At 41.4% G+C, this 72,089-nt stretch overlaps 1 protein-coding gene across 2 annotated transcripts; it reads left to right on the top strand.

The window, feature by feature from the left end:
* Positions 1-41,956: 41,956 nt before the first annotated feature.
* Positions 41,957-54,800, top strand: SMUG1 (single-strand-selective monofunctional uracil-DNA glycosylase 1). Of its 2 annotated transcripts, XM_073663064.1 has the most exons (3): positions 41,957-42,047; positions 50,013-50,319; positions 53,686-54,800. In XM_073663064.1, the coding sequence occupies exons 2-3, from the start codon at positions 50,035-50,037 to the stop codon at positions 54,223-54,225; spliced, it is 825 nt and encodes a 274-aa protein (XP_073519165.1). In that variant the 5' UTR covers positions 41,957-42,047; positions 50,013-50,034; the 3' UTR covers positions 54,226-54,800. The 2 variants fall into 2 exon arrangements, with proteins under 2 accessions (XP_073519165.1, XP_073519174.1); XM_073663073.1 differs by lacking the exons at positions 41,957-42,047; positions 50,013-50,319 and adding an exon at positions 50,586-50,722.
* Positions 54,801-72,089: the final 17,289 nt, after the last annotated feature.

The raw sequence follows: 72,089 nt of genomic DNA, 5'->3' as shown, positions 1-72,089 counted from the left end.
TTGATCGCCTGATATTGCATTTTATTGCAATGTTGCAGCGCCATTACGCTGTTTACCGATCGGATTAATTCTTTCTATATTTTGTTAGATCGGGCGATTCTGAACGCATCGATACCAAATATGTGTAATTTTTTTTAATAGGGCAAAAAGGGGGTGATTTGAACTTTTAAATTGTTTTAATATTCTTAAAAACTGTTTTTTTTTTCAACTTTTTATTTGCATCAATAGTTCCCATAAGACTTGAAGCTGTGATGATCTGATCACTTGTGCTACACATAGCAAGGCTTCAGCCCTGCTATGTGTAGCAAAAATCATCATCTTCATAGCAGATCAGCAAAGACAAGGAAGGGGGTCTTCTGAAGACCCCAGGTGGTCATGCCAACCCATCAGCACCCCACGATCATGTGACAGAGGAGTTGATGGATGGGGTTTGTGACATGCTTCCAGCGCTATCATGTTGAATGCTGCTGTCAGAGATTGACTGCGGCATTTAACATATTAACAGTGGCGAGTGGATCATGATTCCACCCGTGGCAGTTAGGGGCACATGACAGCTGATCAAATCAGCTGTCATGTGATGGAAAAGATGCGTGCTCAGCGCCGGAGCCTGAATCAAATGGGAATACATGACCTATGACGTACCTATACATCATATATTGTGAAGGGGTTGAAGATGTTCATTGACTTTTCTGGGAGAATTTTATAGGCATGTTCCATGATCTGTGCAAAGGCCTTGAATCAGAGAGTGAGATGTGAATTTTTGTGAATGACAGATCCTGTGGAATCTATATATATAAATAATACCTTCCATTGTAATTCTGTAATGATTAAGAGATGACTGTTACAAAGTTATCCATACAAAATAGAAAGTCGCAGCCTATGATAAGGATCCATGACCGCAATGAAAACTGTAAGATTTCAGGATTTCTTAAAATATAGATAATGATATGGAAAATTGAAAAAAAATTAATATGGCACCTCAGAGCGGTATCCATGGAACATGTCACAATATGCATTTAAATACTGTATAATAGAGATCAATCGCTCTCTAAACTGCAAAATCTTCAGTAAGTATAGCTCACTCCACATTGCATTCGAGCAGCCGCCATCCACACAACGACCTCTGCAAATAATACATTTGAGCATTAATCACAGATATGTTAAAGGCAAATTGACTTTTTACAAAAATATCTAAAAAAAAGGCATCTTGATAGCCTCTGGTATTTTAAACCGGCGAAAAGGTCAGAATATTGTTCGATTCATACCATTTCACTGTTTCTATTATATATGATTCAATAATGTTTTTTTACTGCTTTTTACAATTTTAGCTATCTTTTCCTAGTGCATACTTTAAAAGAATGGCTTAAAAATGACTTATTACTCCAGACTTACGGCTCTGATTTCACGCATAAAAACACAGCTAAGCATAAAGTAAAATAACGTAGAAGCCAAGTACTATACAACAAGTCTCCGCCATTCACTTAAAAATCAATTAATAAAAAAAATAATATAAGCTAAATGTGGGTGTGGATGCCCCGTTACTACAACTCAAGAAATCCAGAGATCTGAGCAAAAACTTTGTGAGTATTGATTATTTATTTTGAATGTTTCTATAGCGCCACCATATTCAGCAGCGGTCCTAGTGGTTGGACCCCCACCAATTCTGAAAACAATGGTCCATTACTCAACAATCCCTTCTTAGATGCAAAATAAAAATAAAGTATCCTCACTTCCCAGGCCAACTTCTTTCCAGAGATGTCGGTGTTTTGTCTGCTGGTGCTTACGTGACATAAAGCCTCCTTTCATTTAAAATAAGCTCTGGAAGGAGATTCTGAGGGAGATCAGTGTCTGGCCCATAGCTGTCACACAAGGTGTGAGAAAGACTAAGTGCAACACGAAGGGAAGAGGGAGAGGAAGCCCAAGCACTAGGGAAAGGGGGAGTGAAGACCCCTAGGCAGATCTAATAACACCCTGCCTACCCTACCGTCCCTATATAGGTTCCACACCTATCGCCGAGCAGGACCCTAAACCCTGTATGTTCCTAGAGCTTGGCCCTAGATAGGGAGGGGGAGGGGTGAGCACTGGTCAGGCCCCACCAAAAACTAAAGACAAGGAGGTAGACAAACAAAGGGAATAAACCTAGCTTGAGCAGACACCAGAGGAGTAACATCAACTGTCCTCCAAGGGCACCAAAGAAGAAGCCAGCCAACAGCTAGTGCTCCAAGCATGCACAAAGGTACATAGAAGTATCACCGGCGATTTCCTGGAGCAAACTGAGAGTTTTTAACTCCCATGCAAGGGTGTGTCAATCAGCAGCAGGAGGGAGGTCGCTGCTGGTTCTTAAAGGAAGAAGGATTAAGAAGGTGTCTGCAATGCCAAGTGCAGAGCCAGATCCAGAGCGACTGCCTATTACACCTGACACACCCGTGACAATAGCCCTGAACAACTCATTTCCATATTAAAAAAACATGGATTTCTCTGGAATAAGACATCGGATCGTAGATATCAAGGTACCATTTTATTCAGCTTCATATGAACTACATGTCCATGTAGATGGCTTAAAAGGGTTGATCCTACTGACTGAAGCCCTTTAAAGTTTCTTGTGAATGAGTGGCAGTGCGCTTTGCTGACCACTGCTCCATTCACATCTATGGGTCTGTGACAACACCTGTAGAGGTGTAACCACCACAGTAGGAATGGTGGTCACATCACATATGAAGGGACTGTTGTATTCACGTCTATGAATTTATAAATACAGCAGTACACGTGTAACCACCGCAGTGGGTTTGGTGGTCCCATGAAGGCATCAGTCTGACACCAAAACTAGAAGTAGTACAATGAATAAAAATGCATTTTTATACATCCGTATTGATGTCCTAGTTTCTTTTTCAACCTGCCAGTGCCCAGAGGTGACCTATGTTTTCATGCCTTCTCCTCAAGTGATACACTGATGATAGAGTAGCTTCAGCCCACCATCTGGGGCTGTTCCTGTGGCAGGTCTGTCTGGAAAACTCCACACAATGGTGTGTCTGTGATTGTACAACCATCAATAGTGAGTGTCCCTCTCACCAATCTACCAACTTTTCACTCACAAGTGGATCTCCCTGTGTTTGCTTCTTTTACTTTAAGACTTTCCGTATACACATTTTCATCACTAAAGTCACATATTGTTTCCCATGCTGCTGTCTGGACACTTAGAGCTGGCCATGCACATGAAAAAGCTGCTGTCTAACTGTAAGAGTGGTGGACTGTACTACTGTGTTCCTACCTGTAACGGGTCTGGGAGGCGGAACCTCTGAGCAACTTATACAAGGGGGCAGTCCTTGTAAGGAAGCGGGTGGCGACCAGGGAAGACAGGCAGGCAGTCACAGCAGGTGACCGGGACAGTCTCTGGGCAAACGGGCAGGAGGTCACGGCAAGTGACCGGGACAGTCTCTGGGTAAACGGGCAGGAGGTCACGGCAAGTGACCGGGGCAGTCTCTGGGTAAACGGGCAGGAGGTCACAGCAAGTGACCGGGACAGTCTCTGGGTAAACGGGCAGGAGGTCACGGCAAGTGACCGGGGCAGTCTCTGGGTAAACGGGCAGGAGGTCACGGCAAGTGACCGGGGCAGTCTCTGGGTAAACGGGCAGGTACGACCTGTGACGGCTGAGCCTCCAGGTAGGCTAGCAGGCAGATGGCAGATGAGTGCTCCCAGGTGAGCAGGCGAGAGTCTCAGGATAAGCAGGTGGTCACAGCATGTGATGGCGGAGCCTCCAGGTAGGCTAACAAGCAGGTAGCAGATGAGCGCTCCCAGGTGAGCGGGCAAGAGTCTCTGGACTGGCAGGTGGTCACGGCACGTGACGACGGAGCCTCCAGGTAGGCTAGCAGGCAGATGGCAGATGAGTGCTCCCAGGTGAGCAGGCGAGAGTCTCAGGATAAGCAGGTGGTCACAGCATGTGACGGCGGAGCCTCCAGGTAGGCTAACAGGCAGGTAGCAGATGAGCGCTCCCAGGTGAGCGGGTAAGAGTCTCTGGACTGGCAGGTGGTCACGGCATGTGACGACGGAGCCTCCAGGTAGGCTAACAGGCAGGTAGCAGATGAGCGCTCCCAGGTGAGCAGGCAAGAGTCTCTGGACTGGCAGGTGGTCACGGCATGTGACGACGGAGCCTCCAGGTAGGCTAACAGGCAGGTAGCAGATGAGCGCTCCCAGGTGAGCAGGCAAGAGTCTCTGGACTGGCAGGTGGTCACAGCACGTGACGGCGGAGCCTCCAGGTAGGCTAGCAGACAGATAGCAGGTGAGCGCTCCCAGGTGAGCGGGTAAGCTGGTCCATAGACAGACTGACAGGTGTCGGAAGGCAGACCGTCGGACCTCAGGCTAGCAAGCAGGAAAGCGGATGACAGGCAGGAATCAGGCCGCAAACTGGCAGGCAACTGGCAAGCAACTGGCAGGCAACTGGCAGGTAACAGGCAGGTAACTGGCAGGTAACAGGCAGGTAACTGGCAGGCAACTGGCAGGTAACAGGCAGGTAACAGGCCACGGGACCTGAGGGCTGAAGCAGAGTAGTGAACAGTGCAACAACATTGCTCGGGCACCTCCATTTTGGAGGAGGTGCCTTATATATGGAGGGATCCTCTGGCCATTGGCCGGGGACTCCTTAGGGCGACGCGCGCGGCCCCTTTAAGAGAGGGGGAGCGCGCGCGCGCCCTAAGCACAGTGACCGGGGGAGAGCGGGCGCTGCAAGCAGAGCGGGAGGAAGCCGCCGGGCACGGAGCAGAGAGGTGAGGGGAACAGCGTCCCTGCCTAGCAGGAGGCAGGGACGCCGACGCTACACTACCCCTGAAGACACCAATCGCGATGTGCGATATATCATAATGTAAATAGTGTCATGCATTTCAGATATATTCTGTAATGTATAGAGTGTGGTAAGCATTGTTAGTATAATAGGCATAGTGTGCAGCACGGCTATAGGGAATGTAAAGTATAATATAAGTGATATAATACATAGGTTAGGTTTTAGGACATAAGGTAGCGACCATAGGATAAGACAGACTTTGGTAAGCAATCTAAATATAATATGTGTAATGTATGTAAATGTAATACATAATGTTTATGATGGAGGTCTGCCCAGCTACATACAATAGGGACAGACATTGTTAAAGTTTGGGACTGGCCCATAGAGGGAGGGGGTAAGCCCTATTAAAAATGAGGACTACTTCAAGATACAGTATTCAGTTGGATTTGGAAGTACAGTAACCAAGTGCAAGTTTAAGTTGCAGTGGGGAAGCAGCTATCATTCAATGCAGTGGGAGGCCTTGGTAAAGGTACTACAGAGAGTGCCTTATCCTCTGGCGTACAAAGAAAGTTGGATGTGAAGCCACGTTAAGGGAAGGTAATAGATCCCTGGTGTACTGCGGGACTGGACGGTAAACATGGGGATAGTCCAGGAGGAAAGCATAGTAATCCTGAAAATATACTTTACTAAGGAAACAAGGAATAAGAAGTGTTGTGCTCAATACTATGTGTTACAATCTGATGAACTTGAACTGTTCAGTAAATGTTTGCTTGTTACAATGAACTGTGTGTCCTCTGAGTTATGTGCGGTGGCTCCTGAGGATGGAGGCCTGGAGATAGCGGAGACCAGCGGCCCACAAGTGAGTGTGATGTACCCCACACTGAGCAGCACATTGGGACTGGGACACAATTTTCTTGTAAAGTGCTAGGGCGTTATGGAGCAGCAGCTCGTCCACTGCTACCGCCATCAGTCACTTACCCCATACACACGAATGCTGGACTTAGAAGAGTGCTTATGTGGGTTATCAATAACCAGACACTTGTGGAAGCGACTTCACGACTTTATATCTCAACTGCGGATCCTTCTCTCCCGGTCATCATCTGTCGGGGAAGTTAAAAGGCCATATATAAAGCAGATGGGTGGCCAGTCCCACCGAAATCCACAGGTTCAGATGACTTTTATCCAATGTGTATGGAGGCCATTAGAGAAGGAATGGGAGCTAAATTTGATGACTTACAAAGGTGGTGACAAACAGATTCTTCCTTAGTTGGAACCTCAAGTCTGAAGTGATGACAGCTGAACTTATCAGGGTAGGACTAGCTCCAGGTGCTGACCACAAGGGGCAGGCTGGACACTCAGTTCACACCTCTCATCCCAGAGTAAATCTAGCTGAAATGGGTGCATTATTTTTCCTTTTGAAGTTGCCTACCTTTTACAGCCCTTTAATTAGCCCGGGTGATGGCAGCTGCCATTCCAACTACTGTTACAGCACATGCATGAATTTGATCAGGAACCTGATCACTGTGTACTGTAAGTGGCAATTACATTTAGATACTTATAAAGAGAATCTCTTATTCCAAATTGTGGTTGACTTAATCATATGAATTTTATCGTTGCTGTAAGAGTAATTAGCACTGAATTCCTGCAGAGCTTGTGCTTATGCATGGAAGCCATTATGAAGAAAATGAGCTGCAGTGTAAAGCATGAATGAATGAAGGATAGAGTAGCAACCTGAACTGCAGCTTAGAAAGGAGGTGAAGTAAAGATTACCCCATATGCACAGTGGACATTGTAGCTAAACTGTAGTAAACTGATTATTGCTGTTCCAGGATACAAGCTGAAGACTCTAAAGAAACTAAATATCAGGTAAGAGTAAAATAATGGTCTATCTGAAGCATTACCTAACATTATTAAATCAATATTCCCAATTTTAAAATATCTGGATATTTCATTTTTGAAAATCTATCTTGTTTTTATTTCAAAGAGTAAAAATATCAGTCTAGACAATCCAAATTCATAGCATAAAATTCCAACAGATTATAGTTCCAATGGAATCTTTCATGTGATAATAATCAAGTTTTATTTGTAATCATCTTACTAGTTTAAAATCAGCTTTTACTGAATCTTCTCCAATTCTTTACATTGCAACATTCCTGTATTTCAGAAAAGACCAATATCTCTGCTCAGCCAAAGTTTCCAGGTTCACTATGCTAGAAGTACCGTGACACTTGCACAGGCAGTAGAAGACACATTATATGAGCAAATGTATTGGGACACACTGTTTAATCACTGAATTCAGATTTTTCATTCAGTCTCATTCGCACAAGTGCATAAAATCCAGCCCCTCACCGTGCCGTCTGCCTTTGCTAACATTTGTGAAAGCACGGCTCATTCTAAAGAGACACCAGCTCGGTCCTGTAATAGGACGTCACCATTGTAACAAGTCAGTTCATGGAATTTCTTTTCTCCTAAATATTCCACCATCAACTGTCAAAGGTATTATAAAAAAGCAGAAGCTGTTAGGAACCACAGCCAATGAGCCAAGAAGTGGAGACCAGGGAAACTTACAGAACGAGGTCAATAAGTGCTGAGGGGCATTGTGCATAAAAGTCGGCAACGCTCTAATGACTCCATACCTGTCCAGCTTCAAACCTAGTCTGTCATTACCATCAGCACAAAAACTGTGAGCTGATGGGTTCATGGCATGGAGCAGCAGCTTTCAAGCTTTACCTCACCAAGCACAATGCCGAGAATTGGATGGAGTGGTGTAAGGCTACATTCATATATCTGTGTAACGTCCTATTACTGTTCTTTTTTTTCTTAGACAGCACAATAATCTATAGACTTTCATTGACCCAAACAAACATCAGTTTTAACAACAGGTCCGTGTCTCCGGTCCATGAGACTCAGAACATGTCCTATTCTGACCAGATTTTGCAGATCAGACTTGTCCAATAAAGTCTATGTGGATCAGTTAGACATGGATGAAACTAGGAAGACAGACTTTGTACTTCAGAGCTCCATCTGCATTTCAGACATTTTTAACTGATCCATAGCTAAGAGTCAATGGATAGAAAAAGAAAAAAAAAGTTCAATTGTAGCTTCCAACTTTATGGGAACAATATGGAGAAGGCCCTTTTCTGTTCCCCATGACTGTACAACAGTGCACAAAGCAAGGTCCATAAAGACATGGTTGGGGAGTTTAGTGTCAAAGAACATGGCTGGCTCAGGTACAGCCTTGACCTCAGTCCCGTAGCCCACTTGTGTAATCTTCAGGTCAGGCTGTTCCTCACTCATGCTTTACATTGCAATTTACTATTTTTCTATTGGCTTCACACAGGTAATTCAAAGCTAATTATTATTAAAGCAATGTTAAAATTCATAGAACAGAGATTGTGGACCTCAATCTCTTGTCTAATATCTGGGTCTAACCTTACAAATGTTCATTTGGATGAATGGGAAGAAAATCCCCACTGGTATCCTCCAAAATGTTATATAAAATGTCTTCCCTAATGACTGGAAGCTGTTATAGCTGCAAAGGGGTTAGGAGGAGAAACTCCATATGGATTTTGAATGAGATGCCATAAATGCTCCTGTAGGTGCAGTGTGTAGGTATCATGATGTTTTTTTTCCATACAGTATATATTGGGGGTAAATATATTGTAGTATAATAATATATACTTATGGGCCATTCAGATTATATGGGAAGCCAAAATGAGGGGAAAGGATGTTTTAAAAAATCTAAAATAATTGTCAAAAATCTGATGAGTACAGCCCGACCATTGTTCTATGCAGGACCACTAGGCACGTTAGCCATTCTGTCTCTTCTTCATTCTGTCTATGCAGCGCACATTCCCTGGGTATCCTCTACACTTGCCGACGGCTCTCTGATGGAGCAGCACTTGTATCCACTTCAGCACTCAATATGCTGCTAATGAGGACATTTAATACATCTTTTGTCTGACCGGCAGAGCAGAAACAGAATGAGGAATGAGCCTCTTATCGGAGCATCTCTCTTCTTCTCACTCTCTGCTTGTGTTCACTGTTCCTGTTCAATCTCGTGTTCACAAACTGTATCGCCTCCACCTAGACAGGTATGACCTGATTGTACTGCTCACTGCTCCCTTTCTATTACTGGATCTTACGCTGATAATAAAGTTCTGGATAATATTTGTTTCTTCTTCTACTACCGTTATGTATTAATTTGCCTACAAGTCCATGTAACGTGCAAAAGAGATTCCTCAAATTCAATAGAAATTGGAATCAATTCCAAGAAATAGAACATCAGAGGTTTCATCTCCCATATTATGGATTAACAAAAGAAGCAGAGATGATCCAAAAGTAAACATGTCATCTTCATATACATTTATAATAATTACAGTGTTCCAATAAATATTTCACCATAAGACTGCTTTCACAAGTCAGTTTTTTGGTACATGTGTTATCCATTATATTTAAAGATATATTGTCGACCCATTACAATCAATGTACCTTTTTTTTTTTGGAGGAGGACAAATTGCAAATAAAACGAAAAAAAAGGGAGACGTCCTACTGTGATCCATATTGTGGATTAAACTTACCAATGCAAGTCGATGGCCCAGATACAACAAGAAGTGGAAAAGCAGATACGTGGACCAAAAATGGACCCAGCAAACTGAAATAAATAACTTTGTATTTTAACTTAGAAAAAAAAAAATATGTGAAACCAGCCTAAGCTGTCACTCAGATGTCCGTGGGTAGAGAATGTGTTCTGCCAGTGGTTTTCACAGATAGAACACGTACCCATTAAAGTTTACGGTGCTATTCACATGTCCTTGTTTTTTTCAGTGTGTCCACAAAAAAATCACAAAGCCATATCCATTTTTTGATTAGAGTCACAGATCAAAATTACACATACAAGTCCATGGGTTCATGAAATACCTGGACAGCACACAGGTGGTATCAGTGTGCAGTCCGTGTGCTGTCCGTGATTACCATTGCAATGAACAGGAGAAGCTTTGCAATCTATTTATCTATTTATCACATTGCTTATAGCTAGTGCTATGGCTTGATTTAGACTTTAAGGTAACATAGGGTTGCAGCATTTTTAGAGCTAAAAATGCTGGTTAAAACCTCCATTAATAAAAAATCCCTAAAAATGAAGAGCTTTCTTAAAAACACAAATGTTCCCAATTCATCAAGACTAGCATTTTGTATGTTAGTCTCAATGAATGGAGTGATGGAGTAATAATATATCTCAAATACATTATGAGACATGTGTGTCTCTTTAATGGGGTTGCTGCTTTTTTCAAATGCTGTGCGCCATCACCAAAAATGTCCTATAGTCTTGGGCTGGTGTACACGTTTGGCATAATTAAAGCCACTTTTTTTTTTGCAGAAATGAGAATGAATTTCCCGGCGCCCTGTCTGTCCCACCCGTGCTTTGACTATTTTTCAAAAATTTGCTGGAGCTGGCCAGGAGTAGCATAAAATGGCCAATTGTCAGCATATTTTTATTATTTAACTTTAAGTTGCATAAAATTGTACATTTCAAGAAGTTTTACAACAGAATTCTGCCAAAAAACTACTTGATTAATCAACCTATAAATGTGAATCCAGCCAAAGAACTTCCCTGTTCTCTACATAACACCCTATCTGTGCTCTACATATCGCAAACAATCAATGATCAATCAATACATTGACAGCTGGGTGTTACCAGTAGGTTTTGTGTCCCCACTGATAGTGTCCCTGACATGAATGCTTAAATTGCCATTAGGGAGATTGGAATAAGTTGCCGTAATTGTCTAGCAAGTACTATTTATCTTCATTGTTGCAGATTATAAGTACCATTATAATCTAACAATGTGCAGGGACACTTACTTTTTATTATTATTATTTATTATTATAGCGCCATTTATTCCATGGCGCTTTACATGTGAAAAAGGGGTATAATACAAGAACAATTACAATAATCTTGAACACAATGTGACAGCGACTAGTACAGGAGGAGCGAGGACCCTGCCCGCGACGGCTCACAATCTACAAGGGATGGGTGAGGATACAGTAGGTGAGGGTAGAGCTGGTCGTGCAGCGGTATGGTGGAGCGATGGTTACTGCAGGTTGTAGGCTTGTCGGAAGAGGTAGGTCTTCAGGTTCCTTTTGAAGGTTTCCACGGTCGACGAGAGTCTGATACGTTGGGGTAGAGAGTTCCAGAGTAGGGGGGAAGCACGGGAGAAATCTTGTATGCAATTGTGGGAGGAGGAGATAAGAGGGGAGTAGAGAAGGAGATTTTGTGAGGATCGGAGGTTGCGTGCCGGTATGTAAAGGGAGACTAGGTCAGAGATATATGGAGGAGACAGGAGCCAGTGAAGAGATTGACAGAGAGGAGAGGCCGGGGAATAGCGGGGGGACAGGTTGATTAGTCGAGCAGCAGAGTTTAGGATAGATTGGAGGGGTGCGAGAGTGTTAGAGGGGAGGCCACAGAGCAGGAGGTTGCAGTAGTCAAGGCGGGAGATGATGAGGGCGTGCACTAGTGTTTTTGCAGATTCAAGGTTGAGGAATGTGCGGATCCGGGAGATATTTTTGAATTGGAGTCGGCAGGAAGTGGAAAGGGCTTGGATATGTGGTTTGAAGGAGAGTTCAGAGTCCAGGGTTACCCCAAGGCAGCGAGCTTGAGGGACTGGGGAGAGTGGGCAGCCATTGACGTTGATAGATAGGTCAGTTGGGGGGGTTGAATGAGATGGCGGAAAGATTATGAATTCTGTTTTGTCCATGTTAAGTTTTAGAAATCTGGCAGACAAGAAGGATGAAATAGCAGACAGACATTGTGGGGGCATATTTATAGCTGCCAGAGGGAGAAGGAGAGAATCTGGATGTGATGTGATGCAAATTGTGGTTGAAAAACGTACAGAACGCAATGAAGAAGTCTTTGGAATTGTCATGTGGCAGTGTCCAGGGCTTGCTTACCATACCATAATTAGTAGTGGTGCTAAAAAAGCACAAAGGGGCTATTTATAAATAGGAGTTAAATATGGAGGGATGGAATGATATTCTGGAATTGATGGGAAAGGTCTTGATCAACACGGCCCAGAGAAGATCTCAATTGTTTCTTATTCGCAGTATCTATAGAATTCCAGAAGTATTACGCCGGATGGGTCTTAGATTGCTGTCCACATAGGGTGGAGTGGGGAAGGGCTGGTAAATTACTCATGGAGGTCTATAACATTCAAGTCCCTCTTAATCCTAAATCCTGTGTTTTAGGTCTTGTGGGGGATGTCGGAGGCTCTTCCCCAGTGCAGTTGGCCATAGCCAAAGATATTCTATCAAACTAGGAAATCTATTGCCAAACATTGGCTAGCAAATGTTCCTCTATCAACAGATGAAGTAATATGATGTCTGAATAATACAATCTTTATGGAAAAAAGATATATATTAAAGGGGTTGCAATTCCTAAATTTGGGAAACAATGGAGGGATTGGATTAGATGCCCAGCGGAAGTCTCTGAGGAGATGACAAATGATGCGATTTTTAATTTACTGATACTCTAATGAATATGTACAAGTTGTTCTGCCAGTATATTCACTGTTTGTAGCATACCAGAAGGGAGAACAGGGTTCTGTTTGGAGGACTGGGGGCAGGGGTGAGAAAATTAAAATTGTTCAAACGTTCATGTGTAATTTGGTTATATATGCTTTAAATTCATGTACAGTGGGGAAAATAAGTATTTGATACGCTGACGATTTTGCAAGCTTTCCCACCTACAAAGAATGGAGAGGTCTGTAATTTTTATCGTAAGTACACTTCACCCGTGAGAGACAGAATGTTAAAAAAATCCAGAAAATCTCATTGTATGATTTTTACATAATTAATTTGCATCTTATTGCATGAAATAAGTATTTCATACAATAGAAAAACATAACTTAATATTTGGTACAGAAACCTTTGTTTGCAATTACAGAGGTCTGACGTTTCCTGTAGTTCTTGACCAAGTTTGCACACACTGCAGCAGGGATTTTGGCCCACTCCTCCATACAGATCTTCTCCAGATCTTTCAGGTTTCGGGGCTGTCACTGGACAACATTGTGTTTCAGCTCCCCCAAAGATCTTCTATTGGGTTCTGGTCTGGAGACTGGCAAGGCCACTCCAGGACCTTAAAATGTTTCTAACAGAGCACTTCTTGCCCTGGCTGTGTGTTTCATGACAATGTCTTGCTGATAGACCCAACCACGACCCATCTTTAATGCTTTTACTAAGAGAAGGAGGTTGTTGGCCAACATGACCCTATTCATCCTCCCTTCAATATGGTGCAGTCGTCCTGTCCCCTTTGCAGAAAAGCACCCCAAAAGTATGATGTTTCCCCCACCATGCTTCACGGTTGGGATGGTGTTCATGGGATTGTACTCATCCTTCTCCTTCCTCCAAACACAGCGAGTGGAGTTGATACCAGAAAGTTCTATTTCGGAATATTCTGACCACATGACCTTCTCTCATGCCTCTTCTGGATCATCAAATGGCCTGAACATGTGCTGGCATGAGCCCTGCAGGATTTTAATCCATGATGGCGTAGTGTGTTAATAATGGTAATGTTTGAGATTGTGGTCCCAGCTCTCTTCAGTTCATTGACCAGATCCTCCCATGTAGTTCTGGGCTGATTCTTGACCTTTCTCAGAATCATCCTTACCCCACGAGGCGAGATCTTGCATGGAGCCCCAGACAGAGGAAGATTGACAGTCATCTTGTGTTTCTTCCATTTTCTAATAATTGTGCCAACAGTTGTTGCCTTCTCAGTAAGCTGCTTGCCTATTGTCCTGTAGCCCGTTCCAGCCTTGTGCAGGTCTACAGTTTTGTCCCTGGTCTCCTTAGACAGCTCTTTGGTCTTTGCCATGGTGGAGAGGTTGGAGCGTGATTGATTGAGTGTGTGGACTGGTGTCTGTTATACAGGTAACGAGTTAAAACAGGTGCAATTAATACAGGTAATGAGTGCAGAGTAGGAGGACTTCTTAAAGAAAAATTAACAGGTCTGTGAGAGCCAGAATTCTTGCTGGTTGTTAGGTGATCAAATACTTATTTCATGTAATAAAATACAATTTAATTATTTAAAAATCTTACAATGTGATTTTCTGAACTTGTTTTCTTCATTCTGTCTGTCTCTCACAGTTGAAGTGTACCTACGATAAAAATTATAGACCTCTCCATTCTTTGTAGGTGGAAAAACTTACAAAATTAGCAGTGTATCAGATACTTATTTTCCCCACTGTTTGTACAGTACAATAGTCTTATGATGACCAATTGTTCTGATATTAATGTTGTCAGTTGTTTCAAAAAAATTTATTGATTTAAAAAAATAGGATTTAAAAGTTAGTTGTAATTCTTTCTATAAATTGGCTTAAGGAGTATCCCTCGATCTTGACCTGGACACTGGCCCAGAGGCCCACAAATCGATTCGCTCATCTCTAGTCCTAGGTAGTCTACACCTTTTGTACAGAACTTTCTCAGTTTGCAATTACCAAATTGCCACTACTGCAACAAGTATTAGGAAAAAATAGTCTTCAGCTGTCCATATCCTGAACAGTTTCATAAGTCTATTACTTGCTCATGAATGATCCGTATCTCTACACCAGTTATTATGGGATGTCACTGATCACATTGGTCCAGCAATGGAGGTGCATGCAGGAGCTGGTAACCACAATAATGGGGGAGTTATATCAAAATGGTGCATAGGATAAGTAGAGAAGTTGCCCACAGCAACCAGCTTTTCCCTCTCATTTTTTCAGAGCCCATAAAAAAAAAATCAGCAGCCTGATTTGTTGGCATGGACAACTACACTGCTTGTAGAAGTTGTCACACATCTTCCCTTTAGAGTTTTTACTAATCTATTAATGTGTAATAAAATATATCAAATAAATCGAGAAAATTCTGCCTAATTAGAATATGTCATGGGGCACTAACCCTGTGAAGGAGGAATGAAAGGGACACCTATTACACTGCATGTCCATACTCCTAATAGTGAAACGAGACACCACTATGTAATGCCATTTAGCTACCAGGAATAATAAAAGGATACACCGAATGCATAGGGGATGATTTATCAAACTAAATTCACCCAAAAAAACATCTTTCATTTGACAAAAAACTGTTTTGCACTATATTTATTATGACTTTTTGCAGCTTTTTTGACAAAGAGTAGCCTCACTGAAAAGAGGCGTGACTTGGTTGAAAGTGGGTGTGATTTAGTGTTTGCCACTATGCGCCAGAAAATGCAACAGAATTGTGGTGTTAATTTCTGGCACAAAGTAAGTCGACTAATAAGTAGTGTACACTTAGACTTAGTCTTAAAATAGTCTTAAAATACACAAGACTTATAAAGCTGTGTGAACCACTTTAATAAATCTGGCGTAATTTAAGACAGTCTTGTCAAAGTTTACACTAAAAATCAGACAGCATTGATAAATATGCCATTATTCCTCTCTGCGGTGTAACGTGAGAGTTGTATTCGATATTGCAATTATTTGATTTACCATATAATGTATAATCACTTGTACCTTAATATCCCAGAATACTTAGTAAACCCTATTTTTGAGCAAAAAAGCATGAAAGCCATCCCACCACAACAAGGTGCACCCAATAAGGATGATCCTATCCTGTCTCTAGTATTAAAAGCTTCAAATGGGCAGGTGTCTGAATGACCCTGGTTGTGCTCTGCCTCCATTTACATTCAGGTCTCCAGACACTAGGTGAGGTTTTAATACTACAGCATAGGACAGTCCCGATTTGGGTACACCTTGTCGCGGTGGGATGGCTTTTATGCTATTTTGATCAAAAACAGTGTTTACTAAGTACCCTATGTTATTTATATGCACTATTACTATTTACTTACTCACCTACAGCAAGGTATATGCTCATTTTGTTTCTATCTTAGTTTTTTTTTGTCTGTGTACGGAGAAATGTCCGGGTTTTTTTAGCGGCATCACAGATGAAAATTACTCATACAAGTTTATGTGTCCATATAAATCACGGACAGCACATGGATGGCATCAGTATACAATCTGTGTGCGGTCCGTGATTAACAATACAAAGGATAGAGGTTTTGTGGTTTATTTTTTCATCCATAAGTGAAAATGAATAGAAAAATGGTGAAACACTGAGGCTGTGTGCCCACAATGCGGATTTAATGCGTTTCCGCGGTGCCATTTCCGCTGCGAAAATGCATTAAAAACGCTTGTTAAGCTGTCTGCCATGTTTCCCAATGATAATCCACATGTGCTGTGCACATGCTGCGGAAATTTCCGCTGCGGATTATCATTGTGGAAAAATCCGCTGCACTACCAATTATTGTGCGTAAACGCGGCAAAATTGCCGCCATTGACTTGCATTGAACCGAATAACATCCGCATGTATATATGTATGCATGCGGATGTTATGTGGTTCAATGCGTGGATGGTACCCGGGTTTAGAGAAGAGGAGACTCTCATCCGACCCGGGTACCATTAGTAAAAAATGAATTAAAACGTAAAAAATAAAAAAAAACATTATACTTACCTCTCCGGCGGCCCCCGGTCTCCTCTCCGGTGGCTTCCTCTGTTCTCGACGTCCCGCGGTGTTCTGAAAGGACCTGCGGTGACATCATTTAGTCATGTGATGGTCACGCGACCCTGTCAGCTGACTAAATGACGCCAGCGCAGGTCCTTTCAGAACACTGTGGGACGCCGAGGACAGAGGAAGCCACCGGAGAGGAGATCGGGGGCCGCCGGAGAGGTAAGTATAATGTTTATTTTTTATGTTTTAATTCTTTTTTTTACTATTGATGCTGCATTTAAAGCAGCATAAGTTGGTCACACACTATAAATCCATGCCACTTGCATGGATTTATATTGTGTGACCAACTTGTCAAGCACTTTTCCAAATGATGCTCAAAATCGCTTGGAAAAGCGCTTGAAAAAAAGCATGCATAAACGCTTAAAAAACGCTTCTCCCTGGCAGAAAAACGCATGTGTTTTTTTGTGTAAGGACATCTGAATGAGGCATTAGCTACAGTTTTTCTTAATATCATCATTTTTATTAATATCATGTTAGAGTGGTGTGGTGAGTAGTGACCAAAAATCAGTATTATATGGGTTTATTTTTTATGCCATTTATCATGTCAGATAAATAATATATTTTATTAGTTCAGACTGTTATAGACTTAGTAATGCTAAATGATTATTTTTTATTGTATACTTTTTTATGTAAGAAATAGGAATTTTTTTTACTTTAATTTTTGAAAATTCCATTGAACATTTTCTGATGATATATTTTTTTGTGTGACCCAAGGGAACTTAGATGGCAAGACAAGAAGCCATCATTATTCCTATGGTTGACTTCACTTATAACGCTGCAATCATGGTGCAATGGGGATGATTTGACAGCTGAAGCCCATCACTGTCTGTCTAAAGGCTTAGATACCACGGTCATAATTGACCACAGGATTAAAAAAGGTTAAATTGCTGGAATCAGAATCATCTCCAGTCCCAGTAGTTGTGGCCAGTAGCCAGCTGTAGAGCACAGCCGGCATCCATTGTGTATGGAGTGGTTTCAGCTCATACATTCTCACTACACATGTGAAATACATGTAGGCCACATATCGCTATGGGATTAAGGCTATGGGGATGGTTTATCAAAGATTTTAAGCAGAACAGCTTTGAAAAGTCACAGAATTTTTGTACAATGCTGAGTTGCGAAAAAAAAATTGTGACTTTTGACATTTACATACCACTTTGGATCAGATCTGTCTAAATTAGTGGAGGTGGGGAGGAGCCAGGGAGGACTGGTCATGGTCACCGATTCATGAAAAGTGGCGCCATTTTTATGCCAGAAATGCTACTCTAGTCTTTGATTGGAGTAGCATTTTTAGCGCAATGCATGGAGGCTGTAACGCTATTGCCGGCGCCCCTGCATGGTTCATCTTCCCCCTGCATGCAGGGACGCCAGCATACTCACCGCCCGAGGCATGGTCCCCGGCATGTTGTCTACTTCCTGGTTGATGGTGGCACGCCTAGTGCACATGTGCTGCCCTTTTCTTAAAGGGCCAGTGTGCGCACCTGCAAGATTACTCTCAGCCAATAGCTGAGAGGCATTTTGTTTAAAAGGCACCCTCCCCAATAGGGAGGTGCCGAGGCAACGAGTATCATTAGTGTGTTAGTGATGCAACTAGTCAGTTGTTAGGTCCCCTGGTCATTGTGCGGCCAGTCCTGAACCTGTAGTCCCTGGTCCTAGTGCGGCCAGTGCCAGAAGCTCGTCCCTGGTCTGTGTGTGGCCAGTGGCTGAAACCTGAATCCCTGGTCCCTGTACCGCCAGTGGCTGAAACCTGAACCCCTGTGCGGCCAGTGGCTGAAACCTGAACCCCTGGTCCCTGTGCGGCCAGTAGCTGAATATCGTCCCCTGGTCCATGTGCTGAATCAGTATCCAAGCCCCATGTGTCTGAACGTTTGCCTATCCGAGTATTCCGTGTATTCGGACTGTCCTATCATTCTCTGAATCAGCCTAGTCTGAGACTCTGTGTCAGTAACCGTTCTGCAGTGTATCCTGAACTTAGTAGTCTGAACATAGCCCTAGTCCTATCCGTGTCTGTGTACCTGAGGTACCCTGGGGTCACCAGATGCAGTACCGGGGACTGCCTAGGAGTTGTACCTGGCAGCTACCTGCAGCTCAAGCCTGACTCCACCATCAGGAGCTCCAGTGAACACCAGGTAGTTGCTAAGCTACACCCCTCCTAGTTAAGTCCGGTCCCATGGTACAGTGGTTCCACGAACAACATGCGCCACTTGTGTATGTAACAGAGGAAAACGCCACTTATTAGAGGCGCTAAATTCATTAAAGGGACTCTGTCAGCACAGGATGACAGTTCAAATTAAGTCCCGCCGCTCGGTGCTTCATGGCAGAGCCAATCATTTATATATACTTTCCCATCTCCTTGTTTTCAATCTATCTCCGCCCCCTTCTTCTTTGATTCACAGCTCTGGCTTCATAGAGCTAGAGAAGGGAGGAGATAGATGGAAACCAAGCAGGTGGGAAGGTGTATATAAAAGATTGGCCCCGCCATGGAGCACCGAGCGCCTGTACTTGGTTGGAGCAGTCATCCTGTGCTGGCAGAGTCCCTGTAAGTGGTGTGTGCCTCTTAATCAATTGGGCGACTTATACTCTGTCAAAGCTGGTGTAACCTGTCTTTGCTCTACGCCATTCTTGATGAATCGGCCTCAATGACTCTACCCAATGCAAAACCAAAAATTCTAAACCAAAAAACTGCAAATAACACATAGGAAACATAGCAATTAATATTTTTCAGGATAATCATGCACAGCAGTGTGCTATCTTTCAGAGTCACTTCATTAGAGCAATATGGAGGTTGATTCCCCGGCAGGTGCTCTCTTTAATTGTAGTTTGTATTTCTATCTTGTAAATGTTGTAAAATAATAAGAGAGAAACATTACATCTCTCCATCAAAACTACCATTCCTGAAGATGTATGGAGCACATAACAAACATGTGTGATAGGCAATGAGATATGTTCTCTTATTGGAGGAGCTTAGTTAAGCAATCATTTCCATTTCATGTTATTTTTAAACTGCAACGCTGAGAATCGTCACAGTTTCAGCTGCCAGCAGTAATTACATTTAGCACAATATAAAGAACGCATTACGCATGCTGGGGCATAATACAGCAATACAGTACATTACAGAGACGTAAAGTGTATGACACATCATTGGGTGCTGGGAAAACGCAATTCAAGACATGGCCAGAAGAGGGAGGCAGTTCTGCTGAAAAATTAACCAACTATTTGGGAACGTTTGCTCTGCTATATTGTTATATGACGACCATGTAATAGCATGAAAGAAACGCAGACACTTAACGTACTGCACATATTGTAAAAAAAATAATATATATATATAAATAAATATATATATACTCATTTATATATATACCTACATATGTATGTTTTATATATATATCTATATATATATAAATATATATATATCGCTCTCTCTCTCTATATATACAGATGTTTCAGATGTATAAGAAAGTTTTTAGTTCAGCACAATTGATCATGAGATAATGTATCTGCATTTTACATAGGACTGCGGATAAAGTCGACTAAATAATTCCAATAACGCATTAGCACAATACACACATCCTAAGATACAATCACAAATGACAAATTCAGCTGTGCAAAAATCTATCTATTCCTTATTGTCCAAGATATGTATTTATTTGCATGAAAAATATAAATATGATAGATATAAGCAATTGAACAGTAAACTTAATCCTAAAGCCAATTTTACGATTGCATCATTAGCAGCATCATCTGTACAGCATCTAATATCCCAGTATTGTATCCCACAAATGTCCGTGGTTTTAAAACATTAATGTTCAAACCAGAGGATATAAACCTGCTGGTAACGATATAACATAGGTCCTATTTGCTCATCATTAAAAATCCTTTCTCGTTACAGATAATATTAACTACATCGTAATCGCCCAATCTGAACATTAACTTGACTGTCCATTTAAAAAAGAAAAGTCCCTCTCCGCTATTTGAAAGAGTCCATTTTTATGCACCTCGGCTTGTTTGTTCCTCGATATCTCATATCTATATATATATATATGTATATATACATATATATGTATATATGTATACAGTATATATATATATATATATATATATATATATATATTTCTCTCCCTCCTCGATTTGCCTAGTTGTTTTGCACTTAGGCTATTGTGAACTCTCCCATCCCTTGTCTATTAGGTCTCGATCATTCTCTGTGACCTCGATGTGAACCCAGGTCCAGGTTCAGGGGTCAGCACTGCAGGGAGGAACCCCCCAGCAGACGTGACACGTGCACAGCCAGTTACCATGACTTTACAGCTCAGAGTGTCTGGCTGGGAAGGGGTTAATGACTTATTATCAAAAGATAATAATTGATTCATTTTAATAAATTGATTACATGAAAATCAAAAAAAAAAAAAATGTAAAAAAAAAGAAAAGGATTCAATCATAAAAAGATAATGAGACAGTCGCCTCGGAATGTTCATTAATTATTCTGCGTAATTTCACCTCCTAGTGGCTCCGCGCATGAAGTCTACATTAGGTGGTGACAGGATGACAATGGTTTTAGGATCTATATTTTGCAGCAGTCGCCTAATTCTGTAAGAGAAGAAGATGATGCTACAAGGAAAATTTTGACAAATGTAGAATAAAGCAGTAGTTTTTAGATTTAAAACCGATGAAAGGTATAAGGCAACAACCTCAGGTGCACCTCTCCCAAAAATGTCTAGACGGAACTAATGCTGACACAAAAACCTGACAATAACCCAAGAAGAAAGCTTGAAGTTTCTGTCTCAGTGCAGGTAGAGAAGGTCCATCTGCAGATGGTAACGCTATCAGAATTTGAGAAATTCAGTTGCAATATCTGTGTAGTTGAACTCCCTTTCCTGACATGTTTCATACACTAACTTCAATAGGGTTCAAATTCTCCAGGTCAGGAAGTGCAAGATCTCACTGAGCGCTTGACAGCTTGTGAGTGGCAAATCTCCTCACAACCCTAATTGGACTGGTGTCTGGATCAAAGCGACAGACCATTTTCATTTTTTTAGGTAGCAGCAGTTTTTTACGATTGTAAAAATTGTAAAAATTAAATTAAAAAATTGTAAATTTTGGAAAATAAATTTTTCGAAATATATTACAATCGGACAGAAGATTTTACTATAAATTGCAGCAGCGTGAGCAAAGTCACAAAACTCGTAGAGTTTAACTCTTGATACAGACTGACAAACTAGTTTTAATAAGAGGCCGTGCACATTTTGTGTATTATTAGAACTTTGTAATTCATCTCTCTCAACTCTCTGCAATTTCTCCAGACAGCAAGTCCACTTCTGAATACAGTCAGACACTTAGAAGACTAATTGAAAGCCCCATGCATCTCAATGTGTCTCCAAATGACCACTGACTGATGGAAGACCTGCTTCATAGGATTTCGGAAACTGATTCCTAGTGATAACACATTTTCTTCCACTTAGATTCGTTTGATTGGTAAAAAAGATTGAAAAAATTCTTAACCAGAAATATTGCACATCATACATTATATATACATATTATACATTTATGTGAAATACTTTTTAGTAAGAATGTTTTTACAGGGTGATAAGGCTTAATCCAAACCATTACCCCGGACTGAATTGTGAAAATGTCGTTGTGATTGTTTTTTGTATTTTGTAATATTTTGGTGTATTGAATAAAGATGAATAAATTAGTAATAATATAATAACGGTAATATATTCTAGATATTATATAGTAAAGTTCATGAAAAATTGTTAAAATAAGAAGCATAATAGAAGTTGTACAATGATTCGCAGTCTTTGGTATCAAGAGGTTGCAGGTCAGAGAAGTTCTACCTATGATAGATTACCTTTTAAATATTCTAATAGTTAATAAAAAATAAAAAGTGTTTAAAAAAATCCTCAGTTTTAATGGATAAGTTGCAAAAAAGTCAAATGGTTCTGGAAGGGGAAGTGATGAAAATTCTCGTTCACCTACATCACAGCATCAATGATCATTTTATATATACTGTATTATATACTTGGCTTTAAACTAGTCATACCCTAACCTACAGTAGACCTTCAAAAGGCTGTAAAAGCAAAACAGTGAGGACCGTAAATATGGAGATTATACCATGGGTTGATTGTACCAAAAGCTGACAGCATTGCTCCCCATGTTTCATGAACTAAATGAAGATCGGGCTTTTTCAACTCCACTGTTCAATTTACTCGAAAAGATCATTTTATAAGGATCTACTTAATCATACCCTTGAGAATTAATCTGTTTGACTGGGTCAGAAATTAACCTATCCGTTCTCACAGATGGGAAACTTCAAAACATGACCAGTTAGAGGTACCTGGGGTCCGGAGGATGAAAACTTCTGCGTAAGAAACTTAAACAGAGCATTTGTCAGTATGGGAAACTAATATTTACAAGAAGAGGGAAAAGAAACTGATCACAAAGTGACAAAAGAAGCCAAAATATTTATACTCCATGAGAAGCACAATAATGGCGATATACCACACACCTGTTCGAAGCCTCCATTTACAGAAAAGGAGATGGCTAAAAATTGGCAACCGATATAATAATGGCAACTCTCGCACAACACAATGCTAAGGTCCACATTTAAGGATATAAACACAACGCTAAGGTCCACATTTAAGGATATAAACACAAGGCTAAGGTCCACATTTAAGGACGTAAACACAAGGCTAAGGTCCACATTTAAGGATATAAACACAAGACTAAGGTCCACATTTAAGGACGTAAACACAACGCTAAGGTCCACATTTAAGGATGTAAATTTTTGCTAAATTTTTGGAATGATCTGAAAAGTTTCTTCTTTGCTTCCTAATAGATCAACTTAACTGAGCCATTATACCTGAGGACAGGACGAACGGCAGCGTGAACAATGAGTCTCGCCCTCTGAAACATGTAATAAAGATCCGCTAATGACCTCTTAAGTGTAACTGTCGCCGTATATCATATTTGTTCTCTAATTTCATGTTGTACTGTCCACTAAATTCAGGTGTGATGAATAATATGTAGAATGTAAGAAGGATTGTCCTGTAAGGGAGATCGGCTGCATAAGGATAAATCCAGGCTCGTTACAACCGTGACCTGGAACTCAACATCACAAAATACCTACCTGGCAAAAACCCCGGCAGGTGGATGGGAACTCAAGCTGCGTACAGGCTGCCCTGCTGGGTGATCGGCCCAATAACAGTAATCTTTTAATCGTTTTGTTCCAATATAAAATAACACTGTGATCTCGGGATAAAGCAAACAATGAATATTTGCTTTTCTGTTCCTATTTATCGTACGCCTTTGATTCAAGTTATAGAATAACCCTTGTTCCTTTTTTTTTCGGCGGCAATATGGCTTAGCGGCATTTTTTTCCCATTTTCCTTTCCAGTGATCAAATTAGAATAGATTACTGTAATATCTATGCAGTCCGCGGGTGAATTAATAATACATTTGAAACGACGACATTTAAATACATTGTAAGCGAGAGGATGAGGGTCTTAAATGTGACAGGTTAGTATATGATAGTGATAGGATATACTATAAATTCTGCAGAAAACCTAGAAAGTGGTGGGATCCTTTTTTTGTGTGTTAATAGAAGGGAAAAACAAGACTATGTGTGAAATGGGTGAAAGACCAAAACGCGACATATTTACTCCAGGTCTCATTTTTGTACGAAGCAATTGCCGTCAATCGTGCCAATTAAAAGGTTAAAAATCACTGAAATTATAGAAAGGGAAAACATTTAGCATTGTACAGGGAAAATTGAGGAAACAGGAGGTAGACTTGATGCCGCAGGGCCCTGTTTAATGGATCTGAGGAAGAAGAGTAATTAACCCCTTTGCTGCCAGGATTTACACGCTTATCCCTAATTAACCCCTTCCAGCCAGACCTCTCAGCTGATACTCACAGCATCATTACACTTGTTCCCTGCTTCCCCTCCCATCTATTTCTGCTGAAATAATCCCCTCCAGGGGCAAAGAGAGAGAAAAATGAGCAGGAGAAAGAAGCAGGAGCGATGGGTCCCTGTACCACTCACTTATCTTCTGTCGGTTCAAGAGTTCAGTCATGGCTTCGGTGCAGAGACCCATTCCTCTCCATTGGGCAAACACATGGGCAATGACATAAGAAAAAAATCAGGGCAAAGGGGAGAACAGATACTGTACCCAAGGACTTTGGGGAGCTGAGAGCATAAAGAATAGAAATTCAATTATAAAAGGAAAAGGCAGCATAATAGTAATGTCAAATAAAGGAAAAGCGGGGAGAGGCCAATGCACTGCAGAAAGAGCCACAAAATAGGAAGAGGGCAAAGTCACAGATAGACAGAGGCTAACTATAAAGAGGGATTGAATAGAAGGTGATATCTTATCTTATGGCTTATATTTCATATACATGTATTGAAGTCGTTTTCTTTCATAAATCTGATAATGCAAACTACGTAAATGACCTCTTCACATATTAATTTCTTAGAAAGAGAAAAAGAAAGTGAGACAGAAAGAGAGGATGAAAAAAGTAAGGAAGAAGGAACAGTGGGATAGTGAGAAAAAAAAAGAAGAATGTAATAAAGGATGAATGAAAGACAAAGGAAGAAGGAAGGATAAAAAAAGAAAGAGGGAAAGAAAGAAAGAATGAAACAGAGAAAGAAGGAAATAAAGCAAGGAAAGAAAAAGAAAGAAGGAAGGAAGAGAAAGAAAGAGAGTAAAACAAGAAAATGAGGGAAAGAAGTAAAAAGAGAAGGAAAGATGGAAGGAAAGTGAGAGAAAGAAAGACAAAAAAAGAAAAGAAAAAGAAAGAAGGAAGAGAAAGAAACAGAAGAAAAAAGTAAAAAAAAGAAATTGAGGGAAAGAAATAAAGAGGGAAGGAAAGTGAGAAAGAGAAAGAAAAACAAAGAAATAGAGAAAGAAATGAAATAGGAAGGAAGAGAAAGAAAGAACAAAGAAAGAAAGAGAAGGAAAAAGAAAATAAGAAAGAGGGAAAGAAATAAAGAGGAAAGGAAAGTGAGAGAAAGAAAGAAGGAAAGAAACCAAGGAAAGATAAAGAAGGAAGAGAAGGAAAGAGAGAAAGATATTTTAATAACCTTTGAGGGCACTGTTAGTTCTAACCATTACAAACTATTGCTGAGAAATTAGGTAAGACACGTGCTACATCTTTGGAGCAGGACTTTCTCTTGATATCTATATAAAAACATGTATGAGCCGACATTGTGATGATCACATATCCATCTATTCCTTATGAGAAACTTCAGTAGGTGACCCATGTGATAGCAGACATCTAGGCATGCTTATCAGACATGTCTGAGCCATGGAGACAACATGCCCACCACAACTATATGCTGTAATTATTAACCCTGCCCACACCAGCTACAAATGCAATGTAAACCCATTATGGTACAAAAACAGGTTATACCCTGAATATTCCTTTTTGCATCACTGTGATATGTGAATAGAAAAGGGCAAGAAGGACGGAGGGTGAGCAGCCATTGAGAAGTAACTTACTTAAATCCTGAACCCAGCGCTGTTTTGCAGATTTTTAGGAGGACACCCCCAAATGCAGTGCCTCAGTGCTGTGTAGTGTCTTAGTCACAAATCTGCTTAACAGTGCCTTGACTCAGGGAATAAGTGGGTTAGTGCTTGATGGCCTTTAAACCCTAACAATCTAACAAAGCTTAAATACCAAAAACAGGGGGGCAGCGTGCCCCAAATGCAAAAGGGTGTCCATGGGTAAAGGGAACAGCGGATCTGTTCCCTCCGCCCTGTGAGATATAAATGAGATTTGGAGGTAGGGGAGCAGCACCTCAGGGAAGCGCAGGGACGTGTGTTGACTGATGAATCCTTCATAACTTCCTCCGTGTTGCCGGGCGGGTTCATCTGCAGGACAAAGCTATCCATCTCCTTTCCGCTCTCCCTGCAGCGCTCACCCCCACCTCTTTGCTTTCCTCCTCACTTCTCCTCTTCTGCTTTCCTCTTCGTTTTTTCATTATGCTCATCTCTCCCTCTACCAACTTAATTTCCTCACCTCTTTCTCAATTTTCCATCCCTACCCTCCCTCGCTTTTTTTTTCCTCTAATCAACTTCAATGAAGGCTCTTCTGTATAGCAATCAACGAGAGACAAAACGAGGGGCGATGCTCTGTAGTGTCACCGCTGTGCAATGCTCTGCCGTTCCCCCTTCAGAGCTGGAGGATGAAATATGTAGAGTGTGTTATCCAATACATATGCATTTCATTTTTTATGAGGCACAAAACACATTTGCAGACACTGGTCTGTTCTTCAGATAAGTCATGGACACGTTCTTCTCATTCCTCCTAAAAGGACATCTCCTCAGGATGTACCTGAGCGCCCACCATATCACTCACTGCCCGGGCACACCCTTTCTAATTCCAGGGTGCACCTGATGTGTATATCCCCCCTCTTAAATACCCACTAGGGGCACAAATATCAAAGATACCTTATAAAGATTCATTAGGAATTGGTTTCTTTCATCCTCCAACGAAGATTCATCATGAACACTTACCTCTCAATTCTCCTTTCAGAAAGTCACCAGGGTCATATGATTCATAGGCTTTCTAATAGACAGTGATGAGGTTGAACTTGTTGGACATTTGTATCTTTTCAACCACTGTAACTATGATTCATACATTTTTCTTCCCCCCACCACCACCACTTCCCATGAAAGCAGCAGGTGCATCTTCCATCCTTAGCATGTCCGTGCCCGACTGACTCCACAACTGTCCTTCCTTCCTCTCCTATGAAGGGGGCACCTCGTTAAGAAATTCAGTATTATTCTTTTCGGAGCATAATTTCACTTCCATGCAATTACTGGACTTAAAGAAGGTGCCAAGGTTAGATCTGCATCCAAAACAGGTCCATGGGATACCATCCAAACCTCCGTATTCACCCCTTAACGCCCTCCCCCAATTGTATTGCTTAAATATTGGGGAGACAGCACTGAGATCACCACTAAATTTAAGGACCCAGTGACACCTTTGGGGTTAATTACACAATTTCGATCTATTACTGAATAATTACCTCTTTAAATATTTGTTTATCTGAATTTTAAGCCATTGACAAAATGAACCCATCAGTAACCTCTTGTCTCATTGTTCTGCAGGTGTAAAGACAAACAAACAAAAAAATACCCTTGTCCCTCTTAGAGGTCTCTTCATCACCTGGATCCAATAGATCCTTCTGATGTTGCCCCTATGCAATGCTCCCTCCCTGATGGTGGCTAAAGATTGGGGAGGGACAGAAAAAGGGATAAATGTCATAAAAGTGGCAGTGCGAAGCCTCCTATACGCTAATAAATAAACCTGCCCAAAATATCACTCCAAGATTATGCATGTGTTGGGCCAGTAGATATTTCTCCAATCTAGAACCTAACAATGGCACCAGATATCCGCACATACTAGTGTTTGGTCACATAGTAATAGGCATTATTTCAGATAGTAGAATCACTTCGCCTATTTGAGATTCATTAACAATAAGTCACTCACATTTTAGAGCATTTTCAGAGAATTGCTCATCATTCCACTGGCGGACACAGACAGAAAAGTGCCCCCTGTGCAAGAACAGTATATGGGTCCTTTGCTGTCCTATGTACAATTCCACCTGCTTTGGAGATGGAAGGGGGCCGCTCTCATCTTGGGCCCCTGTGCGGCAGCACCGGTTGCCCAAATGATATGTCTGTCCCTGCTTTATTCCTATTATACATAAAGCATACTGATCAGCACTAGGGACAGTGATTACAGGACAGTTACAGCATTAGCTAGCCTTTCTCAGGCAGAGGTCCCTGTGATCACTGACATGTAGACTATTCTCTAGCATCAGTAGGATCTTTACAGCTCTGAGCTGCTAGTCAATAGATGGCGCTCTATGCACAATACAGGGTCTCACTGTTCACTGCATCTGTAAGTATAGTGTGTAGGGGGAAGGGTTAACCCTTCCTCTGAATTTCGGGATGGTAACCAATTGCATTCTAGGACAGGAAGATAACCTGCAATCCACCCTAGCACATTACATTCAGCGCTATCCAACTGCGGGTACTGTACGTTTTCTCACAAGCTGTTACCTTGCTATGTAATGCAGTATTCCAAGATATTTACTGCGGAACAGTAAGAATGTCCCATATAGTTCCCCATGTTACATACACAGATCAATTCATGTACTATGTAATAAGCACTAGCCGTATTCTGCAACGAATGGGAATATTTGCAGCCTAGGTTCCCACGCACCCGCCATACCTCCTGAAACATTTATCTGACAGCGACACGTTACTGCTGCAGTTTTTTGTGGCCGATAAATTAATACATTTTATTATTTGGTGAGTGTATACCAACATATCATAATCATAAGTCAATAGCCATGTCTTTCACTAGGATGGACATTTTCTAACATTTGCATCAGTTTCACATAACACGCAGGAAGACAAAACTTATATATACAGTGGGGAAAATAAGTTTTTTATAAACTATGAAGATTTTGCAAGTTTGCCCACCTACAAAGAATGGAGAGGTCTGTAATTTTTATCGTAGGTACACTTCACCTGTGAGAGACAGAATCTAAAAAGAAAAAACAGAAAATCACATTGTATGATTTTTAAATAATTAAATTACATTTTATTGCATGAAATAAGTATTTGATCACATACCAACCAGCAGGAAATCTGGCTCTCATATACCTGTGGTGTTTCTTTACAAAGCCCTCCTAGTCTTCACTCATTACCTGTATTAATTTCACCTGTTTGAACTCGTTACCTGTATAAAAGACACCTGTCCACACACTCAATCAATCACACTCCAACCTCGCCACCATGGCCAAGAGCAAAGGGCTATCTAAGGACACCAGGGACAAAATTGTAGACCTGCACAAGGCTGGGATGGGCTACAGGACAATAAACAAGCAGCTTGGTGAGAAGGCAACAACTGTTGGCACAATTATTAGAAAATGGAAGAAACACAAGATGACTGAATCTTCCTTGATCTGGGGCTCCATGCAGGACCTCGCCTCTTGGGGTAAGGATGATTCTGAGAGAGGTCAGGAATCAGCCCAGAACTACATGGGAGGACCTGGTCAATGACCTGAAGAGAGTTAGGACCACAGTCTCAAACATTACCGTTAGTAAAACACTTTGGCTACATGGACCAAAATCCTACAGTGCACTCAATGTCCCCCTGCTCATGCCAGCACATGCCCAGACCCGTGTGAAGTTCGCCAATGACCATCTGGATGATCTAGAGGAGGCATGGGAGAAGGTCATGTGGTCAGATGAGACCAAAATAGAATTTTTGGTATCAACTTCACTCGGCGTGTTTGGAGGAAGAGGAAGGATGAGGACAACCCCAAGAACATCGTCCCAACTGTGAAGCATGGGGGGGGGGAAACATCATACTTTGGGGGTGCTATTCTGCAAAGAGGACAGGATGACTGCACCGTATTGAAGGGAGGATGATGGATGGGGTCATGTATCGTGACATTTTGGCCAACAACCTTTTTCCCTCAGTAAGAGCGTTGAAGATGGGTCATGGTTGGGTCTTCCAGCATGACAATGACCCGAAAAACACAGCCAGGGCAACTAAGGAGTGTCTCCATAGAAATATTTCAAGGTCCTGGAGGGGCCTAGCCAGTCTCCAGACCTGAACCCAATAGAAAATCTTTGGAGGAAGCTGAAACTCAATATTGCCCAGTGACAGCCCCGAAACCTGAAAGATCTGTATGGAGGAGTGGGCCAAAATCCCTGCTGCAGTGTGTGCAAACTTGGTCAAGAACTACAGGAAACGTCTGACCTCTGTAATCGCAAACAAAGGTTTCTGTACCAAATATTAAGTTCTGTTTTTCTATTGTATCAAACACTTATTTCATGCAATAAAATTCAAATTAATTATGTAAAAATCATAGAATGTGATTTTCTGTTTTTGATTTTTAGATTCTGTCTCTCACAGTTGAAGTGTACCTATGATAAAAACTACAGACCTCTCCATTCTTTGTAGGTGGGGAAAGTTGCAAAATCGACAGTGTATCAAATACTTATTTTCCCCACTGTACATATGAATTTAAAGCATATACAACCAAATTGAAGACGGGTTCTGGCTGGGTCTATCAGGCAGACATTAATCTGAAACACACAGCCAGGGTAACTAAGGAGTGGCTCTGTAAGGCCACGGCCCCACTATCAATATTTGGTCAGTATTCGGTCAGTATTTTTTCTCAGGACTTGGAGCCAAAACCACGTGAGGAAAAATCTGAGAAAAGGTATAATAGAAACAAGTCACTAATTCTGCATTTATCGCCCACTCCTGGTTTTGGCTCCCACTCCTGAAAAAAATACTGATCGAATACTGATCAAATACTGATAGTGGGGCCGTAGCCTAAGAAGCATTTAAGGTGCTTGAGGGGCTTAGCCAGTCTCCAGACCTAAACGCAATAGAAAATCTTTGGAAGGAGCTGAAACTCAATGTTGTCCAGTGACAGCCCCGAAACCTGAAAGATCTGGAGAAGATCTGTATGGAGGAGTGGGCCAAAATCCCTCTGCAGTGTGTGCAAACTTGGTCAAGAACTACAGGAAACGTCTGACCTCTGTTATTTCAAATACAAGTTTCTGTACCAAATATTAAGTTCTGTGTTTCTATTGTATTAAATACTTATTTCATGCAATAAAATGCAAATTAATTATGTAAAAATCATACAATGTGATTTTCTGGATTCTTTTTTTTAAGATTCTGTCTCTCACAGGTGTAGTGTACCTACGATAAAAATTACAGACCTCTCCATTCTTTGTAGGTGGGAAAACTTGCAAAAGCGGCATTGTATTAAATACTTATTTTCCTAACTGTATGTGTATATATCCCGCATGTTCTTGGGGCATGGGAGGAATTTGGAAAAACTAGCAAGAAAAAAACAAGCAGCCATGATATTGCCCTGGCTGAGATCAAACTGATTGTAATATGCAATAAAATGTTAGCAAAGATATGTCTATGTTATGAGTTTAAAAAGCAAAAAGTATACCAGTTCACTGGGTGTAGATAGGCTTAAACCAAGGCATGGACCATGGTCCCGTGTAGCACTCCTCTGAGAGTCAAAAAATTCCTCTTTAGTCCAGCCACATGGATACAGCATAAAATCTTCTTCATTGAATGTTGAGTAAAAACATGTTGTAACAGAGTAACATCATAAACTGAAGTACAGCGACAACGCGTTTCGAGCGGTTAACCTCCTCTTAATCATGACAAATGCAATAAAATGTTAGAAAGGATATGTCTATGTTCTGAGTACTTTACTCTGAAACACTGAATAATAAACATACACAAAATATAGCTGGTGTATATCCCCTGTAATACAGCACTTTAAGCTGATGTTCTATTAAATGAATATTGCAGACACTACAGAACAAGTCAAAATTTCATATAAAGCCTTGAAAACATAAATTCTGGAAGATCCTTAAAGGGTTTTCTCATTTTATAAAATGGTGAGGGCCTCTTCACTTTCAGGGACAGAGGCAGTCCCAATAATCAGACTCCAACCAACCACAAAGAAATGGCATATGCTAGAAAAATGCCATCACTTTAAGAGATGAAAATACCTTTTAAAAGACATCCACAAACTAAATGTGGCCATTGGTAGAATTATTAAAGGAATATTCCTAAATCAGTAATCTATCCCCAATCTGAAGGAGGGGGTACAACTTACTGATTGCTGGGTGTCCGACTGAGGGTCCCCAAGGAATCCCAAGTCTGGTCTTGAATGGAGTGGGGGTGCACATGCTCGACCTCTGCTCCGTCCATTGTCTCTCAATAGGGCTTCCAGCAGTCCTTCCATCTTGTGAGTAACCCTTTAAGTATATATTATGATGAGATATAACTATGCAACTATTTCAGTAGAGCCACTATTTCTCCCAACTAAGAAAGCAGTGGTCAGTGTCAGACTAAGGTATCTAGGGCCCATAAGAGAATTCTTGGGGCCCACCATCCTGGAATACAGAACAGGTGCATGTTTCTGGAATATTCCATTGAGCTAGTCTGACCCTATGAACCATCTAAAGCTGGCTGCAGAAATTGTGAACCTCTCTGACATACACGCGTGTGCAGGAAATGTCATACATTATCTTTTATTTATGCTAATTATATAGACAACACAATGCTAAGAAAAGGCAAGAGGATGCCCAATGCACCAATATTACCCACGTAATAATGCAGGTATTCCCAACAAGTCTATCATGTCAGTTTATGTATACACTGCTATACAATTCATGGATGAGTTACATCCCTTGACGTCTATGTATTCAGTGTACTATTGGTTCTATGTGGCTAAAATAATTAAACGGGTTTTCCCACAAACGAAAGTTGATTTGAATCAATAGATCTTGGAATAATAATAATTTCCACAATTGGATGTGTTTAAATAAAACGCTCCTGTGCTGAGATAATCTTATAAATGTTCCCCTGCTGTGTACTGTGTAATGGCTGTGTCTGACCGTGCAGGAACATGGTCTGATCATACCACAGCTCCCGGGCAGGGGAGGACGCAAAAGAGTATACAGACATTACAGCAGGGGATCACAAATAATTCTTTCTTTGAGGTTAAATGTTTTTTTAAAAACAGACAGGGAAATGTTTTACCTCACAAAAAGAATCCTGTGCTGTAATGCCTGTATACTCTTCTGCTTCCTCCCCTGCCCAGGAGCTGTGGTATGATCAGACCATGTTCCTGCACGGTCAGACACAGCCATTACACAGTACACAGCAGGGGCTCATTTATAAGATTATCTCAGCACAGGAACATTTTATTTAAACACATTCAATTGTGGAACTTTTTATTAGTCCAAGATCTATTGTTAAAGATGAACTTTTGTTTGTGGGAAACCCATTTAAGTGCATGCTGTGTACTTTCTAAGTTCTGCCCATGACAGTTGATTTTAAGGGCTGATGGTGATGTTTCTAGCTTGGTGGCTCACTGGCCAGCATTGTTACCTTGTAGCACTGGGATCTTGGGTTCAAATGCGTCAAAGGAAAACATCAGCATGTCGTCTGAGGCTCCAATCCATCAAAGCTATTTTGCCAGAATTCCGGGGTCAATTGCTTTCAAAACTTTTGCCGTTGACACCAGTTTTTCCCAGCTCCACCAAAATGGACAAAGCTGGGGCAGGAGGGGCCAGAGGTAGGGGTGACCCGCAGTTCATCTAATTCAAGGTCTGCAGAAAAATTTCTGGCGTGGTGCACAGAAGCACACACCACTCATCAGACGCTCCTGATTAAGAGGCCTGCGCATCTGACTGCACCACGCCCTCTTGGGACCATGTTTGTACAAGTTTCCTTCTCCAAATTCCTCCCATGGACATATTATATTAGACTGTAAGCCCGACAGAGTGAATGGTGACAATATCTCTAAAGTGCTGCGGAATATGTTGGCGCAATAATAAGCAACAGAAAAAAATATGTCTAGTTTTAAAAGGTGTTTTCTTCTTGAAATAAAACCTTTAAAAGTAATACATGAAAACCTTTTTTTACTTTGTTTCCTGCTTGTGGCCCTTGAGTCCTAACATCATCTGAATGTTGGGTAGAATATACAGGGCACAGGACAAGATATCCAATTGATTCAATTGCCTCCACTGATTGACAGCTTAAGTTGCAAAAGCCTGGCGACAAATTCCCTTTAAAGGGTTATACTCAAAAAGTCGAGTTATCCCCTCTCCCAGCATTCGACCCCCAGCGATCCAAGGTTGGGGCTTTGCAGCGCGATACTGTACGAAGTGGAGGTGCGCATGCATGGCTTCACTTCATTCATTCTCTAACAGAACGTCGGCAAAGTCCAAATGCTGTACTGGCAAACCCATAGACAATGAATGGAGCAGAGGCCGAACATGTGCGTCTACACTTCATACACGACAGGGCTGCAGACTCCCATTCTCAGGGTTCCAAAGCCCCAATCTTAGGATGGCTGGGGGTTCCAGCAGTTGGACGCCCAGCAATCAACAAGTTATTCCTTATTGCAAAATTTGTACACAGCTTGATTTTTGGGGAATAACCCTTTAATAAGTAATAATTTTAATAAATAGATATTTGCTTTATTAATCATAATGTAACCAATAACGTATCACCTATGGATTTCTGTATGTGCAGACATCACAAAGCTCATGTGACCTGTACTGTACTTACAGTACATCTATTTATGTAGCACTCATGGATCTTGCATGAAAATGGATTTGGTTGCAAAATATGGACAGATTAAGATGATGAGTGATGGGGGCGTCCCAACTACGGTAAGCACACGAGACATTTCAGTAGAGGCAAATTGTCTCTTCAGAGAGGAAGAGGACTAGAACTCTAGTGCCACCTATAAGAAGTAGCAATCCTAAAAGTCAATATCGACTCTCCAATGAGCCTTGTCACATGACTTAGACTAAAAGCCAAACCAGAATCTCAATTTGCAGACACTGTGTTTTGGGGTACTGCCCCTCATCAGTGCAAAGTGTGAGATCTGGTTTGGCTGGGTGAGAGGTGTCAGACCAGGATCCAAGGGGTAACGTTTCACTCTCTGCAAGGAGAAACGTTACTCCTTCAGTTGAAACATACACTTACACATAATATGGCTGAGTCAGGTGTGTTAGTTTATCTGCTAAACTGACAGCACGCAAATGACTACTGGCCTCCATTCCTCAAGGCCTGTTTGTGATAGATCTAAGTCTCCACAACTGACAATGGTTGGGTCACATACAGCTGTGCCATCTAGCCCCCTTATCACAACATAAACATGTTATCTGCTATGGCAGACTCAGTGTTGAGTAGACATCAAGGATTGATGGATACCTTGGCCCAGCTGTTTCTACATTGGTACCTTCCGCTCCTGTGGTACTTTAGCATAAAAGCAGCAAAAAAAGTGAAAACCGCAAGGTCTGAAGTATTAAAGGGGATTTCTCACAACAGTTTGGATCCTGTTTAGCTTCATCTTGATAACGTGTCATTAAACAAAGTCCATGACAACTATCAAGATTACTTTTCTTATGGAGATTGTCACCAAGATATCCCAGAGCATTGAATGGCGAATCCTAGGGATGCAGAGATCTGTAGTCGGGATATATTTAATCTGGAGCTTGGAAAAGTTGAGTGACAGGACAAATAATACTGAGATACAGTTACAATGGTCACATTCGGCCAGGATTAGCACACACCCATCGCAGTGTAGGGATGGATAAACATGTTTTATTCACATTAAATGTATGAATCCTACACAACATATTTAACAAAATTTGTTGTTTGCTTCAACTATTTCTGTTAATCTCTTATAAAACAACTTTATCACACTAGTTTTGGATAGCTTGTCTTCCTTTTTCTCAACTGTGTTAGGATGTAAACAAGAAGCTTGATTAATTTAAGACAAAGAATTTATTTAGTTACCAATGGAATGTCATAGATTTCATAAAAAGGTTCTAAAACTTTGTGATTTCAAAAGGGGTATACATCTATATATTCCAAAACGTTCAAGAGACTCACGGAAAAATGGGAAACTTCCCAGACGAATTGGAAAGTTTTTCAGCGCCACAGAAGCCTCCCACAACCTCCTTTCTCCCACCACTGGCAGAAAAGGGCCCTGTGCAGAAAAGAAAAGGGCCCTGCTTTGGAGGTGGAAATGGGCCCCACTGGCCTCTTGGGCCCCTATATATATGATTCTATTTTGACAGTGAGGGTGATCAATGAGGGGAACAGGCGGCCACGAGAGGTGGTGAGTTCTCCTTCAATGAAAGTCTTCAGAGTATGGACAGATATCTGTCTGAGATGGTTAAGTAACTCCTGCATTGAGCAGGGGGTTGGATATGATAACCCTGGAGGTCCCCTCCAACTCTAATAGTCTATGATTCTTTACGGTTGCACACATTACACCAATGATATGTCTGACCTTGTCTCCCACTGTAATATTTTGTGTATGTGGCATAGGTAAACTGTGCCATTCTACTCAGCTCTGCCATCCAGATGCACGTTCATGAGGATGAACTCTCCTCCTGCAATCACTTAACCAGTTCTTGTTACATCTGATTCCTGAGATGTCAACATGCTAGTGGATCTTGTTTTTGGCCCAAAGGCCCTTCTTCAGGTCTTCCCCTAAACGTAGGTACCCTTTGTCCACGTATGTAAAAAGGAGGCATGGCTAATACCCCAAAATTAGTTTGACGCACTCCGCTCTCAAGTTTTTCCGAAGACAATTTCCAAAAGTTGACAAGTATTTTATAGAGTACAGCTTTTCCAAGAAATACCAATGAAAGTCAGGCTCTAGCTAGCAATGTCAGTGCAAGGGTTAGGTACAAGGAAATGAGAGTTGATGATTATTTTATATAAATAATAATTAATATTATTATTACCTGAGAAGTACAAATAAGAATAGAACAATTGGTTCTAAGGGCACAAGATTAAGAACTCATGCATGGAGAGCGCTACATGCACCCATGTAAGTCGCTGTATTCTCCCCAGATGCAGAATGCTACATGGCTTGCAACATGGCAAAAAAAATTCTCTCCCTGAATCTATAACAGAAACAAATTCTGAAATTGGAAACCACAGAGACGGGCATCAGCTCAAAATTTCTATGGAGGCCATTTTCGGAATGGTGCATGGGGCCTTAAATAGCATTGTTTCTTTTTAATGCTATGCCTGGAAGAGGCATGGCCAGAAAAATCTCTCCCGCGCCCAAGAACATCCTGCTATAATTCTGTATGTGGAACTTATATATCACAAACTGCCAAATTTTGGATGCTTATTCTTCTTTAAAGGTGTTGTCCACTACTTTGACATCAATGTATGATCGGCCGGGGTCCCGCACGTGGCACCCCCACCGATCAGCTGTTATCGGTGACGGCGGTGGCCGCCTGCCGGAATTGCTTACCTGCGGTGCTTGGCCGTCAAGCTGTAATGGCCGCCGCGGGGTACTGCACATCCACGTGCGAGACCCCGGCCGATCATACGTTGATGCCCTATCCGTAGGATAGGGCATCAATGTCAAAGTAGTGAACAACTTTTTTAAGTTAGCATTGATCAGTGTTTTTTTTAGTAGTTAGGTTATTTTCAAACTGACTTTTCAGTACACATTTGCTGTATGTCCTAGGAAAGAAATGTACCCTATAGAAGAGAAAAGTTTGTCCTTTTGTCCTCCATCAGGCTGTTCAGCCACAGTATACCTTTTTCTGCTATATGAATTATGGCAGTCTGCTGCACAAATCTATACAAAGGAATCCAGTAAGAATCCTTTTCTTTACCCGTATTTTCAGTGCAGACGCAGCCTTGGTTCTTGGTTTCCATTTCTCAATTGGCTCTGGTTAGTTCTTTTAAGCCTGAGCTGAACACAACTTATGCAAGATCCATGGCTGGATCAGAAAATGCTGCATTTTGGGCCCTATTCATCATTTAAGGTTCCAATGTCACTTTTCTTTTTTGACTTGTGGTTTTCGCTAACGTTTTTGTGCAACATACAACAAAATGGCGCAACCGATGCATGAATTTTACGCAAAACCCAAAAGGGTTTTTTTTTTCTCTGCCTTCAACCAATTTTGCAATCCTTTAGAGCAAAAGTCACACATTTTGTAAAATGTCACAAAAAATGTGACTTTTAAACTGGCATACAAAAAATAAAAACACTTCAGAGGGGAATAGAGCAGAGTTGTGCAAAAGTTTGCAACTTTTTTAAAAAATTTGCATTTCATGAATCAGTCTAAAACATCTGCAAAAGCCACATTGACGTAAAAATTAGAAAATGAACAATAAAAGACAACTTGGAGAAAAGCGTGAATCGTTTGATAAATTTGTCACAAATCAAAAAAAGTCACTAATTGAAAGGTATCCACACCAAGAAACTGGCGGAAATGCAACAAAAAATATCGTCCATAGTGATTTCTGATTAGACTCTAAAACCGATTCAGTACAACAATTGGTGCGGCGGATGAGAAACGTATTGGATCAGCTCCTATATCACTTTCTCTCACATGTATTTGTACTGGGGGGGGGGGGAGCAGGCTAGCGGGATAAATAGAAACAAAATGTCCCCAGAAAATATATATAAAAAAATAAAAATATGTAAAGAATTCTTCTGTAGAACTGCATAAAGCCAAATTCGGAATCCTGTTGTCAAAAGAGGTTTTCTCTCTTTAGGCCAGGACTCGACGTAGACACAGAGCCCAGAAGATCTCGGTGCAGAACTATACGATTGTCCCGTTTATCACTTGTGGAAGGGGTCATGGTCTTCTGAAAATGTTGAGGCAACAAGAAAATGTTGTGGCAATACCCGGCTCAAGTCAGTAAAGACTGGAGACATTTCACCACTGATCTAAATGAGTGGAAAGCGTTTAAGTACCGCATGACATCACAATTACACAGTATGGATATGTGGACTTGTGTTGCAAAGTGTCGTTCTAATTAACTGGTACAACAAAACACAAGCCCTCATGTGAAAATCTCAAAGGAGAAAGTGAAAATAATTGCTTTTCAAATACGAAGGTGATATATACAATCATGGCCGAAAGTGTTGGCGCCCTTGAAATTGTTCCAGAAAATGAAGTATTTCTCCCAGAAAATTATTTCAATTACACATGTTCTGTTATACGAATGTTTATTTCCTTTGTGTGTTTTGGAACAACAGAAAAAAAATAGAAAAAAAGGGAAATTGGACATAATTTCACACAAAACCCCAAAAATGAGCAGGACAAAATTGTTGACACCTTTCCAAAATTGTGGGTAAACAACTTTGTTTCAAGCATGTGGTGCTCATTCAAACAAGTAACAGGTGTGGGCAATACGAAAATTACACCTGAAACCAGATAAATAAGGGAGAAGTTGACTCAATCTTTCTATTGTGAGTCTGTGTACCACACTAAGCATGAAGAACAGAACGAGAACTGTCTGAGGACTTAAGAACCAAAATTGTTGAACATCAACAATCTCAAGGTTACAAGTCCATCTACTGAGATCTTGTTGTTCTTTTGTCCACTGTGCAACATAATCAAGAAGTTTACAACCCATGACACTGTAGCTAATCTCCCTGGACTGCAGAGAAAAATTCATGAAAGGTTGCAACACAGTATAGTCCGGATGGTGGATAAGCAGCCCCAATCAAGTTCCAAAGAAATACTAGCTGTCCTGCAGGCTCAGAGTGCATCAGTGTCAGCGCGAATTATCTGTCGACATTTGAATGAAATGAAATGCTACAGTAGGAGACCCCGGAGGACCCCACTGCTGAGACAGACATAAAAAAGTTAGAGTGTGGTTCGCCAAAATGTACTTGAGTAAGCCAAAATCCTTCTATGAAAACATCTTGTTGATAGATGAAACTAAGATAGAGCTTTTTGATAAAGCACATCATTCTGTTTACCGAAAATGGAATGAGGCTTACAAAGAAAAGAACACAGTACCTACGGTCAAATATGGTGGAAGTTCAAAGATGTTTTGGGGTTGTTTGCTGCCTATGACACTGGGTGCCTTGACTGTGTGCAAGGCATCATGAAATCTGAAGATTAACAAAGGATTTTGGGTCGTAATGTAATGCCCAGTGTCAGAAACATGGGTTTGCATCCTAAGTTATGGGTCTTTCAGCAGGACAATGACCCAAACATACTTCAAGAAGCAACCAGAAATGGATGAAAACAAAGCACTGGAGAGTTCTAAAGAGGCCAGCAATGACTCCGGATCTAAGTCCTATTGAACACCTGTGGAGAGATCTTAAAATTTCTTTTGGGAGAAGGCACCCTTCAAATATGAGAGACCTGGAGCAGTTTGCAGTGGTCCAAAATTCCAGTTGAAAGGTGTAAGAAGCTTGTTGGTCATAGGATGCGATGGACTGCAGTTATTTATTCCAAAGGCCGTGCAACCAAATATTAAGTTGAGGGTGGCAACAATTTTGTCTGAACCATTTTTGTGGATTTGTGTGAAATGATGTCCGATTTGCCTATTCTTCTCTGTTTTTCAGTGTTGTTCCAAAACACACAAAGGAAATAAACGTGTAATTGCAATAATTTTCTGAAATAATTTCAAGGAGGCCAAACACTTTCGGCCATGACTGTAGACAGGGCCGGCGTCAGCACCCGGCGTACCCGGGCAAGTGCCGGGGCCCTGGAAAATCAGAGGGGCCCAGCCGCCCACTCACTGTCGGGGCCCGGGCCCACACACCCACCCGCCCACTCACTGTCGGGGCTGGGCCCACACACTGTCGGGGCCGGGCCCACACACCCACCCGCCCACTCACTGTCGGGGCCGGGCCCACACACCCACCCGCCCACTCACTGTCGGGGCCGGGCCGACACACCCACCCGCCCACTCACTGTCGGGGCCCTGGCCGCTTCCTCGGCACCTGTTCAGGGACGCAGGCGCTGCTTGATTGCCGGCACTTCCCCCAGACATGGCCGCGCGCTGTCCGGCTGTGTCTGCTAGTAATGACACGGCAGGGTCGACGGCACTGCACCTTTAATTGTGCTTGTGTGTCGCTCCTGCCGCGTCATTACTAGCAGACACAGCCGCACAGCGCGCGGCCATGTCTGGGGGAGTGCCGGCAATCAAACACCGTCGGAGCGGAGGTCCTGCACAGATGGGCGGGAGGGGCCCGGACCCGACCGCAAGTGGGCCCCTCTGATGTTCCAGGGCCATGATGTCTGTGACACGCCGGGGGCCCTGCACTGCCCCATACCCGAGGAGCTGCTGGACAGGACACTGGACCGGGGACAGGTGAGTGAGGATTCCCCAATCCCCATATTAAAAATATTAGTAATGGGTCTGTGTGAGTGCGTGTATGTGAATGTCAGTGTATATGACTGTGTATATATATTTGTCTGTTTTATCTATGTGTATGTCTGTATGTGTACATATGTCTGCGTACCGTGTGTGCGCGCGCATATGTCTGCGTACCGTGTGTGCGCACGCATATGTCTGCGTACCGTGTGTGCGTGCATATGTCTGCGTACCGTGTGTGCGCACGCATGTCTGCGTACCGTGTGTGCGCACGCATGTCTGCGTACCGTGTGTGCGCACGCATATGTCTGCGTACCGTGTGTGCGCACGCATGTCTGCGTACCGTGTGTGCGCGCGCATATGTCTGCGTATGTGAAGGATGAGGGGGCAGGCTGGGCCATGTGTAATAAATAAATAAATATATATATATATATTTATTTCTCTGTGGTATCTGTGCATCATGAATCGTGTATGTGTTAAAAGGGCCCACTGAGACTCTTTCGCCCTGGGCCCAGAAAAACCTGGAGCCGGCCCTGACTGTAGATATACTTTTTCTCATCTGTATTTAGTTTCTGTTTTTTTCTTACTTTTTTTTTCTGAACCTCGTGATGGAGGCAGCCGGAGGGGAGCTCACAGCAATTAGTGATCTCTTTTACAAAAGCCGCTAATATACGGCTGGTGGGAACTCTCCCTGTATGTACAAAAGATGGCTGGACCATATACCACACTATTCATCACAGATTGTAAGCTCTTGTGGTCAGAGCACCGAGCCCTGCACATTTCTACTCAGATTTTACATGTACGCCCTGTAGTGTAAACTGCTGCAGATAACACACGCAGCTCTGCTACGGAAAGCCCCACACACCAATAACCATGCGCTACTGCTTCACGTGACCCAACGTTACAGAGAAGCTCCGCCCCACGCTTATCCCTTCCCCCTCCATGTGATTGGTCACGTGGTGTGACATCATCAAAGGTCCTTTATCCTCCTAGGATCGCGCTACTTCCTCAGGTAACTCTCCGTGCAGGCCGCGCTGTGTGCTCGCAGTGAGGGTGCAGGCTTGTGCGGCGTCCGCTCCTGCCCTGTGCTCTGCGCCGTGCACTGCACTACTGACCGCTCAGAGTGCGGCAAATTTCTGTGCGCGCTGCGGCCGCTGCTTTCCAGGGTTTGGCCGCGGTGCATTGTGGGAGGCGGTGGAGCTGTTTGGGTTAACCGGATGTAGACGGAGAAAAGAGGCGGCGATACCACGTGACGTGAGGCTCGTCCTTGCGTCCTCTCCTGACCACAACCCTCATCATCCTCACAGCCCTGCGGGCTTTTGGTTTCTTTTGCTGAAATTTACCCTAAATATTACTGATATTGCAGCAAACACAATTTTTCTTAAAATTACATAAAAAGGCATCTAACAGTCACAGGTATCATTATATAGTGGGGGAATAGCCCCTTGCATAGACCGTCATAGAGGTGTGAGGACATTGTGCCACCGTGTAAGTCTCCAGAACACAGGGCTCTGACCTCCAAGGGCATATCAGCTGCTGCAGAACTTCTTTTTGAAGGCTAAAGGAGATTTTCTTACCACAGTGATTGCTATTTCTGATGCTTTTCATTAAGTTCTGAAGAATCTAAGATGTGTGTTCTGCTCTGCAGAAGTCGTGCTGCAGCTGCTGAAGAACCTCTTTAAGAAGGAAGGAGCCCTGATGTGTGACAGTGGTGCCAGCACAGCCTCTTATCCCTGTATATGTAACACAGGGTCGGTCACTGTCCTGGCCGCTGCCAAAAAGGTGATGAGCAGGGCTGTAGAGTCGGTAAGCCAAACCGCCGACTCCTCAATTTCCACCACTCCGACTCCCTCATACATGGCTCATGTTTAAGTGATAAATTTACTGTAGCACAGATTCATCTCAGCTAAAAGTCTAGACCCTTAGATCAGGACTAGGACTCATCAGAGGCAGCCACCGTCCACATGTAGGGAGCAAGGCTCAGAAAATGGGGTAGTAGTCACCATAACACTCCCAGAGACCTGGGCACCTGGCCCTGAAAGCTGGCAAGGATGATACAGGCCGGGGCTGCACGCAACAGCGATTCTAAGAAAAGTCACCAAAACCATCTCTGCCACTGGCCTTCATGCTACTATCTCAGGGCTGGGATATTACTTTAAAAGAAAAAATTGGCCAAATCGCAGTCACTTGACTTACATTGAAATCTATGGCAAATGAGTCCTGTGCAACGTGAAATCAAAGACAGAAAATCCAACACATTTGGAAAGATTGGCGACAGACACCATAGGAAATAATTAAATACCGTGTGACCTAAATGATGAGTATTAGTTACAGGCATGGGAATGGTAAATGTGCCATAAAGAGCAGTATGTGCATCACCAGAAGGCGATGTCAGCACCTGGAGGCAGAAACACCCAATGAAGTAAACCCAAAATAATGTCCCCACATAATCAGCGCCGACCACCTCCAGCTGACTGTAAGGGCCACAGGAATGTCTAGGCGGAGGGGTTAGCATATGTTAGGTATTAATATTATATATATATTATGTTATATATCTGGGATATTCGCTGATCAGATCTAACATTAACCCCTTCATGCCGCGGCTATTTTTCATTTTCGTGTTTTCCTCCCCTTCTTCCAAGAGCCTTAAATTTCTTTTTTTTCTGTCCACATAATGATATGAGGGCTTGTTTTTTTGCGGGTTGAGTTGTACTTTTGAATGAAACCATTAATTTTTTCATGTGATGCACTGTAAAGTGGGAACAAAATGCCAAGTGTATTGGAATTGCAAAAAAAAGTGCAATTCCACAATAGTTTTTTATTTACCATGTTCACTATACGGTAAAACTGACCTGGCAATATGATTCCCCAGGTCATTACTAGTACATAGATACCAAACATGTATAGTTTATATTAAGTGGTGAAAAAAAATAGGAAATTTGTGGGAAAAAAAATGTGTCGCCATTTTCCAAGACCGGTAACATTTTCAATTTTCAGGATCTGGGGCTGGGTGAGGGCTTCTTTTTTCCTGCACCCTGAGCTGACGTTTTTATTGATACCATTTTGGGTACATACGATTTTTTGATAGTCTCTTGCATTTTATTGCAATGTTGCAGCGGGCTAAAAAATGTAATTTTGGCGTTTACATTTTTTTCTTGTTACGCCATTTACCAATCAGATTAATTTATATTATGTTTTGATAGATCGGACTTTTACGAACACAACGATGCCAAGTTTGTGTATCTTTTATTGTATTTTAATTGTTTTATTTTTAATGGGGCGAAAGGGGGGTGATTTGAACTTTTGTATCTTTTTTATTTTTTCAGATTTTTCATGCAATACTAAGAAATCCTGAAAACATGACCTGTTGGTAGGCCTTGAGGACTGGAGTTGGGGAACCCTGGCTTAGTGGACTTGAAGCTGCGATCATCTGATTGCTTGTACTGTACGTAGCTGTGCATCAGCACTGCTATGTATAGCGAAAGGCACAATCTCTTGTGAACGGCAGATAAATGCTGACTTTCACAAGAGAATTGTCAAGAAAAGCACAGAGGTCTCCTGCAAACCCTCGGCTGTCTTAGTAACCAATCGATGCTCCTCGATCACATCACTGGCACACCGATTGGCACATTGAATGATGCAACCCCCTTACAGGCATGTGTTAGAGAGACTGACAGCGGCATTTAACCAGTTAACAGCCCCTGGGTGTTAGAGGCAGATGATGGCTGATTAATAAAATTAATAAATCAGCCATCATCTGCCGGGAAACGTGGACTCGGCGTGCAATCCCACATCAAAGTCAGGGACATAACATATGACAGATGTACGTCATATGTCGTGAATGAGTTAAAACCGTACAGCTCAGCATTGTGGAGGTGTGGGCTCCCCTGGACTGTGATTTTTGCCACTAAGATGTTAGCAGCAGATCCTTTAACCCCATGTATGTCTGAAAAAAAAATGTTCTAATAAAAAAAGTATTGACGTTTGAATCAAATCCCTTTTTCAAATCCAAAAATAAAGAAATGAAAAAAAAATAAACATATTTGGTATTGACACATCCAATTATGATGATATAAAATTATTTAACCCACATGGTAAATGCCATAACGATATTAAAAAAATATTAAATGCCTTTTCAGGTCAATTTTTCAACCACTTCACATCCACCCCAAAAATGTAATACAAAGAAATCAAAACATTGTACGTACTCCAAAATGGTGGCAATAAAATCTACCTCTCACTGCGCAAAATACACTCTCTCACGCAATCCAATCAACAGAAAAATAAAAGTTATGTGTCTCATATTATGACGACACAAGCAAATAATTTTTTTTACAAAGTTCTGAATTTTTTTAAATCTCTAAAATAAAAAAAAATATTCTACAGATTTGGTATTGTCATATTCATACTGACCAGAAGAATCATGATCCCAGTGACATTGTCAAAAGAAATCCCAAAAATCAAAGGTGCAATTGCTTTTTCTTCACCATTTCATTGCACTTGAAATTTGTTCACTACATTATATGGTAAAGTGAATGATGCAATTCCAAATTGTCCCGCAAAAAACAAGGACTTGAAATAATGAGAAAAAAAAGTTGCAATCTGACATCAATAGAAAAAGTAAAACAATATTATTTTATTTCCATCTCATTAAAAAAATCATATATAAAAGAAAGGACACGTGTGGCCACCTATTTTTTAAAAAACATTTTTTCACTGTATTTTGTAGTAGGGATTTGAACCTGCAATCGTCCGATTGTTTATACAATATATTCACTACAGGTTGGTCTTCATAGGAATACGGTCTTGATAAGCACGAGGTAATTGGATTAGGGCTAACGTTACTGCAATAATGGGTTTGTTGATTTATTTTTTTCATCTTTATTTTTATTATGGTCTACAGCAGCGCCAAGTCGCCATGCCCCGTCTGTTACCTTACAGCCAGGGCGTGGGGGATAGTTGTGAAGAAGCTGGGCTGTGCTCTACCGCAGCTCCCTGTCTTTCCTCTCACTTTTAATTTTGTAAAAAAAAACAACCCACAAATTATGATACATTTTATGTTTTTAAGGTTAACATGAACCCTCAAAAAAATAAAAAACTATACTTAATTAGATAATTATAAAATACGGACTGGCACACAAATATCCAACCTAGAGGACACAAAAGGCCATATCTGGTAACTCAATTCTTATGCATGCTCATATAGTGAGATCAAAACTCATGGAACAAATACTGGGTCCAATCAATACAAATAGCAATCCCACTACTGGCAATAATGGACGTTGAGTGTTGAGGGGTATTTTTATGATCGGATACCTAAGGGGATCCACAAAAACAATATAATGGTTAAAAATCATTTTTGTAAACAGTAATCTTAGGTCAAAATGGGAACTTTTTGTTCTGGGCTATCATGCGCAGGATGGATAGGACATTGTGTTATTAGATCATTTTGAGCAATTGCCGATTATTAAGATATAATTCCTTGAAATCACAAATTTTTATTTTTTCATATATACATTATATTTGGTATTTCAGCAAAAACTAGAGAGCCAAAGGGCAAACTTTTCCCATGTGTGTATATTAGATTAGATGTGAGAAACGGGGTGAAATGCAAGACTCTACACCCGGGCAAGAAAAATGAAAATGACATCTACAGAATGGGAGGAATAGAACTAAGCAACAGTACATTTGAAAAAGACTTGGGTATACTAATAGATCACAGACTGCCCATGAGTCAACAGTGTGATGCAGCAGCAAAAAAGGCAAATACAATTCTGGGATGTATTAAGAGAAGCATACTGTCTAGATCTCATGAAGTAATTATCCCCCTCTACTCCTTGATCAGACCTCATCTGGAATACTGGGTCCAGTTCTGGGCACCACATTTTGAATAAGGCATGAAGAAACTGGAACAAGTTCAGAGAAGAGCTACCAGGATGGTGACTGGTCTGCAAACAATGTCCTATGAGGAACGGTTAGAGGATCTGGGAATGTTTAGCTTGCAAAAAAGAAGACTGAGAGGAGACCTAATAGGTGTCTACAAGTATCTCAAGGGCTGTCACACTGTAGAGGGATCATCTTTATTCTCATTTGCACAAGGAAAGACTAGAAGCAATGGGGTGAAACTGAATGGGAAGAGACACAGATTAGATCTAAGAAAAAACTTTTTGACAGTGAGGGTGCTCAATGAGTGGAACAGGCTGCCACTACAGGTGGTGAGTTCTCCTTCTATGGAAGTCTTCAAACAGAGGCTGGACAGACATCTGTCTGAGATGGTTTAGTGCATTGAGCAGGGGGTTGGACACGATGACCCTGGAGGTCCCCTCCAACTCTAACATTCTGCGACTCTAAGTTATGCATATATTGTGCTTTAGAGGTTTATTCTTCTATATTTATGCTATGGTCTGCAGAATAAAGTCAGACCATATCTAATTTCTGAAAATCCTAAATTTCCTTCTCAAATTTAGGCTATGTGCCCACGTTGCGGACCTGAAGCATATTTTTTACGCTTCTCCCTGGCGGGAAAATCGCATGCGGATATTACATGCGGTTTTCCCGCCAGGTAGAAGCGTTTGTGAGGCGTCTTTGCATGCATTTCCGCATGCGGGTTATCAAGCACTTCTCCAAGCATCACTTGGAAAAGTGCTTGACAACTTGTTCAGAATGGTAAAAAATAAAAAAATAAACTTTATACTCACCTTCTGATGCATTCTCTGCCCCGTCCGGAGGCTTGAGCGGCTCACGCTGCTGTGTGCAGGACCTGCGGTGACGTCATTGAGAAATGTGGTGGGTCACATGACTCAATGACGTGGCAGGTCCTTCAGACAACAGCGCGACGGAGGGAAAACATCAGAAGATAAGTATAAACTTTATTTTATTCTTTTTTTTACAGGTTCTTTGGTACCCAGGTCTGGATGAGAGTCTCCTCTCATCCAGACTTGGGTACCATCCGCACATTGATTCCGCAGCGCTTCCGCAAAATTAATGAACATGCTGCGGATTTTTGACCGCAGCATATACGCTGCGGAAAAATCCGCAGCATGGGCATTGACATTGCGGAATGCCATTGGGGACCATGGGGTGCGGATATACATGCGTTTTTCAAGCGTTTACGCTGCGGAAATTCCGCAGCATATACGCTTGAAAAATGCTACGTGGGCACACAGCCTTACAATATGTCAATGTATTGTGGATCATGCACTAGTAACACACACCAGCAAATTTGGTATCCAGAACAATTGCAATCAGAATGAGTACAGAAATAACTATACAGGCATCCAATGTAAAAATATTATTTATTTATAAACAAGTACACATGAAATTGAAGAACACATTTTTGACCTTTTTGAAAGATTTATGGAAAAAAACAAACACAAATACCTATAATACATATCGCCAAAAGAAAGCCCTGTTTCTCCAGGAAAAAAAAAGCCCCATCAAAATATCAAATTCATGGGATGCATAGATAATGATAACATGTAATAAAGGCATAGCAAAATGACTAAATTATGCTGGGAGAAGGCTTTAATGATTTTGATATTTTTACACTATACTTTTCCCCTGTAACTGGGGCTGCACAGCAGGAAATCTGCCATTACAGTGACTATTGCTCATCCGATCACTAGGACCAACAGGACCCCAAAGTTGCCTCTATTCAATATACAGCACTGATTAATTAATGTGTATCTGACAATAGAGAAGACAAGTGGTGAGAACAGCTCAGTCCTCTCCCCAAGGGCTCCCACAGTCTTTGACAGGCGGCACCCAACATTCGACTGGCTGATTTTAAGGACATGAATCGCCTGCAGTATATTTTCAGTGAGTGGTCCTTAAAGGGGTCCGGTCTGTTGATAAAAGTCTATATTCACTCTATGTGACTGCAGATTTTTAAATCCTGACAGCATGTGGTTCACCAGTATTGCCAGTGAGAGCAGACGGCGATTTGCATACTTTCTGCCACATTCCGACTAGTCATGCCTGGCTTCTTTCCATACAAGTGAATTGAGAGAAGCCGAGTACGTCTAGTTGGCATGTGACCACATGTATGCATATTGCGTACTTGCTGCCATGTGACTGTCTGCTCACACTCCCTCTCAATGCTGGTGAATCCTGACATCTTGGTCACCATACGCTGTCAGGATTGAGACGTCTGCAGTCACATAAAGCGACTTCTTGCAGACCTTTATCAGAAGAATGGACAACCCCCTTAACTGGTTAATACAGTTTTGCCATCTGAGACATTGATATGTCGGTTTGGCAACATAACTAGAGATCCCCACTAATGCCTAATTTTATCATGCCATAGATATGCAGATGGATCCCCCTCACTCACACTTATTTACTATATGTTCCCAGAATAACTTTTATGGTCTTTTATCCTTGTTCATCATTTCTGTTCTTGCTGTGGAGAAAATCATCTCTCCGTAAACTAACTTCCTACAGGGCTTATGATGAGTCATGTGATTGTATACTGCTGTCATATTAAACAAGTAGAACTGCAGTATAAAGCAGGGAGGACAGAGCCACAACATTCTCTTCTGGTAATACAGGAGGTTTATTTTCGGCAATATTCTCATTTAGACCTTGCTGTTAAGTTTTAGCTCCTGACCAGAGGTCTACGAGGGAGAAACCGTATTGTAAGAGAGTTTGATGGTCTAAAGACCACACATGAACATTTGTGGGCACATGGGACGTGTCAGTTATGGAGAAATGACTAGACGTAAATTCTAAGAGAATACATGAATATGGGATGTATATCTGCATTACTTGGCAGAGTTGCTGTCCAGGAGTGACAACTTTTACGAAAGCCATAACTGTCCCCAGATTGGTTGTCACCCAGCTTTCCCAATCTCAAAGCAATCTGCATTGTATTGAGCAGCGAAACATAAAAAAAAAATAAAACATGACAAAATAAATAAATGGCTACTAAATGTAGTAAAATAATAATGTGTGGAGCATTGACCTTTATGTCCTACAGCTGCGGCACCGGAGAAGAAGGAATGATTGTCGCTCAGCCCCTGTCTGACGTATCCCCCGACCTGTGTGACGTATCCCCCAACCTGTGTGCCGAGGGGAATCCCGCTGATGGCTTCCTACAGGTAGAGTTAGAGTTGAACTTGAAGCTGGGACATCTGCTCTTCCAGGACCCGGTGAAGTACGTGTACAACCCTTTGTTGTATGCCTGGGACCCTCACGAGAAGTACGTCCGAACATATTGCCAATCCAGAAAGGAAGTGCTTTTCTTAGGAATGAACCCCGGACCATTCGGCATGGCTCAGACAGGGGTAAGATCCTCACTGAACGAGGTTAATTTGTGCCAAGGGGACAGATTGATTTTTTTTTTTTCACATTTAATTGCATTGGTGCCATATTAACCTGCATAAAATTGCTCAATTAAAGGTGTCTTCAGCATTTTGCCCCATTAACTCATCGCTGATGCAGACACTTGTTAGGGATTTGTTCATCCCTTTCGTTTTTTTTTCTGTCATAAATCTGCCAAGGTTTACTTCATTATGACTATACCTGCCATATACCAGTCCTGCCAACATTGTCCTACTCACTCCTATCCCCAGCTCTATAAATACCAGGCCTGACACACAGACTGATGCTGGAAAAAAGAGCAAGAAATCTGTTAATGGCAGATGGAGAGACTGACTGGGAGTGGGAGGAATGACACTCTATGAAAAGGTCAGACAGTCTTGCTGGCTGTGATAATTGGTTACACCTCTCTGCCCCACTCTTTTATTAAGCTGTGTGATAATTTTGAGACGATGCCAAACTGCGTCATACCTCAGCTTAGGGAAAGAATTATGTGGCTACGATGTGCTAGAAGTTGCTAGCCCAAATCGTAACAAGTGGTATATCCTGATAAGCATCTGATATCAGGATCTGTATGTTTATTTTTCACACAATAAACCTGAAACAAATGTTCCTTTTAATAACACTGCCTCTAAGAACTGTAAGGGCATGTTCACACACAAAAGCCTTCCTGTATTTCCACAACGGATGCTTTCTGCCATAGACGGGTTGCTGAATCTGCAGAAATTCTGCACAGTTTTAGCTGCATTGTCAAGGCTGGACCTTTGTTTTTCTGTGAAGCATCCATGGAAATAACTTTCATGCTACTTACAGTACTGTGCAAAAGTTTTAGGCAGGTGTAGAAAAAAATCCTCTACAGAAAGAATACTTTCACAAATAGAAATAATATCAGTTAAAATGGAAAGTGAATGAACAAAAGTGAAATCTAAATCAAATCAGTATCTGGTGTGATCGCCCTTTACCTTCAAAACAGCTTCAATTCTTCTACGTATTTTGTAGGCCATGAATTTGGTAGGAGTATAGTCAGGTTTATGGGTAACCAATTAAACCAAACAGGGGGCACTTATTATGGGTGGAAGAAAGTCGATTCCGGCACCTAAACAGGAAAGGGTTCTTTACAGTCAGAGCAGTCGGACCTGTGGAATGCCGACCACAAGAGGTAGTGATGGCCGACACTATAACAGCTTTCAAAAAAGGGCTGGACGATTTCCTCGATACATAACATTGTGGGTTACAGTTAAATTAGACAAAATATTACACCTATAGTAGTGCATTTAATACGGTAATAGTAATTATATGACTAGTATCATAATTAGGTTTGATCCAGGGTTCTAGGACTGATCGCCTTTTCTCGGGGTCAAGAAGGAATTTTTCCCTTGTGACACAAATTGGCTGAATGTGTCCTGGGGATTTTACCTTCTTCTGGATCAACACTAAGTATAGGGATTTAGTAATACCTTTATTAGAATCACAAGAGTAATACAAAATATAAAACTAATTAAAAAAATGAATTATAAACGGGTACATTTTTAATTATAATAGTGCATCAATAATAAAAATGGTAATAATACATTGGTGAGGCTTAGTCCCAGTAAGTTAGTAAGTTAGTCTAGTGTTAGTGTAGGGTGTACAACTGGGGGAGGAAGGTTGAACTTGATGGACCTAGGTCTTTATTCAACCTACGTTACTATGTTACTAGATTATAGTTTCCATATGTAGGTTGAAACAGAAACAGCTGTGTAATGGAATTAAAACTGTGTGAGGAACAGCCAAACTCTATTACAAAGGTGAGGTTGTGAAAGATAGTGTTTTATGTCACAGGTCATACACCATAGCAAGACTGAGCACAGCATCATCCAGGTCTCTCGTAGGCAAAGATTTTAAATCAGACTGGGGTTTCAAGATGTACTGTTCAAGCTCTTCTGAAGAAGCACCATGAAATGAGCAACTTTGAGGGTTGTAGATGTAGAAGTTGGCCAAGAAAACTTAGTGCAGCAGATAAAAGACACATGATGCTTCCCTTCTTAATCGGAAGATATCCAGCATCGCCATCAGTGCAGACCTGGGAGCAACAAGTGGGACCCAACTACACTCATCTACTGCTCAGAGAATTCTGACTAGAAGTGGTCTTCATAGAAGAATTGGAGCCAAGAAATCATACCTTCGACATGGAAACAAGGCCAAGTGACTCAACTAAGAACGAAAACATAGAAGCTTGGGTGAAAAAAATGGCAGCAGGTTCATTGTACTGATGTTGAAGTTTGAAACATTTGTCTGTTTTTTCACCAAAGGGCTGGAGAGCGGTACAATAATGAACGTCTTCAGGCAGCAGTGAAGCATGGTGGAGATTCATTGCAAGTTTGAGGCTGCATTTCAGCAAATGAAGTTGGGAATTTGGTCAGGATTAATGATGTCCAGCATTTTTTTCCACAACTGCCTAATACTTTTGCACAGTACTGTATTTCTGCAGATAATATTTTTTTTAGGATAGGTCATCAATGTCTGATCAGATCAGTGGGGTCCGACACCCGGCACACCCACCGATCATCTTTTATCGGTGTTGACAGCGGTTGTCGCCGGCTGGAAGTACTCACTTGCGGAGCTGCCGTCTTCTGGTAGTGGCTGCCACAGGATACTACACATCCGCCTCCTATTGGTTTGAATAGAAGGCGAATTTGTAGTATCAAGCCTCGGCCACTATCAGAAGACAGAACTGCTCTGCAAGTGAGTACTCCTGCCGGTGGCCACCGCTGCCGACACCTATAACAGCTGATCAGCGGAGGTTCCGGGTGTTGGTGCCCGGCCGATCAGACATTGATGACCTATCCTAAGGAGTAATGAACAACCTCTTTAAGCCTTTCCTGACCAGTGATTTTCCATTTTAGCACAATCATTTTTTCCTCTTTTTCCAAGAGCCATAACTTCATTTATTTTTCCGTTAACATAGTCGTGTGAGGACTTGTTTTTTGAAGGTGAACTTGTGCGGAGCTGCTCCATCTTCTGGTAGTGGCTGTGGCAGGTTACTACACATCCGCCCCTTATTGATTTGAATAAGAAGTGGATATGCACTACCCTGCAGCTGCCACTATCAGAAGATGGAGCAGCTCTGTAAGTGGGTACTTCTGCCCGACGCAGATAACAGCTGATGGGTGGGGGTGCAGGGTGTCGGACTCCGGTTGATCAGACATTGATGATCCATCCTAAGGATACATCATCGATGAAAAAGTATTGGACAACCTCTTTGAATACTGGTGTATCGCCTGGCATAGTGCCAGTCTCCGTACATATCACCGCATTAACCATACACCATTGTATACAATGTATTTTCTCAGGTTCCATTTGGGGAAGTAAAACATGTACGTGACTGGCTTCAGATTGATGGAAACGTCTATAAACCAGAAATGGAGCATCCTAAAAGACCTATACGCGGATTTGATTGTCCCAACAGCGAGGTGAGTGGCGCTCGATTTTGGAGTTTCTTCAAATCTATCTGCGGCCAACCCGAAACGTTCTTCAAGTACTGCTTTGTGCACAACCACTGCCCACTCATATTTATGAATCAGTCCGGGAAGAACCTGACACCAACAGACCTTCCTAAAGCTCAGCGGGACATGCTGCTAGATATTTGTGACGAAGCCCTATGTCAAGTGGTCAAGACGCTTGGGGTCAAAATGGTGATTGGAGTGGGCAAGTTTTCAGAGCAACGAGCAAGGAAAGCCTTGGCCGGAGAAGGGATGGACGTGACTGTGAAAAGTATCATGCATCCCTCCCCGAGGAACCCGCAAGCCAACAAAGGATGGGACAGCGTGGTGAGGACGCAGCTCCAGGAGCTGGGAGTACTGCCATTACTGACTGACAGGACCTGCCATTAGTATCTGATCGAATGTTTCCGGACACACTACATTAATATGTACTATGTTCATTCCAGGTTTTTCCACGTATGTGAGATGCATGTCAGATCATGTATGTTTTTTTTCTGTAATGTGCTTGGTGTATATCTGATATAAGCTGTATTTAAAGAAATTAATTAGAATCTTTTCCCAACTGTTCCAAACTGATGTAGAGGTGACTATGGAGCGGCTTGTGAAAGCCTCCGCGGCTCAGAACTGCCAAGTGACTCTGGAAGTTATCAAACAACAGATGGACGGTTCATTGCGCTACCTCGTCTAGCGTGACCTTCACACTTCATGGAAGACTACAGGTCCCCGTGCCCTAGAATCACAACTGCACTCTTACGAAGGGGAGAGGATAGCGAGTTTAGTTGCTGCAAATATAACCAGTTTATTTCCCAATTATCCTTTACGTCAGCACTCCAAACTCTCCTACTTATATGTGTAGCGTCGGAAAATGCTAAAGTTCGTCCACGTTTTACCATCACTGCAGTATACATAGAAAAGAGAAAGGCAATACATTTTTTGACTTAATTAAATACATTTTAACATCCCAAGTTGTAATTTACCTGTTGTATTAATGATGTGCACCTCTGAGCTTACCATTCTTGTGCCGTGTCCCTGTCTTTTGGTGTGTTTTTTTTTCTTTAAACCTTTTGTGCATATAGGCGTAACTATACATCCTGCTCTGGTGTGATGTGCGGAGGGGGCTCAGGAGCTGAACGCTCTCCACACACGACTAATGCCATCTACAGGGCGGTCCAAAAGTAGGTGGACAGAAAGTGTAATAATCTTATGAAGGGGGAGAGTTATCAAACATGGTGTAAAGTGAAACTGGCTCAGTTGCCCTTAGCAACCAATCAGATTTTACTTTTCATTCCTCACAGACTCTTTGGAAAATGAAAGGTGGAATCTGATTGGTTGCTAAGGGCAACTGAGCCAGTTTCACAGATCTAGTTTTCACAGATAGATCTCCCCCATATCTGTTTTCTTCTCAGATAATTCAGATAACACATAATGGCAAATAATTTAAATACAGATCAAATAAAATGGATTTTAACAGAGTACTGGAAATCTCAAAATGCTGAAACCGTTAGAGCAAATTGGGTTGAAACATTTGGTACTCAAGCCCCAAAGAGACAAACCATTTACTGCATTAGTGACAAATTCAATGCCACTGGCTCAATCCTTAATGCTCCAAAAACTGGTCGACCCAAAACAGTCTGTACAGAAGATAATAAACAACTTGTTGCTGAAACATTTGTTCAGAGTCCAAAAAAGTCCACAGAAGAGCCTCTTTGGAATTGGGAATTTCACGAGCTTCTATCATGCGAATCCTGAAATCTATTTGGTGGAAAGCTTATCGTCCACGTCTAATTCATGGTTTATTGGAGGATGATCCAGACAGGCGGCTGCAATTTAGTGTTTGATAAATCTCCCCCTTCATAACCTTATTACACTTTCTGTCCACCTACTTTTGGACCACCCTGTATATTAAATAGCAGGCTTCTGTCTCTAACTCTTCTGGCCACGGCTGTTAACCATTTACATGCCACTGTCAAACTCTGACCGCAGCATTTAAATGACATCACAGCTGGTGTGCCGGCTCTCATCGGTCCTCTGTGGCACAATCGCAAGGCGCCAACGGGTTACTATGAAAGCCAGGGCCTGCTGAAGGCACCCATCACTGCCATCTTGGTACTTCTTTGAAACTCAATTGAGCTTCAAAGGAGACCGTGAATACTGTGGTATTACACGATATAGTTTAAGCGATAGGATGATCGCATGTCCCAGTCCCCCAAGGGGACTTAACAGAGAAAGTAATAAAAAATGTAAATATAGAAAAAATGATTCACCCTATTGTTCCCCAACTTAAAACAAAGAAATTAAAACATATCTGGTATTGCCACTTCCAGAAAAGTCCGACCTATGAAAATATAAAACTTATTCTAACATATAGAATTTATAAAAAGAAGAAAATATAAAACGTACCCGACTGGTAAATGTCGTAATGAGAAAAAAAATTTAAAAAAGGCAGAATTGCGGTCTTTCAGTCACTATATTACACCTCATTTGGAATTTTTTCCCAATGTTCAGTACATTGTACAGTAAACTTAATGGTGTCATTCAAAACAACAACTCGTCCCACAAAAACAAGTCCTCATACATCTACATGGACAGAAAAATAAAAATGGATGACTTTTGGAAGTAGGAAAATAATGAAAGCGGAAAAAATAAAAAATTGCTCTGTCCTGAAGGATTTAAAGGGGCTTTCTGTTAATTATTAATCACAGAATGGTGTAAAATGAAAAAATAAGTAAAACTCATCTCACCAACTCCCCTCTGATGGTAGCAATCATATGTCTGTTAATGCAGCGAAGAAGTACTGTCACGCACAGTGGGGGAAAGACTAAGTGCGACACGAAGGGATGAGGGGAAGGAAGCCCAGAGACTAGGGAAAGGGGGAGTGGAGAGCCCTAGGCAGATCTAATGACACCCTGCCTACCCTACCTTCCCTATATTGGTTACCAATCGCCGAGCAGGAAACTTAAGCCCTGTATATCCCTAGAGCTAGGCCCTAGATAGGTGTGTGGGGGGGTGGGCACTGGTCAGTCTCCACTAAAAACTAAAGACAACAATGGAGACAAACTAGGGGGAAAACTTAGCTTCAGCCGACACCAGAGAGATAACACCAAACATCCTCCAAGGGAACCAGAGAGGACGCTAGCCGACTGCTATAGCTCCATGCCTTCACTAGAGAAGAATGAGAATATCACCGGCGACTTCTTGAAGCAGACTGAGAGTTTATAAACACCCAGACCAGGCTGTGTGTCAATCAGAGCAGGAGGGAGGTTTCCTCTGGGTTCAAAAGTCAGAAGGAATAAGAAGGCATCTGCAATGCCAAATGCAGTGAGCTTCTGCAGCCAGATGTAGAGGGACTGTTACATCTGACACACCCGTGACAGGTACAGAGCCAGTCTCTGCTCTTCAACCTCCATGTGGACAGAAATGTGCATCTAATCACTTCTTACATTGATGACCAACTCATTACTGCTATAGCCAGGAATTGGCTGCAGTGGTCACATGTACATCCAGATGGAGCAGGAGTACAGAGACCAATGGAGGACCCAGGAAGAGTATGAATGGGAGCGGCAAGGGATTGGTAAAGTGACTATTACTTTTTTTAAATTATTTTGAAAAGTACCCATCATTTTAATTCTTTTTTTCATAAATCAGTAGAACATGTGAAAATAAGAAAATTTGTAATATAACTTATCAGGGAAATCCGCTTTTCTCTCCTGGTTGACTGATCATTCATTCTTAAAATTCTCAGTACTTGGGTATAATCTGTCTTTTATATAGACTTTCCCATTACTGAGATTGGAGATGGCAGCTGGTGCTTATGAAATTCTATAGAGCATTGTATAAGGTCATGTTCACACAATGTGTTTGTGATGTATTTCCAAAAATTTGTGATGAGTTTTCCAAAATTGCAATAAAATGGCCGTTTTTTATTTATTTATGTGCCTCTAGCTCCCCCACTTCTCCCCTTTCCAAAGAATGTTAAAAGCACCAACTATGATCTCCTAATGGGAAATTCTGTATTTACTGACTCAGATTTTACAGATTCTACCCCTGAATTGGGAATGAATGATCAGTTCTGGCAGAGAATGAAGCATATTTCTTTGAGAAGATATATTACAAAGTTGCTTATTTTCATGTCTACTATTGATTTATGAAATAAAAATTAAAATGACTTCTATTCTTTAAACTGCACTAAATATTTTTTTTGTATTTCAAGTGCTCAGATAAACCCTGTTATGTATGAGTTCCAACAGAAAAATACAGAAGAAACAAAATACTTGATTGTGGACAGATACATTAGGATGTAATTTCCATTAATCCCATTACTTTGCTTTTCCTGAAGTTTCCCGGATGTCTTCTTCTCCTGATCTTTTTATTGCATCACTTCTGCTGCTTCACTAACCACCGCTGTGTGGTGGGAGAGACTTACTCTTTGGCAGCAGGTGATTTCCGCTCTGCTCTTGCCATATGCTGTGCTGTTGGCATCTTCTGCGTTAGAACCTGGTGCTCGCAGGGAAGAGCCTGGGTAGCAATAAGACGAGGCGGATGGCTTGTTACAAGTCCTAATGTATGTCTAGAAGGTGCAGTGAGGCAAGGGGCACGAGCAGACTGTTTTATTGCACTAATAAAGTAGCCCATCTAGCCTCATTGCTTATGTAAACCGTTGTCTCCTAATTAAAGGGGAAAGGATTACTGTTTTGTAATTCTGTCTGCCAATAGGGATAAGTTTATGTAAGTATCTGCAAGTGCTTTGACTACAAACCTTTCTAAAATTTTTGGCCCTTGTGAACGTACATGAATCACTAAGCAGTATCATGTCGCTTCTGAAGCAAGGTAGTGACCAGGCTGATTTCTCCTTATATAACTGCATTTTTGAACTCTCCTTTAAGGAGACCCCCATTAATTGCACACGTGATGCGGCATGCTATTACTGGCATTATACTCTTAAAGGGGCTGTCCAGATAAAACAAGTTATCACCTTTTTAACTTGTAGTTCAGTAGTGGTCGGGATCCCCACCGATCGCCAGAATGGGGCACTTTTATTCATCTTAGAACGAAGCGGCAGTTCACATGCTTGATCACCGCTCCATTCATTCTCTATTGGACCACATCCTCTTCTTCCAGCAGTCCCATGGAGAATGAATGGAGCGATGGTCAGGCATGCTCACTGCTGCTCCAGTTTATTGTGTGTTTTAGGCCACGGCCCCACAATCAATATTCGGTCAGTGTTTTTTATCAGGAGTGGGAGCCAAAACCAGGAGTGGTTGATAAATACAGAACTGGGGCACTTGTTTCTATTATACTTATATTTTCTCTGATTCTTCCTCACCTGGTTTTGGCTCCCACTCCTGAGAAAAAATACGACCGAATACTGACCAAATACTGATAGTGTGGCCGTGGCCAAAAGGTGCGATCGTAGCGATTGGTTAGTGTCCCAGTGGTCAGACCCCGTCCAATCTACCTATCCTTTAGATAGGTGATAACTTGTTTCAGTCAGACAAGCCCTTTAACCTTCCATAGAGTGCAGCACAATCTCATACCCTGAAGCAGATTTCTGAATACTGTCTTAAATTTAGCTTAAAACTTGATGGGACACCAAATATATCACAAAGCGACACACTGTGTAAAAATTGTTCAAAATACATAATAAATTTGGTGCAATGTACATATGCAGTTTGATACAGAATTCTGGTGCCTTTTGCTTAGTAAACCTCACCCTCAATATCCGGATCGGTTCAGAAATAGAATGTCAATAGGATTGTGAAAAAAAAAAAAAAAAAAAAAAAATATATATATATATATATATATATATATATATATATATATATATACACATTTATGCAGCATTTTTTCCAAGAATGCCTAAAACTTTTGCCCAGTACCATATAGAGAGAGAGAGAGAGAGAAATATAGATATTTGTATTTATATATATAGGCATATATACACTAAGTACAAAATGACTTCCAACAAGGAAAACTCAGGGACTTATGTTTTAACATAGGAGAAGTGGCGTAGTGTTCGGTTAGTGGGGGACTCAGTTGGGGTCCTCCATGTTCACCCATAATAACCAGTCGGAGCTTGGGTATAATTATGCTGGTGCAGGATGTGTGGGCTGCATCTGTTTCCAAAAATGACAGAAGGTATGTACCGTAATGGTCGCCCTCTAAATATTGGTCTTCATTTCACCGTATGCATCTACAACGATCATCCAAAATAACTGGACATATAACATTTGGAAACCTGTTGACCTGCAGCGCTCATGGATCTGTGCTGGATAACATTTTCCTGTAGGGAGGAGCCCCTCGCGGAGCACAAGGTTACACACATTGTTTGGTTTGCTTTACTGCTAATGTCACTGCAGTAACTAAGAAAAATTGGACTTTCGCATCCCCCAACACAAAGAAGCTATATCGTAGACAATAATCTAATTTCCTGTGTTTCTCACCACTTCCATGACTCAAAGGGACCAGGTGGGCTTCTTTACGCTAGACAAGGCTAAAAGTTTTGCTTGTGGTATATGCAGAACGGTTGCTAATGGCATTTTGTGAGCAGTAATGCTGCTGCCCGGTGCTGCACCGCTATTTCTGCCACTCTTGAGTGCTGTCAGCAGAAATGATGGATGGCCTTTGGTGCAGTGTGCTGGTCAGAGGCAATCAGCAGTGCCTGCTAACTTAATTCACTGCTTCATAATCTACCATGGGTCCACACGGAATTGACTTAACCCCTCAGACACGGCCAATCCTTTTAGAGTCCTTTTACAACATGATTCGAGGAAGCATTGTTCTTACTACTAAAATGATGTTGCCCTCGGCCCAACAGAAAATTATATCCGGAAAATCAGATCCCGTAGGCTAACGGGAACCCGGCAAATTAGATCACCCGAAAGGGCGTCAAGCAAACCAAATAGGAAGAGAGGGAGAAAGAAGCGAGAATATGTAGTTCAAGGATTAAATATAGCACAGACTATATAGTACAATTCCTTTTATCCACCGCCTATTGGATTGGACAGGTGAAGAGTCTGAGCTAAAGAAATATTTTAAAAAAAAGTCTTAGACCATTTGGAGTCATTTAAAATAAGTTTCGATTAAACGGAGCACATAGAATACATTAATGTGTTCACTTTCTGGGTCTTCACTGCCCACTGACGCAACATGCTGGGATGTTTTTAGATTAAAACTATGTAGATATATCAAATAAGAGTCCAAATAGTATTTATATTCGCCAGGTATGACCAATTATTACTGATCAGAAATGTATTCGGGCTTCCCAATCAGAGCAGCCGGAGCAGGAGGACGAGACGGACACACGAGCGATGACATCCTTAAACCAAAGTTGCAGCTCAAATCTATTATAAATTATAAAATGCTCGGAGGCACATGACGGATCTGGGAGCCGGTTACTGACAATGCAATCATTTATCGATTCCTTGCTTCTGTTTGATCGCAGTGGCACAGATCTGTGACAGAGCAGCTGGAGGGAAGCCACAGCTCACAACTAACCATTTACTAGGATGATTTTGTGTTACAGGTCAGGACTAGTAAAAAAGCGCAAGGGAACATTTCTGAAAAAAACTAGCGGAAAGGTGACAACGAAGAGCGCGATATGAAGTCTGCGTGTCCCGTAATGGAACCTAATCTGCTCCTATAGGTTGTAGTATCTTCTCACATACAGTAATTAGCTGCACTCTTTCACCAGATATCTCCCACTCCTCCTTGTGTCTGGCGCTTTATTTAATGCTGCTTGTATTTGTACATATTCATTACTTTTTTGTGCATTCAGGACGTATGGGAGTAAAATGTTCTTCGGACTCCCATATTTTAACATAATTGTTTTTTTTTTCTTCCTAAAAATGCTTTTAGTAGCAGTGAACAATCCTACATTACAACAATTTAATAGCATTCTTGTGCCTGTTTCATTGTACAGTCATTACTGGAAATCTAGACTGTTAATAGCGGTAAGTCCATAAAGTACGTGGAATAGGCTTGATCGTGTTGAACAAAGGAGAAAATCCAGTGTCTTATTTTACATTTGCTTTTTCCTTACTGTAATTAATGGGAAATAACACGGAGTAAAAGCATAGTACAATACTACGCTATGTGAATGGGAATTGTGAAGAGTTCTCTATTGTTTTTTGGCACCGTCTGGCTGGTGTGGTATTATATATGTAAAATATCGCACCCGACGAATGCTCCTGTGAATTTAGCTGCCCCGCTCCTCTAGTGATGCTTTCTGGGGAGCAGATATATATATATTGCCTTTTCTATCACCCCGGGACCACCCCCCCTTGGAATCCCATTGTACCGATGTGAAGTTGGCTCATTTATAGCGCCGGTCTTGCTTCTGTAGCATGACCACTACTAATTGACTCCAAATCTTTTCCTACAGACCCCAACCCCTTGCCTAATGTGGAAACTTTTTTTGCTACTTTATAGGATTAGTCATCAGTAATGTGTTTTGCTCTAACACCCGCCATATACACTTGTCCATGTGAATGTATACAGGTGTGCAGGCCAATTTTGATTTGCATTTATTTTTTTTTTACCAGGTGACATCTTTGGAGATGATACATTTTACTAAGGAGGTTACGCATCTAATACCGAAATATTCTGGTGGCGTTGAACATTGCAAAGGGTACAAACATCACAAATGCGCCATAGCTATGACTTGGCAGATCTGTAGGCAGGACGAACCTGTCTGGGGTGCGGGGGCTTCTACCTCCCCTGCTTAGGCTATTAAATGTCTGTTTGCAAATGCACAAGTTGGCATAGAAATGCATGTTTGGAAAGATGAGATACTGGAGTTTAATATGCAGCCGCTCTCTGTGTAAACAAAGCCACCAAATAAATGGGATTCAGGCTGCATCCTAAGCACTTGATCTGAAAATAAGAGTGAATTCTGGGATGTGCCAGTAACGCAGAGCGGAGCGGCTGGCAGCTGCTTGCAGGAGCCTTGCTTAGCATGCATCTCACCTCCTCTCTGACTCGTTTGGAAGCAATGTCTCTACAGAAGGAGTGTGCACTGAATTTCATAGGTACGGGGTGAATTTCAGGTCACAAGCAGCTATTCCACTTCTTTGCCAGAGGAGACTGTAATGCTCTGTTCTTCGATATTTCGCAAAAAAATCCAACACACCATAGCCGTTAACCGGTTAGTGCCCAAATGAGACCCGCTGCCCAGAATTATACAGTGCAATAATGTCCATCGTTTTAATAATTCAGCAATCTTATCATGTTTAAATCAGTGAATTTATTAGACTTCTGTGACTTCCATTAAATATACATATATATGCTCCTATAAAGCCATACACCTCCAAATTCTATATAATTGATACATCTATGTCATGGCAGCAATCATCGTCTTCAGTATATGCGTATTCGTCGCAGTCACTATATCACCATTAAAACGGCTTTTTTATTAACAGGACTTTAAAATCTCATTCATTTGGCTGCTGGATCTGGTCGGCGGCATATAAGGAGAGAATCAGTGTAATTAATGGAGCATCCCTCAACAGATGTCTCTTTAGCAGGTGAAACAATTAATGCGTCGCTGGTCTCTTGCAGTGATGAGCTGGAAGGGTCCACGCCGCTGAGAAGACCCTCCAGGCCCATGGTAGGTAAGGGTTAATCTGGCGGCGGAGGAATAAAAATGCGATCACAGATGAAGCGCAGAGCTGGCAATAGCCGGCCGCTCTGCAATCTGCACCGCAGCTCGTTACATGTTTACAATTAACAGCCAAGCTGTCTCCGCTAATGAGTATGCAAACTCCAGAACAACACCGATTAACTATGTCCTTCCCACAATTCTCCTGGTATTTAAAGCAAGATGCTGCCGATGTATTTAATGGCCACAGGGCTGAGCCATATGTCCTATTCATATTGACTTGGTTAAATCAAACATAAATAATATTATAGCAGATCTGGCTGGCTGGTGCCCAGTGAGGTCATTACTAACACTGCATCCCTCTCCGGAGAAGGAATGGTATATTACTTCTGACCCTCTTCGAGATTTAATGACTGTCTGGATCTGTTTTGATAGATAGCATATACTGTATAGGAAAAATACCACAATTCCTATCCTTGTTGTTGTTATAATAACCTTTGAATCTCAACAGGGTTGTATCTAGTCCAATTTTCGTCTTTTTATAACAAAGTCCAAAGCTCTTATTATTCCGTAGACAATGGTATAAACGTATAATAGAAAATATACAGCCATTGATGGATTTGTACAAATATAAACTAGCCAACAAATTTGTTGATCTGACTTGCCATTATAAAGCCGGCTCTCAGTTATACTTCTAGGTAGGTCCAAATGCATAAACCAAGATGTGCAATTATAGATGGTGATCAGGTGGAACGACCTTCCATGCATTGTAATTGTTAGGAGCTTTCTTCTTACCAGATCTCTGATGGACACCAAAGTTTTTTGGCTGTTGTTTTCTTGTGTTTTACAGGTCCCTCATTAAAGAGGTTGTCCACTACTTTAGCATTGATGACCTATCATCAAAGTCTGATCGGTCAGTGTCCAACACCCGACACCCCTGACGATCAGCTATTATCGGTGGCCGCTAGCCACAGGTGCTCACTTGCGGAGCCGGAAGTAGTCACTTCCGGAGCTGGCCATCTTCTGGTAGTGGACTCAGCAGAGTACTACACATCCGCCTCCTATTCAAATCATTAGGAGGCGGATGTGCAGTACCCAGCCATGGCCACTATCAGAAAAAGGCCAGCTCCGCAAGTTAGTACTTCTGGCCAGTGGCTGCCGTCGACACCGATGACAGCTAATCGACAGGGGTGTCGGACCCTCAGCGATCAGACATTGATGACCATCCTAAGGATAGGTCATCAATGATAAAGTAGTGGACAACCTCTTTAATGAAACAGGCAAGAGTCAGAGCTCACAGAACCCGCGTGATGTCTATACGACCTAATCAATTCAGGCTAGATTTCCAATTTTCCCTTAAAGTGGTGAAAAAAATTGTCAAAATTTTTTGCTTTTGTTGCCATTTTCCGAGAGCCGTAATGTTTTCAATTTTAGGGATATGGGGCTGTGTGATGGCTTATTTTTTGCACCCTGGGCTGACATTTTTTACTATTATACTTTTGGATAGATACAATGTTTTGATCACCTCTTATTGCACTTTATTACAACATTACGCTGTTTACCAATTGGATTAATTTTTTTCAATTTTGATAGATTGCCAAATATATGTACCTTGGGTCTGGTTTGATCCTACTTTACAAACTTAATGGTTTCATGTAGTGCTGCACACTTCTTGATGCATTTGTGTCTGTCCTGTCTGTGTTTTATGAAACAATGTGCATTTTAATATATTTCTAATAAATTAGAATTTTTAAGTCTACAATACTCCGCATCTTCTCTCCTAATTAATGTATGTTATATATGGAGTTTGACAGGGTTGCACTGTCGGTATAATCCGGCTGTGCTCCCAAGTGTTCATACATATTATGCCTTATCTGGGATTATTTGTGTTAATTATGGAAACCCAGCTCATATCTTCTATCTGGATTATGGGTGAATATGGCAAAAATTTCTGTTGTTTAGGTGTTTACATTTGGATATGTGCAATTGAGTACTTAATACACCAAAACATTTTACATGCAAAGTATTTATTGTGTGACATGGTTTTTTATGGTCTTATACAAGGACTGAGAAATCCTGAATTTACATGCATTACATGGCTGGTGTCAAAAGTTGCATTTTTTAAAGATGTCTCTCTTCCAGTGGGTTGGGGGGAGGTTCGCAAGGTGACAACTGCAGCCATTCCATGGCCAGTGACTGAGAAAAGAGCTAGGACTTCTGGCCCAAAGTTCAATGTGACTGCTGCAGCCAATCAGTGGCTGCTAATTGGCTGCAGCACTCACCTGATACCCTTCCTCCGGAAGAGGAAGCCAAGAGACTGGTGAAGGTCCGGTAGGTGAATATGTGTTTTTTCTCTGAACTAAGAAAAAGAAGCATATAACACGTTTAAAAAGACACCATGACCTCTTCTGGTTCCTGCTACCAGTGACTCATTCTAAAAAACAAAGTTTTAAAAGTAAATAAAACTACATATCAGCAAATCATTAACGCATCACTTTATCTAGTTGTCAGCACCCATTCTCTGGTTAGCCGTAGTGGCGTGTGACATTTTATATATCCTGGATAATAAGTATTTATATTGATTTTTTGACATATTGGCTTTAAAAATCAAAAGGCTGTGTAACAGGGGACCTATGTATACAGCTGGCTGTCAGTCAAGATGCATTACAGTGTGCTCACTCCACTTCCCTGATGACTGGAAGCAAGCGGCTGCAGGAAGAATATAATTTTTTTTTCTCCCTTTAGCCACATTTCCAGCAAACCAGCCAGAGATGGTCTAAATGCTATTTACCTCCATGTTACCACTATATGTGCAAGTAAATAGCATTTTTGTAGGTGACAGTTTACCTTTAAGTAGTTAAAGAGCATTTAACACCATTGATGTCCATTTTCATCATATGCCACAAAGAAAAGTAATGATTCAGGCTCAGGAGGTGAGCCTGCTACATACCAGGCAGATGCTGGCTGTTACATAGCCAACATCAGCCTCTAACCAAAGCGCCTTTAACTAGGTCTGATCACTGCAGTTTAGCCATTTAAATGCTGCTGTTAATTTCTGACATCAGTTTTTAAATGATGACATTGATGCCCCCATTGGCCCAATGGATTACCATATCAACCCCAATTTTATATACGCAATCAAATGATCGCAGTTTCAAGTTCCCAAAGAGGAATAAAAAATAAAATAAAAATGAAAAAGTTTAAAAACTATATATAAAAGTTTAAATCACTCCTCTCTTCCCCACTTAAAAAAAATAAAAAAATACACTGTATATGTATTTTTTCTATATATGGTAGCTACGTACCCAGCTCTGTGAAAATAACTATTTAAACCGGCCGTTAAATGCTAAAATGTAAAAAAAGAAACAGAAACCCAAACTTGCCATTTTTCAGTCACCACACTTCCCCAAAAGAATAGAATAAATAGCAATCAAAACTGAATATGTCAAAATTGTATGAATAAAAATCAGGGCACAAAAAACAGCCTTCACCCAGCTCCATGGATGTAAAAATAAAAAAGTTGACAAGATAATGGCGACAATAATATTTTTTAAGTTTCTGAATTTCTTACTTTGCTTACTTACCAATTCTATATGGAAATTCATTCAGTGGCGTCAAGTAAGATTTTGGAAATTTGTTTCATTATTATGATACCGAACTAGTACTGATCAATTAAATCTTTGTTGTCGCCCTTCCTACCTTCATCATAGATCTCAAATTCTAAACATTACGTTAAATGTAAATGTGAATTTTGCTGTTGATGTTCTTACAGTTCATCTGGGCTTTATTTTTTTTGTCCTACGCCAGACTATTCAATTACCCATGCATTAAATCCAGGACCTGCACTCATTTAGAGAACGTGTCTTTATGAGTTCTGACCAGCGACCATTCAGTCAATAGATTGCACTAATAACCTTCCTATACTGTGCATATATTATTTAGACTTAGAAAACTCCCGCTTGGTGGCAGCTTACAGGAAACCATGCTTTTATGGCCATTTTAACTCAAGAAGTATCTCTGGTGAGAGTGTGGTTCGTAAGTGCAATGAGTAAGTGAGAGAACTGTTGAATAGTCATCATGCATTTGTGAAACTTTTCCATGATTACTACATGTGGGGCTACAAGAGAATATTCCCAGCAGCCGCTGTGTGAGTATGTTAGCGGGACGAGTTGTAGCTGTGATAACAGGATGGAAAAGTGATGGAGTGCTTGCTTAGAAAATGTACATGGTCGCCATCTACTAAACTGCACCAGAATTTTAGGTAAAGAGTGGTGTAGTGAAATGTAAATCAAAAATATATGTAACATCTTTCCTTAAAAGTCTTCTCAACAATGTGAAAGTGTCATCCGTATTTTAAAAATACACTTTTTTTCATTACAATTGAGAGCATGATAGCCTGTCTACATCAACCCAACCAAGATCAGGAGCATACTGTAGAGGCAGAGACACTGTTTCCAGTGATGTGTCACTTACTGGGCTGCTTGCTTGATTAAATCACTGTTTTATCAGCAAGATATCACTAGAGGACTAGTCAACCTGCTGCCATGTAGTCCTCTATATTCATGAGCTTTGTATAACCCCGTCTCCACCACTGATTGACAGCTTTCTGGCTATGCACAGTGTACACCGAAGCTGCCAATCGGTGGTGTGGGCGGGGCAATAAAGCGCTCAGCAGTCAGAGAACTGGCAGATCTGCAGCAGAGAAAACTGATTTCATCAAAATAGCTGGAAGCAGCCCAATAAGTGACACATCACTGGAATCAGGGTCTCTGACTCTACATCTCTGAAATGAGGTAGCAAAAACCTGGTGACAGATTCTCTTTAACCTGGTAAAAAACAATATTGTTTGTCATCCCAGGAGCTTGAGGGATAAAAACCAGATTTTTGATCTGTTCTGCATTCTTTGCAGCTAGATTTTCACACTAAGCAGAAAAAAGCAATTTGATAAAAGCCACCTGCGATAGTAATCAGTAACTTTTAAAGCTATAAAGCTGGAGATGTGTACAGTATGGACCAAAAGTTTGGACACACCTTCTCATTTAAAGATTTTTCTGTATTTTCTTGACTATGAAAATTGTACATTCAGACTGAAGGCATCAAAACTATGAATTAACACATGTGGAATTATATACTTAACAAAAAAGTGTGAAACAACTGAAAATATGTCTTATATTCTAGGTTCTTCAAAGTAGCCACCTTTTGCTTTGATGACTGCTTTGCACACTCTTGGCATTCTCTTGATGAGCTTCAAGAGGTAGTCACCGGAAATGGTCTTCCAACAATCTTGAAGGAGTTCCCAGAGATGCTTAGCACTTGTTGGCCCTTTTGCCTTCACTCTGCGGTCCAGCTCACCCCAAACCATCTCGATTGGGTTCAGGTCTGGTGACTGTGCAGGCCAGGTCATCTGGCGTAGCACCCCATCACTCTCCTTCTTGGTCAAATAGCCCTTACACAGCCTGGAGGTGTGTTTGGGGTCATTGTCCTGTTGAAAAATAAATGATGGTCCAACTAAACGCAAACCGGATGGAATAGCATGCCGCTGCAAGATGCTGTGGTAGCCATGCTGGTTCAGTATGCCTTCAATTTTGAATAAATCCCCAACAGTGTCACCAGCAAAGCACCCCCACACCATCACACCTCCTCCTCCATGCTTCACGGTGGGAACCAGGCATGCAGAGCAGGGCTGTGGAGTCGGAGTCGTGGAGTCGGAGTTAGTTTTGGTCGGAGTCGGTAGAAATGTACCGACTCCGACTCCAGCTTTAAAAAAAATGTATTAATATTTCATAATTGAACTTTCATATGAATTTTATAAATGTTACTCAAATATATATGTTCTATCAAACTATGAACAACAGTGTGTCACTGTTCTCCACTGCCCTTATCTAATCTTATACTTGGTTAACCTCATGCTGCCCCAACCCCCCTACTTACAATGTATGAAACTGAAAGTGAAAATGTGTTGCAAATTCTTAGTAGTAAAGCTCCTCCTCTAGACTAGATGTTTACTAGGTGTGCGTCTTCCAAGCATCTCACAGCTGCTACTCAGAAGAGGAAGACTGTAAGAAGTATTATCCTTTCAACAAACTTTGCATCAGTTAACTTTAACTGTGAGTACATGAGGAATAACAGTATTACTGACCACTATATCAGTTGTACGACCTGGCAATAATTTTGTACAATTGTTTTTAGGAAAAACAATTGTCATTTGGATTGTGAATGCAGAATTAAAAACCTGAGAATGTCAAAGAAGCGTCACATTAAATCAGCTGTATTTGAACATTTCACCATCACTCAAGATAGAAAACATTATGTCTGTCAGTGTATGACAAATGATCCAGACGAAAACAAATGCTGTGAAGCCAAGATCAGTGCATATTCAGGCAAAGACAAAAATGCTCCTACCAGAGCTTCTAATCTAAAGAGACATTTACAGCGCTTTCATCCAGAAGTACTGAAAGCAGTGGATGAGAAAGACTGCATCCAAACCAATGAACCAGTGCCCAGCTCTTCCAGCCAAACAAAGGAGCAGAGAACTTTGCAGCCATCAGTTGCAAGATATTTTGTCAGTGACAAAGTTACTGTGACAATGACAGTAGATACATTTAAAAAAACAGATCATGGAGCTTGTTGTAAAGGATAGTGTGCCTATTTAATTATTTTCACGACCAGCTTTTATGTGTCTGAATGGGGAAATGGCCCGCAAGCTTGGTGTTTCTCTGGAGAGAGAGAGTATTAGAAAATTAGTAATCGAAGAAGCTTTTAAACAAAAGGAAGAACTTAAAAAAGCTCTCAAGGGACGCTTTCTGTTTCTTAAAATGGATGCCTGCACACGTCACAGAGTGAACTATTTTGCCATCAATGTCCGATTTGTTTGTGACAAAAATGAAATAGTTACCAAGACATTGGCAGTAAAAGACACCAAAGCTCATCACACCAGTGAGTTTCTCCAGGTCTTGGTGGAAAAGGTTCTGCAAGACTATGAACTTAAAAAAGAGCAAGTTCTTTCTGTCGTAACTGACAATGCTTCAAATATGATAAGTACTATTAAGCTAATGAATGAGAGTAATGATGGTGACCAGCAGCTAGAAGAACATTCTGGGTCCACAGACACAGAAATGTTTGAAATAGAGGAACACAGTATTGTAACTGAGGAGCAAACTGAAGTTGCTTCAGATGAACAGCAACATGATAGTTTAGATGATCTTGTTGAAACTGTGTCAATACGTTCTTTCATTCATCACATGCGCTGTGTTGTGCATACGCTACAGCTGGCTATAACAGACAGTCTGCAAGAAGGACATGCTGCTGCACTCATTGGCAAGGTGAGAAAATTGGCTACTGTTGCCAGAACCCCTAAAGTTGACTCAATTTTGAAGAGACGTGCTGGAAAAGGGGCAATTATTGATCAAGCCACACGATGGGGCAGTACTTAATGATTCAGCGCTTGGTTGAACTGAAAACCTTTCTTGTAGACATGGCTAACCCTCAACTGACGCTAAATGAAAGTCAGTGGAATCATGTGACTGAGCTGGAAAAATTGCTAGAGCACCCATTTACAGTGACTAAAAAATTACAAGCAGAGGACTTAACTCCAGGTATTTTCTTAAAGGAGTGGAAGAACCTGATGTTTCGCCTGTCCCAAAGAGGAGGGTTAATTGCAAGTGGCATTGCTACATCAATGAAACGGAGAGAGGAGCTACTATTACAAAATAACATTCTTTTGGCAGCTGTTTATGTAGACCCAATGCATCGGATTCTTCTAGATGATCAACAGCTAACTAAAGGAAAAGAAGCTCTGTTTGAAATAGCAGTAAGGATGAAAGGGTTGCAGAACAGTCAGGAGGAACAAGAAGAAGTTGGTCGTCCTGCCACATCTTCACCCTCATCATCAACTGATGAAGAATTTAATTTCGAAAAATATTTGGATCACAAGGACCGTGCAAAGCGTTCCCGCATAGAAGAAGAGTCATCCCCATCAAAGAACACAGCCAGTACATTTCAGCAGAATTTTTCATGTGCACTAAAAGAAATTGAGAAATTTGACCGTTCATCAAAAATAACAGTGCAACAAGCGATTCCTCTGTATCCTGACATTGTCAGAGATGTTGCCCGAGTGGTTACTGCTTTGCCACCAACCCAAGTTAGTGTAGAGAGGTTGTTCTCTGCTCTCAAAATAATTAGATCAGGTTTGAGGGCATCCATGAAGGAGGATCTGACAGAGGTAATACTTTTTCTGAGGACAAATTTATAGATTTCTTCTTATTAACTGCATAACAGTGTTTATTGCATATTTACTTACAAAAGTTTATAAAAGTTATTTGCTATATTCTAATTGTATTCTAATAAATATAGTTTTTGCTCTAAGTGGTCTGATTACTCATATGATGGTGAGAAACTGAATAAGCACGATGTTAATATTTTACAACAGTAAATTTATTGTTACGAATTGGCCATTTATGAAGGAGTCGGAGCCGGAGTCGGAACCTGATAAAATCCAGGAGTCGGAGTCGCAACTGTGGCTTACCGACTCCACAGCCCTGATGTAGAGTCCATCCGTTCACCTTTTCTGCGTCGCACAAAGACACGGTGGTTGGAACTAAAGATCTCAAATTTGGACTCATCAGACCAAAGCACAGATTTCCACTGGTCTAATGTCCAT

This window comes from Phyllobates terribilis, unplaced genomic scaffold (assembly GCF_046119375.1).
Source record: "Phyllobates terribilis strain yellow unplaced genomic scaffold, ASM4611937v1 Scaffold_2__4_contigs__length_985480577, whole genome shotgun sequence".
NCBI lineage: Eukaryota > Metazoa > Chordata > Amphibia > Anura > Dendrobatidae > Phyllobates > Phyllobates terribilis.
This window is presented reverse-complemented; position numbering and strand designations above follow the sequence as displayed.

What these genes read in the sequence shown, in the direction of transcription:
- SMUG1 (XM_073663064.1), top strand. Translation starts at nt 50,035, where the DNA reads ATGATTGTCGCTCAGCCCCTGTCTGACGTATCCCCCGACCTGTGTGAC. An exon ending in TCGGCATGGCTCAGACAGGG is followed by an intron (nt 50,320 to 53,685) that starts GTAAGATCCTCA and finishes GTATTTTCTCAG; the next exon opens with GTTCCATTTGGGGAAGTAAA.